This window comes from Jaculus jaculus, chromosome 1 (assembly GCF_020740685.1).
Source record: "Jaculus jaculus isolate mJacJac1 chromosome 1, mJacJac1.mat.Y.cur, whole genome shotgun sequence".
In the NCBI taxonomy this organism is placed as follows: Eukaryota; Metazoa; Chordata; class Mammalia; order Rodentia; family Dipodidae; genus Jaculus; species Jaculus jaculus.
Genome location: NC_059102.1, coordinates 182752853 through 182824941, shown reverse-complemented (window position 1 = coordinate 182824941; position 72089 = coordinate 182752853). Strand labels below are relative to the sequence as shown.

General features: G+C 41.7%; 1 protein-coding gene and 1 pseudogene across 4 annotated transcripts; both read left to right on the top strand.

Annotated features, from left to right (window-relative positions):
- Positions 1-18238: 18238 nt before the first annotated feature.
- On the top strand, positions 18239-43522 carry LOC123457741 (annotated as a pseudogene).
- A 4717-nt stretch (positions 43523-48239) lies between these two features.
- On the top strand, positions 48240-53028 carry LOC101616312 (C-type lectin domain family 10 member A). Of its 4 annotated transcripts, none has more exons than XM_045135411.1 (10): positions 48240-48319; positions 49071-49173; positions 50392-50505; positions 50952-51047; positions 51133-51204; positions 51282-51353; positions 51888-51974; positions 52066-52217; positions 52292-52398; positions 52536-53028. In XM_045135411.1, the coding sequence occupies exons 2-10, from the start codon at positions 49107-49109 to the stop codon at positions 52693-52695; spliced, it is 927 nt and encodes a 308-aa protein (XP_044991346.1). In that variant the 5' UTR covers positions 48240-48319; positions 49071-49106; the 3' UTR covers positions 52696-53028. The 4 variants fall into 4 exon arrangements, with proteins under 4 accessions (XP_044991346.1, XP_004657135.2, XP_044991344.1 ...); XM_004657078.2 differs by having other exon boundaries at positions 48269-48319; positions 49080-49173; XM_045135409.1 differs by having other exon boundaries at positions 48290-48319; positions 49034-49173.
- The last annotated feature ends 19061 nt before the right edge of the window (positions 53029-72089 follow it).

Here is a 72089-nt window from a genome sequence, read left to right as displayed (position 1 = left end):
TGAGTGTTTTGGGCATTTTTGTCAAAGATTAGGTGGCTATAGCTACACAGACTGACTTGTATTTGGGTTCTCTATTCTGTTCCATTGATTTGCATATCTATTTTTGTACCAGTAACATGCTGTTTTTGTTACTATGAATCTGTAATATAGGTTAAAATCAGGTATGGCAATACTTTCAGCCTTATTTTTGTTGCTCAAAATTGTTTTAGATATTTGAGTTTTTGTGCTTCCAAATGAATTTTTAATTGTTTTTTTTTTTTCTATTTCCATGAAGAATGCCATTGGAATATGGATGGGAACTGCATTAGATGTGTAGATTGCTTTTGGTAAGATTGCCATTTTCACAATATTGATTCTTCCAATCCAACAACAAGGGATGTCTTCCAATTTCCTAGTGTCTTCTGTAATTTATCACTTGACTGTTTTAAAGTTTTCATTGTAGAGATCATTCACTTCCTTGGTTAGGATTATTCCAAGGTACTTTATTTATTTATTTTTATTCAGCTGTGAATGGGAGTGATTCTCTGATTTCATCCTCTGTGTGTTTGTTGTTAGCATATAAGAAGGCTACTGATTTCTGTGTGCTTATTTTGTAAGCTGATACATTGCTATAAGTGTTTATCAGCTGTAACCATTTGCTGGTAGAGTCTTTAGAGTCATTTATGTATAGAATCATGTCATCTGTGAATAATGATAACTTGATCTTTTTTTAATTATTTATTTATTTATTTGAGAGCGACAGACACAGAGAGAAAGACAGATAGAGGGAGAGAGAGAGAATGAGCGCGCCAGGGCTTCCAGCCTCTGCAAACGAACTCCAGATGCGTGCGCCCCCTTGTGCATCTGGCTAACGTGGGACCTGGGGAACCGAGCCTCGAACCAGGGTCCTTAGGCTTCACAGGCAAGCGCTTAACCGCTAAGCCATCTCTCCAGCCCGATAACTTGATCTTTTGCCTTATTGCTATGACTAAGACTTCCAAAACTATATTAAATAAAAGTGGGGACAGTGAACACTCTTGTCTTATTTCTGATTTTAGTGAAAAGTTTCAAGTTTTTCCCCATTTAATATTATGTTGGCTATAGGTTTATCATAAATAGCCTTTATTATGTTGAGATTTATTCCTTCTGTTCCCAGTTTCTGTAGGACCTTTATCATGAAGGGATGCTGGATTTTGTCAAATTCTTTCTCTGCATCTAATGAGATGATCATATGATTTTTATACTTCAGCCCATTTATATAATGTATTACATTTATTGATTTGTCTAAGTTGAACCACACCTTCATCTCTGGAATAAAGCCTACTTGGTTGGGGTGAATGGATTTTCTGATATATTCCTGTATTCTGTTTGCAAATATTTGTAGAGAATTTTTGCATTCATGTTCATGAGGAAGATTGGTATGTAATTTCCTTTTTTTGTTCTATTTTTGTCTGATTTTAGTATCAGGGTATTGCTGGCTTTGTAGAAGGAGTTTGGTAAGATTCCTTCCTTTTCTATTTTATGGAGAAGTTTGAGAACTATGGGTGTTAGTTCTTCCATGAAGGTCTGGTAAAATTCACCAGTGAATCCATCTCAGCCTGGATTTTTTTATTTGGGAGACTTTATAACTGCTTGGTTCTCCATACTTATAGGTCTATTAAGTGGTTAATCTCATTTTGATTTAATTTTGGTAGGTCATATGAATCCAAAGGAGATCATCCATTGCTTTCAGATCTTCAAACTTAGAGGAGAATATATTTTAATAGTATGTCTCTATGATTGATTTTTTGAATTTCTCTGGTATCTGATATGATGGTGCCTTTTTCATCTCTAATTTTATCAATTTGTGTCTCTTCCTTTTGGTCAGATTTGTTAAGGTTTTATCAGTGTTCCTTATCCATTCAAAGAACCAACTCTTTGTTTCATTGATTCTTTGATTGTTTTTTTTTTTTTGGTTTCTATTTCATTAACTTCTGCCCTAATATTTACTATTTCTTCCCATCTGATTACTGCTTTGCCTTGTTCTTCTTTTTCCCTGGCCTTAAGGTGAAACAATAAATGGTTTAATTGAAACTTTAATTACTTAATATAGTCATTTAAAGATATAAATTTCCCTTTTAGGACTGCCTTCACTGTGTCCCAAAGGTTTTGGTATGCTGTGTTCTCATTATCATTTGATTCTATAATTTTTTTAATTTCCTTCTTGATTTGTTTCATTGACCCAGTCATCATTTAGTAGTGTATTGTTAGTTTCCATGATTTTGTGTATACTCTACCTTTTCTTGCTATTGATTTGTAGTGTGATCCTATTGTGATCAGATAGAGTGAAAGGAATCATTTCAATTTTCCTATATTTGCTAAGATTTGCTTTGTGACCTAATGTATGGTCTATTTCAGAGAATGTTCCATGTGCTGCTGAAAAGAATGTGTATTCTGCAGCTTTTGGATGAAATGTCCTGTAGATATCTGTCAGGTCCATTTGTTCTATGATCTCATTTAATCCAGATGCATCTCTGTTTATTTTTGGCCAGGATGACCTGTCAATGAGGGTGGGGTGTTGAAGTCACCCACTACAGCTGTTTTTGGTGTTATCTGTGACCTTAGTTCTAATAGTGTTTGTTTGATGAAATTGGGAGCCCCCATGTTAGGTGCATATATGTTTAGGATTGTAATGTCCTCCTGTTGGAGTGTTCCTTTAATCAATATAAAGTGACCTTCCTTATCTTCCCTAACTAATGTTGATCTGAAGTCTATGCTGTCAGATATTAGGATAGCAACACCTGCTTGATTTCTAGGTTCATTTGCTTGAAATATAGTTTCCAACATTTCACCCTAAGATAGCGTCCATCCCTTACAGAAAGGTTTCTTGGAGACAACAACATGAAGGATCCTGCTTTTTCACCCAGTCTGCAAACTTGTGTCTTTTAAAAAATTTATTTATTTATTTATTTATTTGAGAATGACAGACAGACAGAGAGAGAAAGAGGCAGATAGGTAGAGAGAGAATGGGCACGCCAGGGCCTCCAGCAACTGAAAACGAACTCCAGACATGTGCGCCCCCTTGTGCATCTGGCTAACGTGGGTCTTGGAGAATTGAGCCTTGAACCAGGGTCCTTAGGCTTCTCAGGCAAGTGCTTAAATGCGAAGCCATCTCTCCAGCCCACTTGTGTCTTTTGGTTGGGGCATTGAAGCCATTGATATTAAGAGTTATTATTGAAAGGTCTGTATTTATTTTTGCTTTTTTTTTCTTGTTTTGTAGTTCTTCCAGTTTTACCTTTGCTCTCTTGTATTAACTAGTATTTGAGTATGGTTTGTTTATTCCAGGCTCCTTAAATGTGTACTTTTCTTTCTCTTCAGCATGGAGGAGCCATTCAAGTACTTTTTGTAGAGCTGGTTTTGTCTTCAAATATTCATTTAGCCTGCTTTTGTTGTGGAATGTCCTTATTTTTCTATTTGAATGGATAGCTTTGCAGGATAAAATAACCATGGTTGGCAGTTGTTAACTTTCAGAACTTGGAATACATCATTCTAAGCCCTTCTGGCTTTTAAAGTTTGTGTTGGGCTGGGGAAATGGCTTAGCAGTTAAGGCATTTGCCTTGGAAGCCTAAGGACCTAGGTTCAGTTCATCAGGACCCACATAAAGCCAGATGCACAAGGAGACACATGAGTATGGAGTTCATTTGCAGTGGCTGGAGGCCCTGGTGTGCCCATTCTCCCTTTCTCTCTGCCTCTTCGCCCTACCCCCTGCCAAATAAAGAAAATATATTTTTTTAAATTATTTATTTATTTATTTGAGAGTGACAGACACAGAGAGAAACACACATAGAGGAAGAGAGAGAATGGGCACGCCAGGGCTTCCAGCCTCTGCAAACGAACTCCAGACGCGTGCGCCCCCTTGTGCATCTGGCTAACGTGGGACCTGGGGAACCGAGCCTCGAACTGGGGTCCTTAGGCTTCACCGGCAAGTGCTTAACCACTAAGCCATCTCTCCAGCCCAAAGAAAATATTTTTTAAAAAAGTTTGTGTTGAGTAATCTGTTCTTATGCTGATGGGCATGCCTTTGTACGTTATTGGAATTTTCTAACAGCTTTCAATATATTTTCTTTGGTTTGGTGTTTGGTAGTTTAATTACAATATGGTGAGGAGTGGTTCTTTCCAGGTTTTGTCTGTTTGACATTCTAAAGGCTTCCTATATCTGCATTCACATATTTTTCCCAATTTCGGTGAAGTTTTTTTCTATGATTTTGTTGAAGATGCCTTCTATGCCTTTGGAGTGAAATCCTTCTCCTTCTGAATTCTTATGTTTGATCTTTTCATAGTGTCCTGAATATTCCCATTCATATCTTCTATTAGTGTGTCTTTATCTTTGTTGGACTGTATTATATCTGCCACCTAGTCTTCTGGTTTACGTATTCTGTTCTCCCCTTCATCCACTCTACTTGTGAGATTTTTTTACAGAGATTTTTTTATTTGACTTACTATGTTTTTTGTTGCTACTATTTCTGACTGTTTTTTACATTATTTTTTCTATTTCCTTAGACATGTCTTGTATTAGCCTGCTTATTTTATTAAATTAATTTCCTGTGTCTTCTTTGATTCTTTTGATTTCCTCTTTCATTCCTTTGAGCATATTTATAATCATTCTTTTGAAATATTTCTCAGGAATTTCCTCTAAGTCAGTCTCATTGGAGGTCATTTCTGATGGATTTATACTTTTTGGTGGATTTCTATTGTCTTGACTTTTTGTGTTTCTTGTATTATAATGTAGAGATTTTTGTACCTTGGATTACGTTAATGCTTGATTTTCCTAATTATCCACAGTATTCTTAGATGTATCAATCAATGTATTACAGCTGGGTCTTCTGTTCTGTTCCATTGAGCTATGTGTCTGTCTTTGTGCCAGTACCATGCTGTTTTTGTTACTATGGTTCTGTAATATGCCTTAAAATCAGCTGTGGTGTTACCACCTAATTTTTGTTGCTCAGAATTTCCTGGGGCATATGGTGGTGTAGGTACCATCATGCCAAAGCAGCCTAGGGGGGAAAAAACTGAAAAAACTCAGCAAAATACACACTTTTACTAAAAAGTGAGGTGTATAGGAAATCAAAACAGCAGTGGAGAACTAGAAGAGATCCAGAGCCCACACAGGCTGGCAAAAGCGGTCCCAGCAGGTCCACTGACCGTGGCGGTGGCAGCACACCAGAAAGACACCAGGCTTGGCTCCAGCCACAGGAAAAGCCAGGTGTGGGGAGCTTCCACTCATACCAGCGTTCTCCACAACTCAAGAAATGTGAAGGGAGAGCGGCAGTGAGCAATGGAGGAGCAGATCACGAGATAGAAGGACACGTGGAACAGCGAGAGAACCAGAGCAGCTGCGGCTCCCTCCCCTCCCCCACCACCTGTACCCAGCTCAAGCAAACAGAGCAGCGGTCCCAGACCCGGCCATGCCAACATGAGCCAACAGCAGTACCCAAGCAGGAGCAGAGTCTGGCAGCAACATCAGAGGCTCCAGCACCGGTAACAGCAGCCCCAGCAGCAGCAGACCCAGGAGTGGCAGCAACAGCAGACCCAGCAGCATCAGCTTCAGTGGCAGCAGTGGCAGTGGACCCAGCAGCAGCAGCTTCAGCATCCGCGGTGGCTCCAGCAGTGGTAGCTAGAGCAGCAGCAGCAGCGGTGGATCCAGCAGCAGCCTTAAGTGCCTATATTAAGAAATTAGAAAGGTCACAAGTAAATGACCTAATGCTTCACCTTAAAGCCTTAAAAAAGAAGAACAAGGCAAATCAAAAATCAGTAGATGGGAAGAAATAATAAAGATTAGGGCAGAAATTAATGAAATAGAAACAAAAAAAAAAAATCCAAAGAATTAATGAAACAAAGAGTTGGTTCTTTGAAAGGATAAACAAGATTGATAAGCCCTTAGCAAATCTGACCAAAAGAAAGAGAGAAGAGACACAAATTAATAAAATCAGATATGAAAAAGGTAACATCACAACAGATTCCAGAGAAATTCAAAAAATCATAGGGACATACTATAAAAGTATATACTCCACAAAGTATGAAAATCTGAAAAAAATGGATGATTTCCTTGATTTATATGACCTACCTAAATTAAATCAAAATGAGTTTAATCACTTAAATAGACCTATAACAAACATGGAGATCCGAACAGTTATCAATAATCACACAACTAAAAAATGCCCAGGCCCAGATGGATTCACTGCTGAATTTTACCAGACATTTAAGGAAGAGCTAACACCATTGCTTCTTAAGCTTTTCCAGGAAATAGAAAAAGAAGGAATTCTACCAAACTCCTTCTGTGAGGCCAGCATCACCCTGATACCAAAAACAGGCAAAGATAGAACAGGAAAAGAAAATTACAGGCCAATCTCCCTCATGAAAATACATGCAAAAATTCTCAACAAAATATTGGCAAACAGAATACAAGAGTATATCAAAAAGATCATTCACCCTGATCAAGTAGGTTTTACCCCAGAGATGCAGGGATGGTTCAATATACACAAATCTATAAGTGTAATACATTATATAAACGGGTTGAAGGACAAAAATCACATGATCATCTCATTGGACGCAGAGAAAACATTTGACAAAATCCAACATCCCTTCATGATGAAAGTCCTACAGAGACTGGAAATAGAAGGAACATATCTCAATATAATAAAAGCTATTTATGACAAGCCTATACCAACATATTACTAAATGGGGAAAAACTGGAAGCTTTTCTATTAAAATCAGGAACAAGACCAGGGTGTCCACTGTCCCCACTTTTATTTAATATAGTTTTGGAAGTCTTAGCCATAGCAATAAGGCAAGAGACACACATAAAAGGGATACAAATTGGAAAGGAAGAGATCAAGTTATCATTATTTGCAGATGTCATGATTCTATACATAAAGGACCCTAAAGATTCTACTAGCAAACTGTTAGAGCTGATCAAAACCCACAGCCATGTAGCAGGATACAAAATAAATACACAGAAATCAGTAGGCTTCATATATGCTAACAACAAACACACAGAGGATGAAATCAGAGAATCACTCCCATTCACAATTGCATCAAAAAAAAAATAAAGTACCTTGGAATAAACCTAACCAAGGAAGTAAAGGATCTCTACAATGAGAACTTTAAAACACTCAAGCGAGAAATTGCAGAAGACATAGAAAGTGGAGAAACATCCCTTGTTCCTGGATGGGAAGAATCAATATTGTGAAAATGGCAATATTACCAAAAGCAATCTACACATTTAATGCAGTCCTTATCAAAATTCCAAAGGCATTCTTCATGGAAATAGAAAAAAAAAATCCAAAAATTCATTTGGAATCACAAAAATCCTCGAATATCTAAAATAATACTGAGCAACAAAAATAAGGCTGGTGGTATCACCATACCTGATTTTAACCTATACTACAGAGCCATAGTAACAAAAACAGCATGGTACTGGCACAAAAACAGACATGTAGATCAGTGGAACAGAATAGAGGACCCTGATGTAAGCCCAAGTAGCTATATCCACCTGATATTCGACAAAAATGCCAAAAATACTCATTGGAGCAGAGACAGCCTCTTCAGCAAAGGGTGTTGGGAAAACTGGATATATATCTGCAGAAGGATGAAAATAGATTCTTCTCTCTCGCCATGCACAAGAATTAAGTCCAAATGGATTAAAGACCTTAACATCAGACCTGAAACTCTGAAACTGCTAGAGGAAAAAGTAGGGGAAACCCTTCAACATATTTGTCTTGGCAAAGACTTTCTGAATACAGCCTCAATTGCTCAGGCAATAAAACCACAGATTAATCACTGGGACCTCATGAAATTACAAAGATTTTGCACTGCAAAGGACATAGTGAAAAAAGCAAAGAGGCAACCTACAGAATGGGAAAATATCTTTGCCAGCTATATATCTGATAGAGGATTAATACCTAGGATATACAAAGAATTCAAAAAGTTAAATAATAAGGAATCAAACAAGCCAATCAAAAAATGGGCTATGGAGCTAAATAGAGCATTCTCAAAGGAAGACATACGAATGGCATTAAGCATCTAAAAAAATGTTCTATGTCACTAGTCATCAGGGAAATGCAGATTAAAACAACATTGAGATTCCATCTCACTCCTGTCAGATTGGCCACCATCATGAAAACAAATGATCATAAATGTTGGCAGGGATGTGGAAAAAGAGGAACCCTTTTACACTGTTGGTGGGAATGCAATCTGGTCCAGCCATTGTGGAAATCAATGTGGAGGTTCCTGAGATAGCTAGAAAAAGACCTACCATATGACCCAGCTATAGCACTCCTAGGCATATATCCGAAGGAATCATCTCATTTCCTTGGAAGTATGTGCTCAACCATGTTTATTGCTGCTCAATTTATAATAGCTGGGAAATGGAACCAGCCTAGATGTCCCTCAACTGATGAGTGGATAATGAAGGTGTGGCACATTTATACAATGGAGTTCTACTCAGCGGTAAAGAAAAATGAAGTTATGAAATTTGCAGAAAAATGGATGGACCTGGAAAGCATTATACTAAGTGAGGTGACCCAGGCCCAGAAAGCCAAGCACCACATGTTCTCTCTCATATGTGGATCCTAGCTACAGATGATTGGGCTTCTGCGTGAGAAGGAAAATACTTGGTAGCAGAGGCCAGTAAGTTAAAAAGGAGACATAAAGGGAAGAGAAAGGAAGGGAGGAGGATACTTAATAGGTTGATATTGTATATATGTAATTACAATGATTGTAATGGGAAGGTAATATGATGGACAATGGAATTTCAAAGGGGAAAGTGTGGGGGCAGGAGGGAGGGAATTACCATGGGATATTTTTTTATAACCATGGAAAATGCTACTAAAAATTTTTTTAAAAAAATAAAAAGATGTGGGGAGCAAAAAAATAAATAAATAAATAAATAAAGTAAAATGTCCACCATAAAAAAAAAGAATTGCTTTGGCCATTCAAGGATTTTTTGGTTTTTTTCTATATCTATGAATAATACTGATATAATTTTGATAGTGATAACATTAAATGTATAGATTACTTTTGGTAAAATTGACAATATTGATTCTTCCAATGTATAAACATGGGATATACTTCCATTTCCTGGTATCTTCTGCAATTTTTTTTCTTTTTTTTTAATTTAATTAATTTATTTATTTATTTGAGAGCGACAGACACAGAGAGAAAGACAGATAGAGGGAGAGAGAGAGAATGGGCGCGCCAGGGCTTCCAGCCTCTGCAAACGAACTCCAGATGCGTGCGCCCCCTTGTGCATCTGGCTAACGTGGGACCTGGGGAACTGAGCCTCGAACCGGGGTCCTTAGGCTTCACAGGCAAGCGCTTAACCGCTAAGCCATCTCTCCAGCCCTTCTGCAATTTTTTCTTTTGAGTGTTTTAAAGTTTTCATTGTAGATATCCTTTACTTCCTCGGTTAGGCTTATTTTGCAAGGTTTTTTGGTTTGTTTGTTTGTTTGTTTTGTTTTTTTTTTGAGGCAATTGTGAATGGGAGAGAGTCCCTGCTTTTACCCTCATAACATGTGTTATTGGTATGTAGAAAGGTTACTGATTTCTATGTGTTAATTTTGTATCTTACTGTAAGTGTTTATTAGTTGTAACAGTTTGCTAGTAGTCATTAGGGTCCTTTATGTATATAATCATATCACATGCAAATAATAATTTGATCTCTTCCTCTCCAATTTGTATCCCTTTTATGCATGTCTTTTGCATTATTACTACAGCTAAGACTTCCAGTATTATTTTAAACAAAAGTGGGGACAGTGGACATCGCTGCCTTGTTCCTGGTTTTAGTGGAAAAGCTTCAAGTTTTTTCCATTTAGTATTGTGTTGGCTGTAGGTTTCTCATAAGTTGCCTATATTATGTTCCTTCTATTCCCAATTTCTTTAGAATTTTACCATGAAGTGATGTTAGATTTTGTCTAATGTGTTTTCTGCATCTATTGAGATAATCGTGTGATTTTTTTCCTTTAATCCATTTATATGGTATATTACATTTACCAATTTGTGTATGTTGAACCACACCTTCTGGGATAAAACCTACCTGGTCAGGGTGAATGATCGTTTTTGATATATTCTTGTATTATAGTTGCCAATATTTTGTTGTGAATTTTTGCATCTATATTCACTGATGGAGGTTGACCTACATTTTTTTTTCTTTTTTGTTATGCAAAGAACCATCTCTGTTTCATTGATTCGTTGTATTGTTTCTTGGTTTCTATTTCATTAGTTCCTGCCCTGATCTTCATTATTTCTTTCCATGGACTGATTTTTGAGTTGACCTGTGCTTTTTTTTCCAAGGTCTTATGGTGTGTTATTAAGGTATTTATTTGTGGTTCTCTAATAATACAGGCACATTAGGCTAAAATTTTCTCTCTTAGCACCACCTTCATTGTATCCCATATGTTTCGGCATGGTGCATTTCCACTATCATTTTAATGAAGAATTTTTCCTGTCTGCAATGACCCACTCATCATTCAATAGTGTATTTAATGTGCATGTGTTGTGTATGTTCTGTCATCTTTCTTGCTGCTTATTTGTAGTTTTATCCCATCATCATCAAATAAAGGACAAGGAATTATTTCAATTTTCAGTTCTTAAGATTTGCTTTGTGTTCTAATATGTGATCTATTCTAGAGAAAGTTTCATGTGCTGTAGGAAAAAAAGTTGTATTCTGCAGTATTTGCATGGAGTGTTCTGTAGATGTCAGATTCATTTGTTCTATGATGTCACTTAATCCAGATGCTTCTCTGTTTATTCTTTTGCTGGGATGACCTGTCAGTTGGTCAGAGTGGGATATTGACATTGCTCACTTCTATTGTGCTTGGGCTAATTTGTGCCTTTATATCTAGTAGTGTTTGTTTAATGACATTGGGCAAACCCATGTTCAGTGCGTATATGTTGAGAATTGCAATGTCCTCTTATTGAATCGGGCTCTTAACCAGTACAAAGTGATCTTATTCATCTCTTTCCACTAATTTTTTGTTTTAATTTAATTTATTTATTTACTTATTTGAGAGAGAGAGAGAGGCAGATAGAGAGAGAGAAAGAGAGAATGTGCATACCAGGACCTTCAGCCAGTGCAAATGAACTCCAGATGCATGTGCCACCTTGTGCATCTGGCTTACACGGGTCCTGGGATATTGAACCTAGGTCCTTAGGCTTTGCAGGCAAGTGCCTTAACTGCCAAGACTTCTTTCCAGCCCTCTTCTTAATAATGTTTTAAATTCTATCCTTTCAGATACTAGGAAGTGACACTTGCTGCTTGTTTCCTAGGATCATTTGCTTGAAATAATGTTTTTCATCTTTTAACTCTAAGGGTGTATCTACAGAAGTGAGTTTTCTTTAAGGCAACAATCTGAAGGATCTATCTTTGTTTCCCTATGGGCCTGACATTATAGATATGTATTGCCATGCCTATTATCTGTTTACATGGGTCCTGGGATAAACCTGGGCAGTCTGAGGCCTCCTCTAGCCCTCTTACTTGCACAGGAAGTGCTCTTAACCACTGAACCATCTCTCTAACCCTAATTAATATTTTATTGAAAATTTTATACATGTATATAATGTATTTTGTTCATACCTCATGGTGTTACTTTCTCTTCCCCTCCCCCATTCCTTTTCCACTGAACCTTTCTTCTTCTCTACTAATTCTTCTTCCACCATGATGTCTTTTATTTTTTTGATTTGTATATTTGTGTGATCCACTGAGTTTAATTTTAGGGTTGGCTGTATAAGTATGGTTAGGACATTATTTTCTAGAGAACATGCAATTTATCAGTGGCTATGCCACTGCAGAAAATGTCTCCAGCAGCCACTAACTGCCAACAACTCATTCATGTACAAAATTTTATGTGAGCATAAATTTTTATTTCTTCATGATAAATATGCTTGCTAATAAAATTATGTTTAGTTATAGCAGGAACTGCCAAATGGTTTTCCAGAGCCATTGTACTGTTTTGCATTCTTATCACACAACAATGTATGTTTAGTGGTTTTGATGAATATATGGTTATATAGGTTTTTAAGAATATTTTTATTTATTTTTTAAATTTTTATTTATTTATTTATTTGAGAGCAACAGACCGACACAGAGAGAAAGAGGCAGATAGATAGAGAATGGGTGCACCAGGGCCTCTAGCCACTGAAAATGAACTCCAAATGCACGTGCTACCTTCTGCATCTGGTTTACTTGGGTTCTGGGGAATTGAGCCTCGAACCAGAGTCCTTAGGCTTCACAGGCAAGTGCTTAACCACTAAGCATTCTCTCCAGCCTGGTTATGTGGTTTTAATTTGAACTTCTCTGGTGGCTAATGATGATGAACACCTTTTCATCTGTTTATTTTCTATCCCATATCCCCTCAGTAAAAGATCTCTTAATGTTTTGCCAATATACAAAAACAATCTTCTAAATACACACACATACACACATATAACTAGAGAATAATTCTTGCTGCATTTGTGGCCTGAAAATATTTTCCCCAATTCTCTAGCATCACCTTCTTAACAAAAACCTATTTCCCCAAAAGAAGATGACATGATCAGTAAAATTGTGACAAGTCCATTTGAGGAACTGAGAAAGTGATATGAGCACAGGAAATAGAAGGTTAAACAACACTTTTCCTGTTTTTATAAAAATTTGGCTAGGTCCCCAAAGCTGAGAAAGACTATTGTAGTGTCCATGTGTTTCAAAGGCAAAGGAGAGGAGACATCTAGGCAGGACTTACTAGGAGGAGGCAAAGCAAGAAATCACCAAAGGAGGTTATTTCTAGGAATTTCTTAGTCATGGTGAGGGAGTTAACCCATGTTCTCTCTGTATGGGAGAGGGAAATGCTTCTTCATACCTTCCCCAGTCAGGGGGTGGAGGTCCCAAGGAGATAGTGGTTGTCTGAAAGGGCATAAGACAGGTGTGTCCCTAGGAGTCTTCATGGTAGCCAAGCTGAACATACTGTTGAGATCTTCATGGACTTACGTAGAGCAAGAGGAAGAGGTCCTCACTGTGTAGAACCCAGCCTGGCTTCAAATTCACTATACAGTCTAGATTGGCCTTAAATTTGAAGCAATTCTACTTTCTTGATGTCCTGAATGCTGAAATTACAAGTGCATGCCCCCCACCTCAGCAAAAGGGTTTGGGGTAGGCTGTGATATGCCTTAAGGGGCTGTGTAGTAATCATGAAGAAAGAGACTCACCTCTTCTTCTTGACAGGAGAACTTGGAGACAAACATCTGCCCCACTCATCAGTTGATCAAGCTGCACACATGGTAGTCTGGTGGGGTGAGGATATCAGACAGCTCATAAGCCTAGGAGTCAGATTGCCAGTGAATCACATTTAGGCAGACTTGGTCTGAGAGGATCCCATGTTAGAATGAGGATGGAAAGGACTGTGGTAATTTTATTCAAGTGTCTCCCATAAACTTGGGTTTTCTGGGTGCTAGGTTCCCAGATGATGGAGATTTGGGAACTAATGCCTACAGGAGGTGGTATATTGTTGGGGCGGGCTTATGGGTGTTATATCCAATTTCCTCGTGCCAGTGTTTGGCACACTCTCCTGTCCTTGTTGTCTACCTTATGTGGCCCAGGGGGTGAAGTCCACCCTCTGCTCATGCCATCATTTTCCCCTGCCATCATGAAGCTTCCCCTGAAGACTATAAGCCAAAATAAACCTCTTTTTCATGCAAGCTGCTCTTGGTTGGGTGATTTCTACCAGCAATGCGAACCGGACTGCAACAGGACCCTAGGTACAGTGTTGCACTGCTACAAGTTGGGCAGGATCAGATGTGAATCAGGAAGCAGCACTGTCCTGCAGCGCTGTCATGGAGCAGAGGAGGCTGGGGGATGGGAAGGGGCTTTGAGGAAGCACCAGGAGGCCACCTGAAGGTCCAGTGCTGCATACTTGCTGTAAAGAACATCCTGACCCCTGTGGACACGCACCTCTGTGTCCCTGAATTCATCATGCCTTTGCTTTTAAGAATCAATGAGAAAAAAAAAAAAGAGGAAAAGATAGAGTATGGAGAAACAGAGCCTTCTACGACTCTGGTCTCTTGCTTTTAGAACAGGGGCTAAGATGAGAATGCTTGCAAAGTGCTGCATTAGAAACTGGAGGAAAACCAGGAAGAGGTTAGGGTGGCAGAATGAGGAAGGAAAGGAGAACAAGCAAGGAAGTACTAGAAGCTGAGTGTGAGATGAGGATTCTGGTGAAATGATTCATTAGGAGATGATGGTAGGGAATTTCAAACCAATTCTCATGATGGTCATATAGGTGGTGAGTGTGTAAGTTTAACTCACTCCCACAGGACAGCAATAGAGGCAACAGGAGACACCCGTGGTTGTCTCCCCCAGGAAGAGGGGAGCTGTAATATTTTTATCTTGACACCATATCCACCAGTTTTGGTTAGCAGCTGTGGTTGGCAAGAACATCAATCCCAAGATACTTCTGCCAGTGTCCATGTGAGGCATGAGTGTAGTCTCTGACAAAGATGCCTGGTGCTGGCTATTTAGACTACAACTCAGGCTGGGGAGATGGCTTAGAGAGTAAGATCACTTGCTGTACAGGAACTAGGACCTGAGGTCTATTCCCCAACACCCATGTAAAAGCTTGGATGTGGTCACACATGCCTGTAACTTCCCCAGTCCTGAGTGGGGAAGAGACAGGAGACTCTAGGGCTCACCGGTCAGCCAGTCAACATAGGGTCAGTGAGAGACTTTGTCTTCAGGAAGCAAAGCAGAAGAGTGATAGAGGAGGACACCTGACATCTTCCTGTGTACTTTGCATGTGCATGCATGGGAACATGCATATCTGCACACACACATGTATATGGATCTGGAAATGACTATACTAAGTGAGGTTTCCAGGCTCCGAAAGTCAAAAGCTACATGTTCTCTTTCATATGTGGATCCTCGATTCAAATGTTAAGATTTGTATGTGAGTTGTAATAAAAGTCACTAGTAGAGACCAGGAAGCTAGAAAGGGGCCATGACAGAAGGAAGAGAGGGGAAGACGTAAGGGGAAAATATAGTAGATATGTAAGTAAAGGAGCAGAGTGCTGTTAGGAGATGGTCTAAAGGGAAATATGAAAGAGAGAAGGGGTTTGGAGGAAGATTAATCAAACTTTAAGATGTATGAACATGCCATATGGAAACCTACTTCTTTGCTAGCTAGTAATATACATGTTTAGAAAAAGAGAAAGCTTGGGCAAAAATATCTTGTGGAGGTAGATAAGACCCAGAAGGCATAGATTGGTATTAGAAAAAAAATCAGTGCCAGAGATGGGATACCTTCTGAGGCATTGCTCAGGGAGGCTCCTGATGGCCCCAAAGCATTATAAGCTTTTGCTTACCTGCCAGAACTAAAGAAAAATTCCACATACTTGGGCTGCAGGTCACTGAGAAGTTTAGCTGGAGCTGAGCTGGAAGCCTCCTTTTTGTTGACTAGCTGTCAGGATGCTGGAAAGAGCTATGCAGCCTGATGGGGGAAAGTGTCATGAAAGGTGTTAGCCTTAAGGGGACCCTACAAACTTTATGGATGACCAACTATATCAACTGGTGCAATGGTGGTATGTCTGTTAAGTGGGAAACCAACTGCTCTCTGATTGGACTTGAGACCTGCTCCACAGGAGGGAATTCCTGCCTGGTACTGAAAATCTAAAGAAAAGCCTATGGCTTTGGAGGTCATAAGCCCTAGGGAAAAAACTACCACTGCTGTCTGGGTAAATGGATACATTATATCCACCACACTGCTCTCTAAACATATATTAATGCTATTCTCACTTTTGGTTAGAGAAGCTTCTTTTTTCAGATGGTGGAGACAAGTAGGAGGAAGTACTGAAAAGAGATAGTGGAGTGTTCAGAACTAAGAGAGACATCTCCATCACATCCTCCAAGGCTCAGGGAACACTGGGGAAGAGGTGGAAGAAAGCATATGAGATTGTAAAATGGAGGACTTCTTACAATACTGTCTTCCACACAGAAAAGTGGCCTTGATATTCATGACCTCATAGTGCCCGATGCTATGTGCACAAGACCTGAATAATAGGAAGCAAAAAATGATGACATAAAAGTAGAAGAGAGTAGTTGGAAAGAAGAGATTCACTTGAGGGAGTATTTTGAAGATGGGAAAAGGTAATGTGGTGGGAGGGGATTATGATCATATTGTATTGTTTATATTTGTAAAAATTGTCAGTAAAAGTTTGGGTTTTTTGTTTTTTGTTTTTTCAAGGTAGGGTTTCACTCTAGCCCAGGCTGACCTGGAATTCACTATGTAGTTTCAGGGTAGCCTCAAACTCATGATGATTCTCCTACCTCTGCCTCCCAAGTGCTGGGAAATAAAAAGTTTTAAAAAGGGAAAAATGATGATAGAAGTTACATGGAACAGGGAACATTTTACTGTTGGCAAGAGTGAAAACCAGTGTAGGCACTATGGAGGTGGAGGTTTCACACAAAGTTGAAAATTGAACTACCGTGTGACCTGGCCATAACACTCCTGAGCATACACCCAAAGACACTGTATCTAACCACAGAGATACTTGCATACCCATGTTCATTGCTGCTCTATTCACAATAGCTGGGAAATGGAATCAACACAAGTGTCTGTCATCATGGCTTAAAACAGACGCTATAAATAAATGAAAGACCTAGCTTGTAAAATAAGTAAATACATGTCCATCAAATGATGAGTGGATAATGGAAATTACTACATATACACAATGGAGTTCTACTCAGCTACAAAGAAAAATGAAGTTGTGAAATTTGCAGGAAGTAGATGAAACTGGAAAGAATTATACTGAGTGAATTAACCTAAATGTAGAAAAACAAAAATTGAATGTTCTTTCTCATATGTGGATCCTAACTTTTAATGTTTATATATGTGTAAATAAGGGGAAATGAGGCTGAAATGAGCTATGATTTGAGATAGAGAACAAGAGGTGACAAGAAGGGCGCAAGGAAGAAAAGTAATACGTGGTATGGAAAAAGAAAGGAACTAAGTTGGGGAGGCATAAGGGGAAGGAAGAAAGAGGGGAGAAGGGAAACAAAAATATCAATTGAAAATGCTATAATGAAATGTAATTCTTGGTATGTTAATAAATTAAAAATAACAAATCATAATAGATTATTTGCTTGTATGTGGTGGGTGTAGGTGCATGTGGGCATTTCAGGCATAGGTGTTTGTGTGTGAAGGTGCATGTGTGTATGCAGGTGTGCATTGTATGTGTGGAGGTGTATGTGCACAGGTGTGGGCATGTGTGTGTGGAGACCAGAGGTTGATGTTGGGTGTTCGATGCTTGGTGTTCTTGGTTATTCTTTTCTTTATTTACCGAGGCAGTTTTCCACAGGTGAACCTAGAGTTTAGCAGTTGGACTAGACTAGCTAGGCCTCTTTCCCTTTAAAAGGCAAGCTATAATCAGATTGATCTCTGGCTTTCAATAGGCTAAAACTTAATGTCATGTCATTCAGGTTCAACTCTTTTAATAAGTTGGTAAATTTGTTTATGTCACCATGTCTCACAATGTCAAAATTAAACTTCAGTTCACTGATGTTAGTTTCCTCGTGACAACCATCATAAATACTGCCTTTAAAGTGTTTAATAAAGTTAGCTATGTTCCTGTCTGTAAAACTTTTAACTAGTAGAGAAACTGATCCTCAAGATCAAAGTTTATACACTCTCTCTAGCCCGGGTTGACCTACAATTCACTATGTAGTCTCAGGGTGGCCTTGAACTCATGGCGAACCTCCTACCTCTACCTCCCAAGTACTGGGAGTAAAGGTGTTCATCACCACCCCTGGCTCTTTATACTTTCAATTTTCTTAATTAGGCTTATTTTATAGGCATAAAAAGGCATTATTGTCCACAGCCTCCTCTACCTAACCCCAGAGAGTTAGGTAGATCACCCCTCCCTCTTGAAGGAGGCCCTTGACAGGATCTGTGCCATTGCTGACCTGGGGAGGGGTGAGCCGCAGTTCTTGCTCCCACAAGAGAAATGGTGTGGCTTCCAGCCAGAAGCATCAAACCCTGCCATGAGCTGGCACCAAAGAACTCAAGACCCACTTCACAAGATGTAGATGCTAACTCTGACCCCACCACCAAAGATGGTAACCCTGGCAAAGATGAAGACTGGCAAACCTTCCAAGGCATGTCAGATAACCTGAAGAGACCAGAAGGCCCTGGCCTCATCCACTGAACACACCCTATGGGTAACAGGGACACCCCCCACTTCTGAAAATCTTCTCACGGCCATGATGAGCTGCTTAAGAAACACTTCCAAAGAGCAGGTAAGTAGCAAGGTGAGTGCGCTCCAGCAGACATCTTCACAGACAGTATAACTCACATTTATAGTCTAAAACAAGGAACTTATGCATGGCTTCCCATGAATCTTACAGGTCCTTGGAAAAGCAGCTCACCCCTTTGCAAGTAAAGCCTGAGCAGACCAGACACTGGGGTTGCAGCTCCTTCCGTAAGGGTCCCTGCAGTCACTCAGATTCCTTTGCATGATTCTGAGTCACTACTTGGAGACAAAGAGATGTGCACGTGTGTGTGTGTGTGTGTGTGTGTATTGGTATGCCAGCATCTTTTACCATGGCAAATGAATGCTAGACACATGTACCACTTTTTAAAATTAACTTTATTTATTTCAGAGAGAGAGGAAGAAGGAGATACAGAGAGAGAGAGAGAATGGGCACACCCAGATCTTCAGCCACTATAAATGAATTCCAGATGCAAGTGCCACCTTGGGCAGCTGGCTTATATGGGTCCTGGGGAATTGAACCTGGGTCCTTTGGCTTCACAAACACCTTAATCACTAAGCTAGGCTGACATGCACCACGTTTTACATCTGGCTTTACAAGGGTATTTGGGCAGTTGAACTCAGGCTGGGTAGGATTTGGAAGCAAGTGCATTGACCAATGAGCCATTTCCAAGTCCCTAAGTCAAATCTGTGATAGTTATTCATATGCTAATAAATTTGAGTTGTATTCCCATCATTTTGAATGTTAAGCTATGGTGGCTGGAGAGATGGCTCAGTGGCTAAAGGTGCTTGCTTGCAAAGCCTGATGGCCTGGGTTCAAGTCCCCAGTACCCACATAGAACCATATGCACAAAGTGATGCATGTGTCTGGAGTTCATTTGCAGTGGCAAGAAGCCCTGGCATGCCCATCCTCTCTCTCAATCTCTCTCTGTTTGCAAATAATAAGCTATGAAATTCCAACTCTTAATTTAACTACCTGGAGAATGTTGGGGTTTTGGTTTTTTGAGGCAGGTGTGGACCTGTGTTGTAGTTACCTTCTCATTGCTGGCACAAAGCACCTGACCAAAAGCAGCTAATGGCAGGAAAGGGGTTTTCCTGGCTTATAGTCTCAAGAAGAAGCTTCATGATGACAAAGCATGATAGAACAGAGTCTGGACATCACTTCTTGCCACAGCAAAATAGCAAGAAAGTGAACCAAGTTCTGGCAAGGGGAAAGCTGGGCTATAATAGCCCCAAACCTGCCCACAGCAATACACCTCTTCCAGCAAAGCTCCACCTCCCACATGCCAACAGCTGGGAACCAAGCATTCAAACCACATGAGCTATGTTGGGAAATCGGATTCAAACCAGCACAACTTGATTATCTACCCTGCAATTTCCAGCCACCTCTGCAGGCTGGGGCTTATGTGCCACTTCAATTCTAAGGCCCTCTGCTGTACTCTGTTTCCTATGGTTATATTCTGTGGTCTAATACCCTCTGTTTTATGTATATAGTGGCGTCTTCCAAAAGTTGAAGTTGTGTTTTATTCAGATTTTATAGTTACATATATTTGGAGAGAAAGAATAGATTTTGTGGGGCTGGAGAGATGGCTTAGTGATTAAGGCACTTTCCTATGAAGCTTAAAGACCCATCTTCAACTCCCCAGATCCCACATAAGCCAGATGCACAAGATGATACATGTACAATGTTGCACATGCACACAAGGTGGCACATACATCTAGGTTTCGATTGCAGTGGCTGGAGGTCCTGACACACCAATGATCTCTCTCTCTCTCATAAAAAAGAATGGGACTTTAGAGATGGCTTAGTAGTTAAGGTGCTTGCCTTCAAAGCCTAAGTACCCATGTTTGACTCTCTAGGTCCCACATAAACCAGACACACAGGATGGTGCATGTGTCTGGAGTTCAATTGCAGTGGCTGGAGGCCCTGGCATGCCATTTCTCTCCCTCCCTGTCTCTGTCTCTGTCTCTCTCTCTCTCTCTCTCTCTTGTTTTCTCTCTTTCTCTCACACATAAAAAGGACCAGTCTGTTGGACTAGCCTCAAAAGAATAAGAAGGATGAGGAGGAGAGGGAGAAGAAGAAGAAGGAGAAGGAGAAGAAGGAGAAGAAGAAGAAGAAGAAGAAGAAGAGGGAGAAGAAGAAGAAGGAGAAGAAGAAGTGGAAATAATAATAATAATAATAGATTGTGAGTTCTTCACTTTACTTGGAACTTGAATTCTTTAGTAAATGTTTAAAGCCTTTTTAATTTGGGGGCTGGAGAGATTGCTTAGTGTTTAAGGTGCTTGCTGGCAAAGCCAAAGGATCCAGGTTTGATTCCCTAGTGCCCAGATGCACAAAGTGGCACTTGTGTCTGAAATACAATTGTAGTGGTTAGAGGCCCTGGCATGCTCATTCTCTCTATCGGCCTGCCTCTCTCTCTCTCTCTCTCTCTCTCTCTCTCTCTCTCTCTCTCAATTTCTTTCTCTCTAAAATAAATAAATAAATAATAGTAAAGTCTTTTTAATTTAAAAAATTATTTATGTGTGTGTGAGAGAGAGAATGAGTTAAAAATTTTCCTATAGTTTTTTTTTTTTTTCTTTTTTCAAGGTAGGGTCTCACTCCACCCCAGGCTGACCTGGAATTCACTATGGAGTCTCAGGGTGGCCTCGAACTCACAGCGATCCTCCTACCTCTGCCTCCCAAGTGCTAGGATTAAAGGCGTGCGCCACCACACCCAGCTTTGTTTTTAAAAATGTTTTATTTTTATTTACTAATTTGCAAGCAGAGAGTGATAGAGAGGAGACAGAGAGAATGGACATGGTAGGGTCTCCAGCCACTGCAAATGAACTCAAGACACATGTTCTACTTTGTGCATCTGGTTTTATGTGGGTATGGGGTAATTGATCTTGGGTCCTTAGACTTTGCAAGTGAGTACCTTACTGCTAAGCCATCTCTCCAGTCCACTCTTATGTTTGAAAATTTAAAATTAACTTAAAAATTAAAATACAAGCTTCAAATCATAAATTACAATATAAGTTAGGCAATATATTGGAGTAAGCAAAAAAGAAAATACAAAATGAGGCTTAGAGTTTTTATACCATTAAATACTTACATAGCTGGTTTTGGCATTATGGAGATTTATTCTGAGTGCCCTGTGCCCCATTAGGTATCAAAATCTATATAGAGACCAGGCATGATGGCACATGCCTTTCATCCCAGCACTTGGGAGGCAGACAGGTAGGTGGATCGCCTTGAGTTCGAGGCCACCCTGAGAATACATAGTGAATTCTATGTCAGCCTGGGCTAGAGTGAGACCCTACCTTGAAAAACCACAAAAAAGGGGGGCTGGAGGGATGGCTTAGTGGTTAAGGCATTTGCCTGCAAACCCAAGGAACCCAGGTTGAATTCCCTAGGACCCACATAAGCCAGACACACAGGATGGTGCATGTGTCTAGAGTTCAATTGCAGAGGCTGGAGGCCCTGGCACACCATTTCTCTTCCCCCCCCCCCCCCTCCTTCCCTTCCTGTTTCTCTGTTAAATAAATAAATAAATAAAATTTAAAAATATTTTAAAAAACACAAAAAGTCTATAGAAAGGCAACCTCTGTCCATAAAACATTTGCATATAACTCCTTCAGCCCTCTGCTTTATTTTAAATAATATTTATTATAATACCTAATATGTGAAACCTCTGGAAATAATTGTTAGTCATTCAATTTTTTGTTTTTTTTTAATTTTTTATTGATAAATTCCATACATATAGACAGTGATCATAGTCCCTTCTCACCACCCTCACTTTTTCCCCTTCCTCATATTCCCTCCACCAAAACCCTTATTTCTAACTGGTCCCTCTTCTATTTTGATGTAATAATTTTTCCCTCTCCTATTATGCAGGCCTTGTGTAAGTAGCATCAGCCACTGTGAAGCCATGAATATCAAGACCACTTTGTATCTGAAAGATAGTATTGTAAGCACTCTTTCACTTCCTTTGACTTTTACCTTCTTTCTACCACCTCTTCTGTGATGGTCCCTGAGCCTTGGAGGGTATGATAGAGATGCCTCACTACTTAACACTCCACTTTCATTTCTCAGCACTTTGGTGAATGTTGAGTCATACCAGTAGTCACCCCCATATGAAAAAAGAAGTTTCTCTAACCAAAAGTGAGAAGATGGGCATAAGTATCAACTTATGGGCATTAGCATAAGTATTTAGAGGGTGGTTTGGTGGGTATAATATATCCATTTACTCAAACAATAGTAGTTTCTCCCTAGGGTGCATGATCTCCCCAGGCATAAGGTTTTGATTAGGTTTTCAGTACCAGGCATGAGGCCTTCCCTCCCATGGGCCTCAAGTCCAATCAAAGAGCAATTGATTTCCCCCATAACAGACATGCCACCATTGCACCAGTTAGTCCATTTGGCCTGGGTAGTCAAATGTAAAGCTTGCAGGGTCCACTTCTGGTTAACACAGTTGATGACTTTTCTTCCCCAAACAAGCTACATGGCTCTTTCTAGCATCCTGAAAACTAGTCAACAGGGAGGAGGCTTCCAGATCAGCTCCAGCTTGATCTCTTAGTGTCCCGCAGCCTAGGAATGTGGAAACTTCAGCAATAGGGTCTTACCATTTAGTTCAAGTGGGCAACCAAGAGCCTTGTCAATAGCTAGTGTTTAGGGATCCTCAGAGCCCACCTGACCAATAATTCACAGGGAGAATCCCAATCCTGGCACTGAAATTTTCTTATAACAATCTATGGTTTCTGGACACAGCACTATCAATCCCCACATGGTAATTCGGGCCAAACTCTCTTTTTTAACAATATATTATTTAGCTAGTAAAGAAGTAGGTTTCCATGAAGCTTATCCATAACATTGTTAATTACTATTAATTTTTTTATTTATGTGAGATATAGATAGAAGAGAGAGAGAATAGGCACAGCAGTGCCTCTTGCCATTGCAGCTGATCTCCCAATGTATGCACCACTTTATGCATCTGCTTTTATGTGGGTATTGGGAACTAAACACAGACCAGCAGGATTTGCAGGCAAGCATCTTTACTTACTGAGCTATTTCCCCAGGCCATATTTAATTTTTGGAGTAATATGAAAACAGACTATGCATTTAGTATAGGTACATTTTTTTCTAAATATTTTCACTGCACTACTTACTGAATCCATGGATATAAAACCCATACACACAACCTTTCCTGAAAGGGAAGTATCAGTAATTAGAGACTATAAGGCCAGTGTGGTAGCTCATACCTATACTCCCAGTATTCTGAAGGCTGAGATAAATGAGTTCAAGGTCATTCTGGGTTATAAAGGTTAGTTCCAGGTCATCTTGCAGTAGATTAAGACCCTGCCTCAAAAAAAAAAAAAAAAAAAAAAAACAAGCAACAGCAAAAGTAATGAAAGTATCTAAGCTCTATATGAAGAGGGAAGTAGAAGAGAAGCAAGAATGAGGAACACAACCAAAAGCTGAAGTAGTAAAATTACAAACAATGAAAATTTTAAAAAATCAATAGTACCAAAAATTATTATTATTTTCCCATCTACAGGTACATCTGTAGTAGAAAAAGGATGGATCCATCTCACCCAAGGTCATAGGAAGAACTTGTAACTCTAGAAATGACAAACTCTTTAAGTTTTCAAAGAATGGGGGCGAAATGATTTAGGACAAACTTGGCTCTTTCACAAACACACTCTCTGGGAGGGTCCTACAAGTATCTGATAGCACTTTTTTTTTTTCAACACACTTTTTTTTTAAAATATTTTTTGTTCATTTTTATTTATTTATTTATTTGAGAGCAACAGACACAGAGAGAAAGACAGATAGAGGAAGAGAGAGAGAGAATGGGTGTGCCAGGGCTTCCAGCCTCTGCAAACGAACTCCAGACGCGTGCACCCCCTTGTGCATCTGGCTAACGTGGGACCTGGGGAACCGAGCCTGGAACTGGGGTTCATAGGCTTCACAGGCGAGCGCTTAACCGCTAAGCCATCTCTCCAGCCCTGATAGCACTTTTACATTGCACCTTTCAATTTTGCTGGCTGTCAAAATCAGATTAACACCAGCTGTTTAGGATTTCTGGACAAACATCTTCTCCAACAACACTGCTTATGTCTGTACCATCTGCTTCCATGTTTCTCTTGTCATGGGCCCAAAGAGGACCAACTGTGCTTATCTTCATCCAGCTCCTCAAATGGATCCTCACAAAGTGTGGAATGTCTTCTGTGAGAACTAGAGATGGCAATGTTGAGAATACTGCCTCAAAATACTGACTGTCAAGGTAGGATGGAGCTGGGTGTGGTGGTGCATGCCTTTAGTCCCAGCATTTTAAAGGCAGAAGTAGGAGGATCACTGTGAGTTCAAGGCCAGCCTGGGACTACAGAGTGAGTTCCAGGTCAGTCTGGGCTACAGTGAGACTCTACCTCACAAAAAAAAAGAAAGAAAGAAAAAAGGAAGGTAGGATGTGATGAGGATACAGGTGCATATATGATATACATATAATTACATATGTTATACAATTAATATAATATTTAATGAAATTTTATATAGTATATATTCACAATATCCATTGATTTCATAATGTTGCATAGAGTCAAGTTCAGCAAGGTAATTTCAGCTGACAGGCAGTAACAGCAAAACCAACAACTGATTTATCCTTGGGGATTTGGGTAAGCATGGTTAAGAAACACTGGCTTAAAGGTAAAGGCATGCTGGTGCATGAAGAATGTATAATAAACATGTTCTGGAGCTGGAGAGGTTTCCCAGTGGTTAAAGACACTTGCTTGCAAAGCCTGATGACCTAGGTTTGATTCCTCAGTACCCACAAAGGCCAGATACACGGTGTGGCACATGCATCTGGAACTTGTTTGCAGTGGCAAGTGACCCTGACATGCTTATCCCCTCTCTCTCTCCCTTGCTCTCTCTCCATCTCTCTCTCTCTCTCTCTCTCTCTCTCTCTCTTTACAAATAAATAAATAAAAATTTTTTTTTAAATAAAAATATTTTTTAAAAATAGAAAAAGAAACATGTACTGAAGAGAACACATCTTGTGGATTATTGGGTGAACCCTAAAGATAACTTGTCAAAGGACCAATCCAGAAGGAAAGAGAAAAAAAGATGGTCAGTTAACCTTGGTCCTATGGGTAGCGGCAAGTTGTCCTACTTTTTATACTTCTCTTATATATGATATATATATATGAACATATATATATGAACAGTAATACAGTATACAGTAATTTGATCATGTCCCTATCCCTTTATCTTTGTTTATCCCCTCTCCCCTGTTCTCCCTTCTATTCCAAAGGTAGACAGTCCTTCTTCTGTTTTGTTGTCTCATTCCTTTTGGGGGGAAGAATAACGGGTTGAGATACGGTCTTGCTCTAGCCAAGCTGACTAGAATTTACTGTGTAGTCTCAGAGTGGCCTCAAACTCATGGCAATCCTCCTACCTCTGCCTCCCAAGTGCTAGGATTAAGGTGTGCACCACCACACCTGGCTGTCTCATTCCATTTGTCCTCCTTTATCCTCCATATAAAAATGCTGATGGGCTCAGATCATCTGTGCTGTTCTTGTTGGGGTATCCATAGCCATGGTAGGGTCATGAATACACTAATCAGGAGGACAGGCCCCAAAGTACACCTATAAACCCTGTGGTGCTTACATTCTTTCTACACCCTTTTTCACAATATTCCTTGACCTTGGACTGTGTGATAGAAATCTCCTTTGGTGTGGAGCACTGGAAAGCCTTTTATTTTCTACTTTGATGAGTTTTAGTCTGTTCAGTGTCTGTCAGCATCTCCATGGAGACGGTTCTCTATTTAGTGGTGAGAGCAGCATTCATATTCTTTCCCATCTTCCTGTACACTATTCCCAGTGCTAAGCCTGGGCTTTCTCTTCTTCTTGCCATGTAGGTAAGTCTTGGATTTTCCCTGTATTTGCTACCATCTCTTAAAAAAAAAAAGTTCTCTAACAGAAAGTGAGCACAGCAGTATCAAAGAATCAAAGACATGCCCACTTTTTAGTGCTGCAGGAAAAAGAAAAACAAGCTGTTTTTGTTTAAAATCCCATCCACCACAAAAGGCTTCCGTACCTTTGTGGTGTAGTTCAGCTCTCAATGGGGGACACAGCATAGGTTCTGCTAACCACCACCCCAACACACACACAATTTCCACCACTTCCCTGAAATTATTGCAGAGCTTGGATCACTTCAACAGAGTCAATAGCTCCCAGTTCTGTTGCATGGTTTGTAGATCACTACACCTATGCAGTCTTTACCAATGAAGACTCAAGGAACCATTCTCACCTTGTGAACTGTTGCAAATAATCTTAAATCTCACTTGTGTCACTGTTGATCGGGATATCCACAAATTCTATAAGTCCTTATTTGAAGGGCATTCCACTGAGAATCCCTCTGGTCTTTCTACAGTAGGGTCAGATGGGTTTGATGAACTTGACCACCTTCCCAGGCTGGATTTTTTTAGTCAGACTCCTGAGCCATGTTGACAGGCTACAGTTTATTCAGAAGAAATACCTTAAAATTTTTATTTTATATGTAGCTGAGCCTGACCTAAAACTCACTAAGTAGCACAAGATGCCTCAAACTCATGACAATGCCCCACCCCTGCACCCCGATTGCTGAGATTATGGTCTGCCACTATGCCTAGCCTCAAAAGCTGTTTTTTGAAAAAAAATCAATAAAATTGATGACAGTCAATAAAAAAGTGATGTATTGGTTGAATTGCTAGGATAGAAACTGAGGAAATGATATTATTATAAATTCTACATATGTTGAAAGAGTAATATATTTTGCCAAAATTTGTCAATGGATAGTTGAACTAGACAGATTTTTTTCTGATTTACATATTTCATTTATTTTTAAAATATATATGTATATATGTATTTGTACAAATATCAAAAATGATCAATTGTGTTTATATTTTCAAAGGCTGTCATGTCTTTTGTTTTTAATGTATACTGTTAAATTATTCTTGCTTTTTTCAATATTGAAAAATATCACCATAGATATTATTGTTTCAGACCTTACTTGTTACATTTCTGCACAAGTTGCTAGTAATTTGACTCTGCTGAATACACACATACATACATACACTCACATCCTTTCTCTCCTAACCTCTTGATGGACACTGGGATTGCTTCCCCTTTTTGGCTGTTGTGAATAATGCTATAATGCTATAATGCACATTGCTATAAAATTGTATGTTTATGTCTTTGCTGTCATGGTGTAAATTAAAGACATATTTCTTGAAAGATATACATTACAAAAAACTAAGTGAAAAATAAATGAGGGCTCAGTAGGTAGCTCACTGGCAAAACACTAGTCTAGTACACCTAGACCTGGTTTGAGCCTCAGCATCAAAAGGAAACAAAAAAAGTATAGAAAGTGTGATCCAGGTGTACTGGCATGGCAATCCCGGTGCTCGGAAGGCTAAGGGAAGCATTGAGTTAGAGGCCAAGCTGAACCCACACGGTGAGGTCCAAACGAAGTGGGAGATATGAAAAGCCCTACAAAGCTTTAAAATGATTTCATAATTATAAATATTCTGTGCAAGAAAATACCTAGATGACTTCTCTGCTGAGATCTAGAGAACATAAGTTCTGATAAAATTCATTGGAGTGAGGTTTATTTTAATAAATAATTCTAAAACCACTATATATGTGAACAAATCTAATTCATAATGTTCTTGGCCAATTCAGCATTTTCCACATTCCTTTTACATTTATAAAAAGTCACATGCCTTTAGGCATCAGCAAGTCAGAGATGAATTGTTTTTCCTAGAGAGTCAGCAATTTATGGGAAATGCTCATTGCTTAATTTATTTGGGGGACTAGAAAGAGAACTATTCTTTGAACTCCTCATGCAATTTATCAGCAAAATCCTATCCAAACACTTTTATGATATATCTAGAAGCATGCAAGTGCATTTACCCACTGAGCCATATCTCCAACTCTGTATCCAAATCAGAGCACCCTCGCCACCTCCGCGCACACACCACCACCCCTTCTCACTGGAACCTCACAGCAGCTCCTGGCCAAGAGCTTGTTTCCCTGCTCGTTCCCCACACAGCGGCTGCACCGATACAGACACACAGAAGTAAGCTGCGTCCTCCATCTGTTCTAACTCCTTCAAATCTCCATGTGACTCAGACCAAAGACAGATTACCAGGCCCTTAAGAGTTGACATCCCACACTTCCCTCTGTGGCTTACCTACCTATTTCTTCTGGAATTCTCTTCTCTTTCTTTCTTTCCTTTCTTCCTTTTGGTTTTTTAAGGTAGGTTTCACTCTAGCCCAAGCTGACCTGGAATTCATTATGTAGTCTCAGGCTGGCCTCAAACTTCATGGCAATCCTCCTACCTCTGCCTCCCATGTGTTGGGATTAAAGGTGTGCACCAGCACACCTGGCCACACTATTTTGTTAACAGAGAGTTTTATTATGCAACCCCTCTTGCCTTTAACTTGTGACCTTCCTGCCTAAGCTTTCCAGCACAGGAGTCTCCACCTCTGCAGGGTATTTCTGCCCAAATTCTCTCACTTTTTTAAGTTATAATTTTAATGAACTAATGAAGAAGTTGGTTTTCATATGTCTTACTCATATTTTAGGATACCCCACTCCCTCCTCTCTTAGGTCCCCCCTTTCTTGGGCCCCTCAGACCTATCCACCCCCAGCCCTCTACTTATATATCTGCTATACCCTCCCTGTGAGCCCTCTCCCCTCATGGCCCATTTCTAGCTTCCTGACCTCTACTACTAACTTATCCCAACTTATATACAAATCTAAAAAGTCATTGCTGGGATCCACATATGAAATAGAACATGTGGTGTGTCTTTCTGAACCTGGGTTACTTTACTTAATTTAATAATTTCCAGATCCAAACATTTTCTTGTGAATTTCATTTTTCTTCATAGCTGAATAAAATTCCAATGAGTATGTTTACCAATCTTCATTATCCATTCATTAGTTTATACACATCTAAGCTGACTCCATTTCCTAGCTATTGTAAATAGAGTAGCAATAAACATTCATGAATGAGCCACAGTGTCTTTGAAGTGGAATGTAGAGACATTAGGGTACATGTCCAGGATTTGTATAGCTGAGTCCTTTAGTAGGTCTATTTTTCATTTTCAAGAACTTTCACATTGATTTCCATAGTGGCTGCACCAGTTCTCACTACCAACAACAATGGGTAGTGGTTCCTCTTTCCCCACACTCTAATCAGCATTTGTTGTCATTTGATTTTCTTCATGATAGCCATTCTGACTAAGGTAGGATGGAATATCAAGTCATTTTATTTTACATTCCCCTGATGTCTATAGATATTACACAAAATTTTAAAAAATATTTATTGGGAGCCAGGCATGGTGGTGCACACCTTTAATCCAAGCACTCAGGAGGCAGTGGTAGGAGGATCACCATGAGTTTGAGGCCACCATGACACCATGAGACTACATAGTGCATTCCAGGTCAGCCTGGGCTACAGTGAGACCCTACATCAAAAAAACAATATATATGTGTATATATATATATATATATATATATGGCTGGAGAGATGGCATAGTAGTTAAGGCATTTGTCTGCAAAGCCTAATGATCAGGATTTGATTCGCCAGTATCCATGTAAAGCCAGATGCACAAAGTGCTGAATGCATCTGGACTTTGTCTGCAGTGGCTGGAAGCTCTGATGGGCCCATTCTCTCTTCCTCTTTCTCTCTCTCTTTCCTCTCCCCTTGAAAATAAATAAATAGCAATATATAAATTATATTTATTGACCATTTGTATTTCTTCTTTTGAGAACTTGCTATTAAGTTCAATGGTCCAGTTTTTTTAATGGATGATATTTATTCCTTAGATTTTTTTATTCTTTTTATATTCCAGATATTAGCCCTCTGGCACATAAATAGCTGGTAAAGATTTTCTCCAGCTCTACAGGATGTTGCTTAACTTGGTTGACAGTTTCCTTAGCTATATGGTATGTTGCAGTCAGGTTCACATTGCTGGTAGAAATCACCCAACCAAGAGCAGCTTCTGGGAGAAAAAAAAGAAAAGGTTTATTTTGGCTTATAGGCTTGAGGGGAAGCTGCACAATGGCAGGGGAAAATGATGGCATGAGCAGAGGGTGTACAGACAACAGGAACAGGAGAGTGTGCCAAACACTGGCATGGGGAAACTGGCTATAACACCCATAAGCCCACCCCCAACAATACACTCCCTTCAGGAGGCATTAAATCCCAAATCTCCATCAGCTGGAAACCTAGCATTCAGAACACCTAAGTTTATGAGAGACACCTGAATCAAACCACCACATTCTACCACTGGCCCCCATAAACTTATATCCATATATGATGTAAAATGCAATGCATTCAATCCAACCTTAAAAGTTTCCATAGTTTTTATCAATCCCAATGATGTTCAAACATCCCCATGGTCCAAGATCTTTCAACTGAGCCACAATTCCAAAAACATAACCTCAAAAAACCCATAATGATACAGAATAAATACTCACACTACAAAAGATGGCATTGGGCACAGCAAAGAAATATTCAACCAATACCTGTTTAAAACAACCAGGGAAAACATCAAACTCTGTAGGTTAAAGTCCAACAACTCTACCCAGTGACAAATCTCCAAGTTTGATCATTTTAACCAGAAATAAGTCTCTGGCATTCCAATCCTACCCCTCCAGCTAGGCTACTCACAGTCCTGGAAATCTTCATCAGGGCTGGAAGCTTTCCTTAGCAGCCATCTTGTGATCCCAGCATCTCCACTGGGTTCTCCACTGCAATCTATGGTTCATCCTCATGACCCCATGGGGTCTCCATGCAGACATCCAGCAAACCTGCTTCGCACTGCCTATTGCCATTTCCAAAACACAAGACCATGTTGCAAACTCAATGCCCTCTCTTTCCTGCATTTCTTATACTCCACAATACCAGGTAGGGTGCCAATTTGTTAATCCAGGGGGGAATAAAGCAGACTTTGAAGAACAGGACACTCCTTGAGCACTCACACCACTCCAAAAGAGTCTACATTCTTCCTGTTGCCTCAGGGCAGATCAGCTGGACCAATCTCAAAAGTTGCAATCTCTCAAACAATTTGCAGGTGAATGGGTGGCAATTTAGGCCCAAAGATTTCATTTTGTCTGTTCCATATCCCTCTGCTCACACCAATTTATTTCTATGGAAAGCAACCCTGCACAACTTCTCAAGACCCAGGCATAACAGTAAGCTTCCCACACAAACTGCTAGCCCAATCCAGGCACAGCAATTTCTCACCCTCATAAGCCAAACCTCACAGTCCATAGTTCTTACTGCATTCAGGTCTTTCAACTCTGACCAGAATAGTCCACCAAGCTGTACTTACAGCACTGCAAGGCATCTCTTAGGCCAAGGTTTCAAATCCTTCCTCTTGAAAATCAGCTCCAAAAGGCCAAAGCCACATAGTGGTCAGGAGTCTAGCAGCAATCCTACTCCTCGGTACCACTTTACTATTGCAGTCAGGTTCGCATTGCTGGTAGAAATCACACAACCAGGAGCAGCTTCTGGGAAAAAGAGGGTTACAGCCTCAAAGGAAAGCTCCAAGATGGCAGGGGAAAACGATACCCACCTGCTCGTACTGGGTGTTACAGGTCATTGCTCAAGAAGAGAGGGAAAAAAAAAGATAAGTGATATAAAAGAGATAGAGAGATGACAGAGAAGAGGCAGAAAGAGAGAGAAAAAAATAGAAACAGAAACAGGAGGAGATAGAGGTTAGTTATTAGTTTTTGTCATAACCTCTCCAGGGACTTGTGAATCAGGTGTTCCCTCTAAGGGCATGGTGAAGGTTCAACCATTTGGTATTTTAGGATGCATAGTTTTGTGGTACCATTGCCGTTTGGCTCCAGTTTTGTGTCCCCCACCCACTCTCTTGCCTCTTGTCCCTCCCCACCCTCCCTAATGTCCAGTCATCGAGATGCTTGCTAGACATGTCAGCAATTTGGGTAGGTTCAGATTAGGAGCCGTAGATGAGTGAGACTATGCAGTGATTATCTTTCTGTGATTGGGTGAGTTCACTGAGAATGATCTGTTCCAGTTTCGACCATTTTTCTTCAAATTTCATTGTGTCACTTTTCCTTACTGCTGTGTAGAATTCCATCATGTAGATATACCACATCTTAGTTGTCCATTCGTCTAATTATGGACATCTGGGTTGATTCCAGCTCTTAGCTATTATGAATTGAGGAGCTATAAACATGGTTGAGCAAACTGAGGTGTGGAGCTTTTAGGGTACATGCCCAGTAAGGGAATAACTGGGTCTGTGGGTACCTCTATAGTTAGCTTTTTTAGGAGTCTCCATATTGCTTTCCAAAGTGGTTGTAGCATCTTATATTCCTACCAACAGTAGATGAAGGTTCCTATTTCTCCACATCCTCACCAGCATTTATTTTCATTTGATTTTTTGATATTTGCTATCCTTACTGGGGTAAAGTGGAATCTCATAGCTGTTTTAATTTGCATTTTTCTAATGGTTAGGGATGATGAACATTTTCTTAAGTGTGTGTTTGCCATTTGTTTCCTTTGTTAACTGCGTGTCCAGTTCCTTGCCCAATTTTGTGAGTGGGTTGTTTGACTTTTTATTGTTTTAGCTTTTGAGTTTTTTGTAGATTCCAGAGGTCAGGCCTTTGTCAGTTAGATATTCAGTAAATATTTTCTCCCATTCTGTGGGTAATCTATTGGCTCTGCTTATTGTACATTTGCCTGTGAATAAACTATTCAGCTTCATAAGATCCCATTGGTTGAGTAATTGTTTAAGGTCCTGTGCTGCTGGGGTTTTGTTCAGGAAGTCTTTTCCCATTCCATTATCATGGAATGTTCCACTTATATTTTCTTCCAGTAATAGCCAAGTTTCTGGTGTTATATTGAGGTCTTTGATCCATTTGGACTTGATTGTTGTGCATGGCGAGATGTGTGGATCAAGTTTCAATTTCCTGCATATGGTATCCAGTTTGTCCAGCACCATTTGTTGAAGATGTTGTCTTTTTAGGGCCTTTGACAAGTAGCTCTAATTACTTGACCAAAAGTCTGTCCTCCATTCTATTTCATTGGTCTATATTCTTGTTTTTATACCACTACCATGCTGTTTTTATTACTATGGCTTTGTAATATAACTTTAGATCAGGTATGGTGATGCCTTCAAGGTGTTTCTTTTGCTGAGGATATGTTTGGGTGTCTGAGGCCTTCTGTTTTCCATATGAACTTTGAGATCATTTTTTCTATCTCTGTGAAGAATTATGTTGAGATTTTGATTGGAATTACATTAAATTGCCTTTGTTAGGATTGCCATTTCCACAATGTTGATTCTGCCTATCCAGGTGTCTGGGAAGTGTTTCCATTTTCTCAAGTCTTTCTCAATTTCTTTTTTGAGTGTTCTTATGTTTTCATTTTATAGATCTTTCATTTCCTTGGTTAATGTTATCCCAAGGAATTTTATTATTACTATTATTATTTTGCTATTGAAAATGGGACAATGTCACTTATTTCTTTCTCTGTATCTTTGTCATTTGAATATAAAAAGGCTACTTATTTATGTGAATTGATTTTGTATCCTGCTACTTTGCTGAAGGAGTTAATCACCTTTAAGAGTTTTGGGATGGGGGTCCTCAGGTCACTTATGTATAGAATCATGTCATCTGCAAATAGAGCTAACTTAACATCTTCTTTTCCAAATTGTGTCCCTTTTATTTATTTTTCCTGTCCTATTGCTTGAGCTAGGACTTTCAGTACTATATTGAAGAGCAGAGGTGAGAGTGGACACCCCTGTCTTGTTCCTGATCTCAATGGGAATTCCTTCAGTCTCTCTACATTAATTATTATTTGAGCTTTAGGAGCTTTATATATAGCTTTATTGTGTAAAGATATAAACCTACCATGCCAATTCTCTCTAATGTTTTGATCATGAAGTGATGTTGTATTTTGTGCATCTATCAAAATGATCATGTGATTTTTGTGTTTAACCTTGTTTATATGGTGTATTACATTGACAAATTTCTGTATGTTGAACCACCCTGCGTTCCTGGGATGAATCCCACTTGATCAAGGTGGATAATGCTTTTGATGTGTTGTTGAATTCGGCTTGCAAGGATTTTGTTCAGGATCTTTGCGTCTAAGTTCATCAGAGAAATAGGCCTGTAGTTTTCTTTTCTTGTGACATCTTTGCCTGGTTTTGGTATTAGGGTGATAGTAGCTTCATAGAAGGAGTTGGGTAGCTTTCCCTGTTCTCCAGTTGTGTGGCATGGTTTGAGAAAGATTGGTTTCAGTTCTTCCATGAAGGTTTGATAGATTCAGCTGAGAAGCCATCTGGTTCTGGACTCTTCTTTTGGGGGAGGTTTTTTTTATTACCTTTTCAATCTTAATGGGTGTGATATGTTTGTTTAGGACACTAATCTGCTCTGATTTTAGCTTTGGTAGATGATATTAATTTAGGAATTTATCCATTTTCTACATATTATCCAGTTTTGTGGAGCAGAGGTTTTTAAAGTAAGACCTGATGATTCTCCCCAGTTCATTTATATTTGTTGTGATCTCTCATTTTTCATTTCTAATTTTGTTAATTTGAAGTGCCTCTTTTTTTCATTTGATCAAATTGGCCAGGGGTTTGGCAATCTTGTTTATTTTTTCAAAGAACCAGCTCTTTGTTTTGTCAATTTTCTTAATTGTTTTTTTAGTTTCCTATTCATTAATTTCTGCTCTGATCTTAATTATCTCTTTCCATCTGGAGCTCTTTGGGTTGGATTGTTCTTGCTTTTCTAGTGCCTTTAGGTGGATGGTTAGGTTATTGATTTGGGATTTCTCTGTCTTTCTTTTTTTAATATTTTTTTGTTCATTATTTATTTATTTATTTGAGAGTGACAGACACAGGGAGAAAGACAGATAGAGGGAGAGAGAGAGGATGGGCGCGCCAGGGCTTCCAGCCACTACAAACGAACTCCAGATGCATGCGCCCCCTTGTGCATCTGGCTAATGTGGGACCTGGGGAACCAAGCCTCGAACCAGGGTCCTTAGGCTTCACAGGTAAGCACTTAACCGCTAAGCCATCTCTCCAGCCCTCTCTGTCTTTCTTATGAAGGCATTTAGTGCTATGAATTTTCCCCTGAGGACTGCCTTCATTGTGTCTCATAAGTTTTGGTACAATGTGTTCTCATTGTCATTCATTTCTGAAAATTTCACAATTTCATCTTTTATTTTGTCCATGACCCATTTTTGTTTAAAAGTGTGCTGTTCAGTTTCCAGGAGCTGATGCGATTCTTGGTGGATCTTTTGTTGTTAGCTTCTAGAAATATAGCATTGTGATCTGATATCATGCAGGGAGGGTTTCGATCTTCCTAAATATATGGAGGCAGGCTTTGTGACCCAGTTTATGAGCTATTTTAGAAATGTTCCATGGGCTGCTGAGAAGAATGTGTAGTCCATGGATTTTGGGTGGAATATTCTGTAGATGTCTATTAGGTCTAACTGTTCTATGGTTTTGTTAAGCTCTCTCACTTCCCTGTTGAGTTTCTGTTTGGATGATCTATCTATTGCTGATAATGGTGTATTGAAGTCCCCAACTATGATGGTGTTGGTGGTTATTTTTCTGTTTTATTGTCGAGTAGGTTTTGTTTTATGAATTGTGGTACACCTGTGGTTGGTGCATAAAGATTGATTATTGTGATATCTTGCTGGATTGTTCACTTGATCAGTAGGAAGTAGCCTTCTTTGTCATTTTTTAATTTTGACTTGAAGTTTATTTTATCTAGTATTAGTATGGCTATGCCTGCTTTTCTCTTATTCCCATTTACTTGGAATATCATTTTCCACCCTTCCACCCTGAGGAGGTGTCTATATTTAGTGGTGAGGTGGGTTTCTTGAAGACAAAAAATTGAGGGGTCTAATTTTCTGATCCACCCTGTTAGCTTATGTCTCTTGATGGGTGAATTAAGGCCATTGATATTTAGGGTAATGACTGTGAGGTTTGATTTGATCCCTGATATATTGTGTTGGTTTATAAGTTCTCCATGCTTTTGGTCTGAAATTTCTTCCCATTCTGGTATTCCCATGTTCCAAATGTTAGGACGTTTAAGGGTATCCCACAATTTTTCATGTTCCATTCACAGAAAATTTTGAGCTTATTGAAGCTATTGAACTCTTGAACTGTTTCTTCTGTTTTTTATTCCTGATCTGATTTTCTATCCTCCACATTGCTGACTCTATTCTTGAGAGCTTCTAAAGTGTTTCAGGCTTTTTCATTTAGATTTGCATTTTCTACTACTTTCCTATGTATGGTTTCCACCCCTCTGTCAACACCCTTTTCACATCACTTTCTGGTTTTCTTGATGCGTCTTGAAATTCATCCATGCATTTCTATATGTCTTCATTTAGCATAGCCAGCTGATTTTTTTAGGTCCTTTTTTTTTTTCTTTCTCTCTCTCCTTCATATACCTTAACTGTCTTTGGACCCCTTCCATTTTCTTATCTATTAGGTCTAGTCTAGTGATGGCAGCATCCAGATGATTATCAGTCCTTTGTTGCTTTTCTGCAAGTTCTACCAGTAGTCTGGTCAGGGTTGCATTGCTCATAAGTTCATTTTTGGGTTCTACTTCTTGTGTCTCTTCTATGTTTTGATTAGAGACATCCCTTGTAGGATAGGGTAATCTTACTGGATTTACTTGCATTTGATTTTTTATGTTATTCTTTTGTTCTGTGGTCTTCCCATAACAGTATGGGGGCCAAGAGAATGGTACTGTGGTCAGATGGGCAGTGGAAGTGGTGCCAATTCAAATGGGTGGAAACTGGTGCTAGGTGGGACCCAAAGTGGGGGGGGGGGGGCATTGGAACAGGGAGTGTCAGAGTCGCTAGGGGTGGGGCAGAACAAAGAGGATCAGAAGTTGCATGGGGGAGTGGGATGGAAAGGAAAGGGTCTCAAGTTGTGGGGCGTGGGGGCAGGGCAGAATGGAGACTGTCCAAAGTCACAGGGTGTTGGATAGGAAGGAGAGGGTCCAAAGTGTGGGTGGGCGGGGCAGACAGGAGAAGGTCTGAAGTCATGGGTAGTGGGGTGGAAAAGAGAGGGTCTGCCGGGCGTGGTGGCGCACGCCTTTAATCCCAGCACTTGGGAGGCAGAGGTAGGAGGATCGCTGTGAGTTCGAGGCCACCCTGAGACTCCATAGTGAATTCCAGGTCAGCCTGGGCTAGAGTGAAACCTTACCTCGAAAAAAAAAAAAAATAGAAAAGAAAAAAAGAAAAAGAAAAAGAAAAGAGAGGGTCTGAAGTGTGGGGGGCAAGGCAGAATGGAGAAGTCCGACATCATGGAGTGGGGGGGCATGACAGAATGGAGAGTGTCTGATGAAGTGGGGCAGGCAGGGGATCCAGGTGATCACCCTCGTCCAGCAGCGCAGGTGGAGCTACTGGCCTGCATCCACTTGCCTGCAGTTAGTGCAGGAGTAGCCTGAGGTTGGGACTGTGGCTAGGACAGCTGCTTGGGGGTATTGCAGGACTGGTGGGCTACCTGAGAGCATGGGGATCAGCTGACCCTCTTTTTGCCCCTCTGCACCCTCCAACTGGCATCTATTAGAGATTCTTCTCCCTTAAAAGACCCAGTGACCCCTTAATGTCTTGCCTCTCCTTCCCTGGGAATTGTTGCATGTCTAGGCAGATGCCATCTTGACCAGAAGTCTTTTATTTTTACTACAATGATTTTTGCCCTATCTTGATTAGTGGTACTGTTGGATTTGGTATGGTCTTGGTTTTCCAAGGGCTTTAGGTGTATCACTATTTACTTAGTTCTTTCTGTTTTTGTTATATAAACACTTAGAGCCATAAACTTCTTTCTTAGGACTGCATTCATTGTGTCTCAAGGGATTTGGTATGTTCTATTTTCATTTTCATTTGGCTGTAGGATTTTTTTAAATTTTATTCTTGGATTCTTCAATGACCCATTCATTTTCTAATATTTTATTTATTTATTCATTTGAGAGAGAGAGAGAAAGGGAGAAAGAGAGAGAGAGAAAGAGAGAGAATGGGTACTCCAGGGCCTCTAGCCACTGCAAACAAACTCCAGACACATGCACTCCCTTGTGCATCTGCCCTACATGAGTCCTGGGAAATTGAACCTAGATCTTTTGGCTCTGCAGGCAAATGCCTTAACTGCTATGCCATTCATTATTTAATCGTGTGTTGTTCAATTTCCAGGAGTTTATGTATTCTATAGTTTCTCTTGCTATTCTTTCTTGTTTTGTTTTTTGAAGTAGGGTCTTGCTCTAGCCCAAGCTGACGGGGAATTCATTATGAAGTCTCATGCTGGCATCAAACTCACAGTGATACTCCTACTTATGCCTCCTGAGTGCTGGGATTAAAGGTGTGTATCACCATACCTGGTTCCTGCTGTTTATTTCTAACACTATTGTATTGTGGTCTAATAAAATGCAAGGTGTTATTTTAATTTTCCTAAGTTTTTTGAGACTTGGCTTTGTATCCTAATGTATGATATATTTTAGAGGAAGTTCCATGAGCTGCTCCTAAGAATGTGTATTCTGTGGAATTTGGATAGAATATTCTGTGAATGTCTGTTAGCTCCATTGTTCTATAGTGTCTATTAGGTCCATTGTTTCTCTGTTTATTTTATGTCTCAATGCCCTGTGGGTGATAGTGGGTGTTGATGTTGTCTAATATTACTGTATTGGATTGATCTCTGACTTTATATCTAGTAAATTCTGTTTTATAAAATTAGGTATACCTGTATTTGCTGTGTAATTGTAATGTTCTCTTGGTTTATCATTCTTTTAATCAGTATGAAGTGACTCTCTTTATCCCTTCTAATGAGCTGTGGTTTGTAGTATATTTTGTCAGAGGTTAGTAGTAGCCACACCTGCGTGTTTCCTGATTCCATTTGCTTGGGATATCTTCTTCTTTCACCCTAAGGTAGTGTCTGCTTTGTAAGATGAATTTCTTTTTTTGTTATGGGTAGGGGCAGATAGAGAAAATGGGCATACCAGGGCCTCCAGCTGCTACAAATGAACTCCAGACACATGTGCCACCTTGTATACCTGGCTTACATGAGTACTGGGATATTGAACCTGTGTCCTTAGGCTTTTCAGGCAAATGTCTTAACTGCTAAGCCATCTCTACAACCTGAGATGAATTTCTTGAAGGCAGTAAAAGGATGGATCTTATTTTCTGATCCAGCCTGTTAATTTGTGTCTTTTAATTGAGGAGTTCAGAACATTAATAATAGAGCTAATCTGTGTCATGTTGAAGATTTTGTAGGGTTTGATGTTCTTTTGGTCTTCATTTGATTAACAACTGCTCTAGCATCGATAATTGGTGTTTTACCTGTAGCCTCTTGAATATGTTTATTCTCTTTAAGTGACATGTTCCATCCAGTATTCTCCATAGGACTGGCTCAGTACTCATAAATTGCTTTAGCCTGCTTTTGTCATGAAATTTTTTGTTTTGTCCTTCAATAAGGAGAGATAATTTAGCTGGTATAGTAGTTTGGGTTGGCAACTGTAATCTTTCAATACTTGAAAAACATTATTCCAAGCCCTTCTTGCTTTTAGTTTCCAGTGAAATATCAGTTGTTATTCTGATGGTCCTGTCTTTGTATGTAACAAAACATTTCTCTCTTGCAGCTTTCAGTACCCTTTCTTTCTTATGCGTATTTAGTGTTTTGATTGCAATATGATGTGGAAATTTTCTATTTTGGTCCTATCTAGTTGGTGTTTTATATGCCTCTTATGCCTAATTTGACTTCTCCAGGGATCTCTTTCCCTAGATTTGGGAATTTATTTTTCTATAATTTAATTAAAAATTTTTCTATGCCATTAGCTTGAAGTTCCTCTCCTTCTATGCCTATGATTTGAACATTTAGTCTTGAACATTTGGTCTTACCAAGACATCCCATGTTTCTTTCAATTTCCATTCATATGTGTTTTTTTTTTTAATTTCTCAATAGTTTTGACTAATTGATCCAATTCTTTTTCCTTGTCTTTGGGGCCTGATATTTGTTTTCCACTTGACCCATTCTGATGCTAAGACTTTTCATGGTGCCTTCTGTTGCTGCATTTTTTATTGCTAGCTTTATTTCTGTTTGGTTTTTCTTCCAGATTTCTATCTTTGTTGAGTCCTACTTTCATATCTTGGTTTGACATCTTCATTTTAAGTAGTCATTTGGGTTCTCTTAGAATTCACTTAGGTATGTATTTCTGTCGTCTTTGAACTTATTCGGGATTTCATTCATGCATTCAGCTGTGTCTTCTTTGGGTTCTTTGTACATATTTATAATCATCTTTTGAGCTCCCTGTCTGTAGTTTCCTCTGAGTAGTTCTCATGGGTCTCCCCTGCTATGGGATTGGTATTTCTTGGGGGAGATATACTGGCTTGGTTTTTCATGTTGTGCTCAGTCTTATCTATCTGGAGGCAGTGCTTTGGTCAGGTATTTCTGACAGACACGAGTTAATTCAGTAGTTAGAATAGTGCTTATCATTTCTTTGTGATTGTATTACTTCTTGTAGCTATTAGAGTCCTTTTCAGAAAATCCTTGCATATTCCTAAATCCTCTACAGTTTCAAAGTTTCAGGTCTCTCTACTTCAAGGTCTTTGATTCATTTGAATTGATCATTGGGCAGAGTGACATATACCAGTGGAAATCCAATTTTCTGAGTACCATTTGTTAAACAGGTTGTCTTTTCTCTAATGCATATACATTTTGACAGCTTGTCAATGACTAGGTGGCTGCAACTGTGTGAGTCGATGTCTGTTCTCTGCTCTATCCCATTGGTCTGATGTGTGTTTTTGTGCTAGTTCCGTGATGTTTTGTTACTACAGCTCTGTAATATAGTCCAAAATCAGGTATTTTGAAGGTTCTAGCACTGCTTTTTCAGCTAATGTTTTTGGCTATTTGAGGTTATTTGTGTTTTCATATGAATTTTAGAACTTTTTTCCTAGTTTTGTGAAGGGCGTCATTGGGATTTTGATGAACATTACATTGAATCTGCAGATTACTTTCAGCAGCCATTTCACAATGCTAATGGGTAGTATGGCCATGGGAAGTCTTTCCATCTTTTATGTCCAGTGGCTTGTATTGTCATTATAGAGGTCTTTCCCTTCCTCAGTTAGGTTTATTCTCAGCTTTTTATTTTTTGCCTATGTATAGTATGTGTGATGTAGCATGTGTGTGGTATGTGAGTGTGTGAGTATGTGTGTGTGTGTGTGTGTGTGTGTGTGTGTGTGTGTGTGTATGTGTCTGTGTGCAGATACATGTGTACCAAGCATGTGTGTTCAGTGGACAATAGAGAGCTTCCTGCTGCTTTGCTCATCTGTTCTTTTCTTGAGATGGAGTCTCTCACTTGAAGCTTACTGTTTTTGAAAAGCTTAATAATTCTCTGGTCTCTGCTCCACACAGGACCAGGGTTACCAATGTGTGTGGCCATACCAAGATGTTTACATAGGTGCTAGTGAACCAAAGTCAGGTGGCTTCAGGGTCTCTCAGGCCCCCATGCTTGCGCAGGAAGAACTCTTACCCACTGTGCTATTCCTTCTGCCTTCCAAGGCTTGTTTGTTGGTGTTTTGGGGTTTTTTGACGCTATTGTACTCACATAAAGTCAGGTGCACAAAGTGGCACAATGAATCTTGAGCTCATTTGCAGTGGGTGGAGGCCTTGACATGTCCATTCTCTCAATCTCACTTCCCTCTCTCTCTCTCTCTCTCTATCTCTCTCTCTCCTTGCAAATAAACAAATTTAAAATATGCTAAAATGATAGAAACAATGAAGAAATGGATAAATTTCCAGACACATGAGCTGCCACAATCAAGCCAAATGATGCTGGGAAAATTGAAGAATGTAGGAGAATGGATTTAGATCTTTATCTCTCATGCTGTATAAAAATCAATTCAAAATGGATCAAAGACCTTATGGTAAATCCTCAAACTTCAAAAATGCTATAAAATAAAAGGGAAAATGCTTCAAGATGCTGGTATAATGAAGGGCTTCTCAAACATGATGCCAAGGGCTCAGGGTCAGGCTTTGAGGGGCCACAGCCAGGCCTCGGTGCCTTCTTACTCTCTGCTTCCTCCCAGCTGCTCTGCTGATGTGAGCCCTGCCGTGCATTTCCCACCGCCGTAGACTTCTCCTTGAAACTATAGGCTGAAAACAAACCCACGCCATAAACTCTTTTCTGGTCAGACATTTTGACCTACCAATAAGAAACAGGATCTCACAGGGGATTAATATCTGAAATCTATAAAGAACTCAAAAATTTTAACACCACAAAAAAACAAGATCGATCTAAGCTGGCAACTGTGGAACCAGAAACCAACCCTACTCCTAACCCCCACCTACAGAAGAGGAAAAAACAGAATCGAATCAGGAGGTTGCTAACCCAGAGCTCTATATTAGATATTCTTTACAGAACAGGTGGGCACTCTGGTTTTTTAAAAATGACAAAAGCAAAACTTGGCAAGCAAACCTTCGACTGATCTCTAAGTTTGATATTGTTGAAGACTTTTGGGCTCTATACAACCATATCCAGTTATCTAGTAATTTAATGCCTGGATGTGACTACTCACTTTTTAAGGATGGGATTGAACCTATGTAGGAAGATGAGAAAAATAAACGGGGAGGATGATGGCTAATTACATTGAACAAACAACAGAGACGAAGTGACCTCGGTCACTTTTGGCTAGAGACACTGCTGTGCCTTATTGGAGAATCTTGTGATGACCACAGTGATGATGTAGGTGGAGCCGTTGTTAATGTTAGAGCTAGCAACGTGGACGACTGAATGTGAACACAGAGAAGCTGTTACACATATAGGGAGGGCATGCAAGGAAAGATTAGGACTTCCTCCAAAGATAGTGATTGGTTATCAGTCCCATGCAGACACAGCGACTAAGAGCGGCTCCACCACTAAAAATAGGTTTGTTGTTTAAGAAGACACCTTCTGAGTATTCTCATAGGAGACTGCGTCAAGCAATCAAGATTTGGGAGCTGAACCAAAGCCTCATCACAGCAGAGTGGACTGCATTTGAATTTTATTCCATCTAAATGTTGCTAAGATATAAGAGAAGTGTCATTCTCCTTTGGCTTGTACTTCTGCATTCTTTTTTTTTTTTTTAATTTTTTGCTAGAGTGTCCACTCTCCCAATCAAAGAATTACCGTATACACCATGCCCAGAATCCATAAATGTGTTCCTGGACTACTCTGTAATAGCTTAGCTGAATTACCCTTACAATTATAAACACATTTTACCTTTCCACCATATTCAAAAAAGAACTTGTATTTTTATATCTTAGCAGGAAAAAATACTTTATGTTCCACTTTATGCAGGAGCATATTGCTGCTTTGAGTATGATGAGTGCAGTTTTCTAGCAGTTTCTCTTTCTACAGCATTATGTTTGCTGTACTCTTGCTGAGGCTGCCAGCTTTTAATTTATTTGTTTCCCTACTTGATAACATGAGTGATTCTGATTGCAGTTTTTCATTTGTTCTGCTTTTGTTTTTTCTCATGTAACATTGGTGAAGGATCCAGGAATATGACAGAAGGTGGAATAAACATTAATTTTGTGCATTCTAACTTTTTGGTTTTTTGTAACTACAAAGCTTTGCTACAAATTTATGCATTTCATTCAAATCAGTGATCTATGTTTGTGTGATTTCCTAAACATACTTGTGGATTATAAAAAAAAAGTAACACCATAATTACATTCCTAACTAGAATTTGTATGTCTGTTTTGTATCTTTATGCTGTATTTTAACACTTTGTATTACTTAGGTTGTTTTGCTTTGGTTAAAATGGCTCAAGTAGAAAAGCAGTCCCATTCATATTAAGACAGTGTACATAAATAAAATGTGTACAGTGAATTGTCTTTCAGACAACTAGATTTGTCCTTTTATTTCTCCATCTCTGTAGAAGGAACCTGTACTTATTGCAAGGCAGTCTCTTGTGTCTTCTTGTAGTGTCTTCCACAGGCACAACCTACATTTGGAGCACTAGTTTGCTTATTATCATGTTTATTACAATTTTTAATAAATTGAATAGGTAGTGTATATATATATATATAGATATATATATATAGATATATATATATATATATGTAATTAAAACTGATGTGGCTATTTTTTTTAATAAAGTTAAGGCACAATTAAAAAATCCAATCAATAAATAAGGAATTTAATTTAACAACTTTGAAAAAGAAGATATATACATGGCCAATGAGTATACACAATGAGGAAATGTTTACCATTAGGGGAATGCAGCTGAAACTGCATTGAGTTTGCATTTCACCCACTCAGAATGGTTATCATTAAGAACAACAACTAACAACAAATGCTGACGAAGACATGCGGGAAAGGGTCCTTATACTCTGCTGGTGGGTATGCAACTTAGTTCAGCCACTATAGAAATCAGTATGGAGTTCCTTCAATACCTAGAAATAGAACTATTTTGAAAAAAAAAAACACCAACTTTTTATCACACTGGAAAGATGGGTCAGCAGTTAAGGTGCTTGCCTGCAAATGCTGAAGACCTGAGTTCAATTCCTCGGTACCCATGTAAAGCCAGATGCACAAACTGGCTCATGCATCTGGAGTCCATTTGCAGAGGGTAGAGGTGCTGGCATGCCCATTCTCTCTGTCTCTCTTCTATCTCGCTCTGTTTGCAAATAAATAAATAAAAATATTTTTAAAACCTTTTTATTGACAATTTTAATACATGTGTATATTTTTATCAAAATCCCTCCCATTACATTCTTTTGTCCCCTTTCCACAGAGTCCTTTCCCATTGGTCCTTCTTTTGTTTGATGTATTTACCCTTCTCATCATACATGATGAAGTCTTAATGGACCCAATTTTGTGCAAGTCTTTTTTTCTTCTCCTTCTCCTTCTTCTTCTTCTCTTTCTCCTTCTCCTTCTTCTTCTTCTTTAGTGAGAATGGGGAAGCCAGGGCCTTCAGCCACTGCAAACAAACTCCAGACACATGTGTCATTTTGTGCATTGGCCTTAAGAAAGAAATGGTGTTGTGGATTATGCATTGTGGGAGCAGCAGTCAGTTATTTTTGCGGGGAGAGGGAATGTCTCTGGTCATGATGTCTCAACCTATGGCTTTTACAATCTTTTTGCACCCTCTTTCACAAAATTCCCTGAGCCATGGTGGGTGAGTCTTAAGTCTACTTCAGTGATGAGCTCTTAGGACACTCTGGATCTCTGCTTTGGTCAGTGTTGAGTATCCTCAGGGTCTGTCTCCTTCATCCTGGCGCTAATTATCAGATTCAGCATGGAAGCAGCACTCTTGCTAATCTCTCCAACTCCTCTGTGTTTTCAGCTGTGGCTTGGTTGAAGTGTGAGGGGTAGTTTTATCTCTTCTACTCTTGCTACCATCTGATAAAGAACAGATTCTCCAAAGGAGAGTGAAATTGGCATAGTTTAAATGGGATAAGCATTATTAATTTAGGGAGAATTTGATGTATGTAACCCCTCGTTTAGCCAAAGACTAATGAGAGCTTGACCCTGGAGAGCATAATCTTTGTCTCTATAGGATTCTGATCTGGTTCCCAATTTCAGATAAGGGTTCCTTTCCACTGAGCAGATGTCTTAGCCAATCAGAAAGCTACTGATTACTCACCAATGGCTCTTACATGCTTTCTGCCACCTCTTCCACAGTACTCCCTGAGTCTGGAGGATATAATAGGGATTTAGCACTGAGCACTCAGTAGTCACTTATTCACGACATTTTGATGAGTTTTGAGTCTCCTTGATAGTCACCACTATCTACAGAAAGAACATATCAGACCAAAGGTGAGAGCAGTACTAATTTATTGGCATAAATATAAGTCTTTAAAGGAAAACTTAATGAATACAAAATGCCTATTTAGCCAAACAATGGTAGTAGCTTACCCCCAAGGGCCTGTGACTTTTCAAGCCAAAGATTTCCGACTAGGTTTTTAATACCAGGCATGAATTTTCTGCTGTGGGGCAGGCCTCAAATCCAATCAGAGAGTAGTTGGTTACTCCTATCACAGCCATGCATGATTTCAGCTGAAAGCATCTTCCCTGGCTGGTTGCTTATATAACTCTCAGGGCCACTGCTGGTTAAGGCTACTGATGATTTTCTCCCCCAGAAGCCTGAATAACACCTTTTTAGCACTATGATAGCTAGCCGTCAGGGAGGAGGTTTCCAGTTCAGTTTCAGGTTGATTTCTCAGGGTCCTGCAGCTAAAACACAAGGTGTCTTCAGCAATAAGATCTTACCCTCTACCAAACTAATTCTAGAACTAGCCACTTCTGAAATGATATTCAAAGCAATGTAAGTTGGCACATTACAGAGGTACATGAACATTCATGCTTGTTGTGGCACTATTTACAAAATTTTACTTATGAAATCACCCCAGATTTCCATCAGCAAGTAGATGGATAAATAAAGTTGGAAATCTTCCATGGCAATACAGTTAAAACTGCCAGAGTTCCCTGAAGGCCTTGCTGATGCCATGCTTGGTCTCCCTCTGCCCATATTGACTTCTTCCCCAATGCTTTTCCAGAAGTTGATTCCTAATAAAGAGCTTATATGACAAATTGGGTCTTAGCATTAGCATCCCAAAACCCAGCTCTGTCCTATAAAAAAAATTTTTTTTAAATCAACTTATAAAGAGAGTGGGTTTATAATAGTTCAGTGGTTTTAGCCTATAGCTGATTAAGCCCATTTGCCTTGGGCCTGTGGCAAGACACTATATCATGTAAGGAGTGTGCTCTGGGGCAAAACCACTCACCTTATGGTTAGGAAGCAAAAGAGAAAGATAAAAGGGCTTCAATTTCCTTCAAGTGCACACTCCCAGTGACAAAAAAAAAAAAAAAAAAAAAAAAAAAACTCCCAAAAAGTCGCACTTCTAAACGGCTCCTCTATCTCCCAATAGAGCAAGGTTGGAAACTCAGTCTTCAATGGACTCTTGGATATTCTAGATCCAAACTACAGCACTGACATGAATTACACTAACCAAAATATCATCTAGCAAATAAAGACGCAAGCAGAAAATAAAAACAAGATGGAAAATCACTGTATATTTACATATAGGGAGATGATTAATTACTATCACAGATATACTTAAATGTTGACTTGAATATTATGTCATATCTACCCTACTACATACAATAGAGCAAATCAACATGAAGGGACCTGGGCATGGTGGCACACATCTTTAATCCCAACAATTGGGAGGCCAAGGTAGGAGGACCAGGGTGTTGGACAGCACTGGGGATGACTCCTGACTGTCTTCTTGTTGGGTGTGTGACACAATCCTCCTCATTAATGATGAAATGAATGAGGAGGATTGTGTCACATACCCAACACAACCAGCTGATGCCCCTGAGAATATTCAGAGGCATTTTGGATAATGGAAAGAAGACAGTCTTACATCTTCATTAATTTCCTGCCTATGAATTTCTCAGAATTTTGTCTGTTACTGAACACCATCTCCCCAGGAGCTTATCTGCTGCTCCTGCTCAAAATCTGCTCGGACACCCTGCCAACTAAGCCCCAGTGACCTCAGCCATGAAGTTCCATCTCTGCTCGCCTTCCTCTATACAGGATAAAAAAGAGAAGATGGAGAAGAGCATGTCCTGACAACAATGGGAGAGAAGTTCGCAAAAGGGGACCATTAGTGATGAAAGATGTAAGCACAGGAGGAAAATATAGATGTTACTGACTAGCCCAAGCCCACTTCCCACGTGACAAAAATGAGGAAACCATTAGAGCTTCAAGAAAGAGGAATATAGGAAGACACACCCCAGAAGATGAAGGCACAGTGGGGCCCACAGCCAGTTCTCCACACAATCTCTGCACGTGTCCCGGTGACAATTTACTTTTCATGTTATCTACTGGCCACAGCTGAGGAAATGGGACGTCCCAAAATACAGACCACTAGGATCTCAGACACAAGACCAACAGGATTCTGTGGTGTGGCTCTGGTCCCTCCCACCCCAACCCTCCAGGATTTCGTTGTCAACTCTGCTCAACTTCCCACCTTTGGTCATTGCTGCATAGGAAAGCCAAGAATCACAGCCTCCAGACGTCCCACAGGTAATGGGCTGGGATTGCCAGTGAGACCAAGGGGACAGGGAATGTGTGAGAGTAAACCAGAAGCAGGGAACTTGGTTTTCGAAAAGAAGAGTAAAAAAAAGACAGAGTAGGAAGACCTGTGAAATTTAAGTTCCAGATGAAGATTTGAGACTCTATTTCCTTCACTGTATTTTAGATAAGATTATGTCAGCTACCAAAGCTAAGGCTAGACTCATCCTGATCGTTGGCCTAATTCCAATCTGATCTCACTCTAGCTCTAGCCCCATCTCTAGCCAAAGTTCTGACCTCAACTCCCACTTCAATCCAACCTGAGTTTCAAAATTAGATCCAACTTGAATCTTTGTACCAGATCCTATCAAACCTTGAACTTCAAATCTATTCTACTTTTAATTTCATTGTAAAGTGAGGCACAGTCCCTCCTATGTCTCCAGTTTGAATACTCATGTGTCTTAGCATGAGGCACAATCTCAAGTCTAGTCCCATTTTAGACCTTGTAACAATATATTTAACTCTAATTTAATGTCCAATTTTACTCTCACACTCAGCTACATCTCAAGGGCAAATTCAACCCTGACTTCACTCCTGAGGTGCAGACTCAGGCCTGACTCCATCCTTGTCTCAACCCAGGGTTCCTGTTCACCTGGAATAGAAAATTTTACCTCAGCTCCAGCCTGAATTTACTTGACTGTGTTTCTGACTCTTCCTTAAACCTAGCTTCACCCCAAACTTGACTGTGGACTCTTAATTTGAGTTCTGACAGACTTAGAGGCCGTGTGTTTGTCTAAGAATGCCAATTACATATGAAGACTGCCAGAACTTGGTAACTGAGGAGAAAAACCAGGAGACTGGAAAAGGTGAGACTAAAGGAGAAATGGACCTTCCTAAAACATCCTCATCATATATCTAGTAGGATTTCTCTTGTCACATCCTGCCATGTACCTCTACTGGGTGCAGTACTGGCTCCCCAACTCCAAGGGATTTAGGGCCCAAAGTCTGAGGACTCATTATGAGGGAGACACAGGTTTGGTGATCTGGCTTCTTGTGCTCTGTGGGAGGAGATGAGAGGTGAGCAAGGCAGGGAACTGGTTGAGTTTAAAGGGGGAACATGATTTGCACACATAGTCATCCAGGAGCTAAGGGCCCAATAAAGATAACCATCACCGGGCTGGAGAGATGGCTTAGCGGTTAAGCGCTTGCCTGTGAAGCCTAAGGACCCTGGTTCGAGGCTCAGTTCCCCAGGTCCCACGTTAGCCAGATGCACAAGGGGGCGCATGCATCTGGAGTTCATTTGCAGAGGCTGGAAGCCCTGGCGCGCCCATTCTTTCTCTCTCCCTCTATCTGTCTTTCTCTCTGTGTCTGTCTCTCTCAAATAAATAAATAAATAAATAAAAATTTAAAAAAAAAGATAACCATCACCAATATGTCTCTCCTACTCTGACTTCAGATGTCACATATCACCATTGCTTTGTCTGTGTGTGCTTATATAGATGTGCATTTCCATAATTGTGCACATGAGACCTGACAGTGTGAGAGGTTTATGTGAGTAAGGTTCTCTGCTGGTCCATGAGGGATTAAAGGCTGGAACATTCAAATCCTTCTTAACCTCTCCCAGTGTACCAGGGTCAAGCCTTCATTGGTACATAGATGCTTAGAGCCTTCTATTGGCTTTCTCACATCCTGGGCCATTTTTAAATTTTAGAATTTTTATTGACATCCTCCATACAGATGCACAAAATGTACCCTGAACTTAATCTCTTCCTACAAACATTTTTCCCCTCCCATACCCCCTTTCACTCCTTCTTTCAAATTAGTTGCCCTTACATTTTGATGTCATCATATTTTTGCCCTCATATTATGAAGATCTCATATTATGTAGGTAGCATCAGCCAGTGTAGGACAACGGATGCCATGGCCAAGTTGTGTCTGGAAGACAGCATTCCAAAGCACATCCTTTGGCCCTTACATCCTTCCCCTCACCACTTCCTCAATGCTCCCTGTGCCTTGGAAGATGCGATGAAGATAGTTCTCAGCGCTGGGCCATTATTTTCTTCTGACACCCTCTTCTCTTGCAGTGCCTCATTGCCAGTCCATCCTATGGAATATCTTCTCCAAGCCCCTTCTTGTCTTGTTTACCCTGGGCCTCTGTCTCCTGATGCTGGTGGTTGTCTCTGTGATTGGATCCCAAAGTGAGTGCCCTGGGAGTGGGTAGGGATGGGGGCACAGTGGTGGGGCAGTGATGGATGGTGAGACACTTAGCAAGAGCCATGATGCATCGAAAGGGACATTAAGAGTAAAGGAAGGCATGAAAATGACATAGTGAACAGCCAAGGGTCACAGTAGGTAGTAACATGATGGATCGATGGGTGTGAACAGTGGTGCATATACTGGTGGGGGCAGGGCGTAGTGAAGCGCCCATGACAGGGATGGCTGCTGGTTGTGTCACTTACTGTTTGGTTATGTAGTTACACTGCTTCACATCCTTAGCCTTAAGTGTACTGGATATCAACAATGCCTGCCCCACTGAGTTACCATGAGGACGCAAGGAAGCAATGCATACAAAATGCCCTGCTTGCTGTTGGCACAGAGAGGGTTTGCTCAATCTTAGTTCTAATCACCCCACACACCTCGTCAGATTCCCAGTTACAGAAGGAGCTCATCACCCTCAGAACCACTTTCAACAACTTCACCTCAAGCACAAAGAATGAAGTCCAGGCACTGGCCTCGAAGGGTGAGCCAGGCTCCCACAGGGCTCTGGGCTCACATGGGATTGGGTCAGGGACTGGAGCCCTGAGGTCAATTGCCTTGTTCTCCAGGAGAAAGCTTTCAAGAAACCATTAATTCTCTGAAAGTGGAGGTGGATGATAATAGAAAAGAGCTGATGTCAGGTGAGAGACTCTGATCTAAGCGGGTGCAGGAGAGGGTGGGTGGAAGCCTCCCGACACTGAACTGCCCTGCCCTCCAGCCCGCAACTTGAGCCAGAAGATGGCTTCTCTGGAGAGCACAGTGGAGCAGAAGGAGCAGGTACTAAAAACAGGTGAGATTGCTGTCCCTTGCACCTAGTTTGAGAGTGTGGCAGAGTACAGAGAGGACCCTGCACAGGCCATGTGAGCTCCAGGAACTTATGGAGTAGAGGATATATGAGCTCCAGGAGCTTGTGGAGTAGAGGTCGTGTAAGCTCCAGGAACTTGTGGAGTAGAGGATATATGAGCTCCAGGAACTCATGGAGTAGAGGTCATGTGAGCTCCAGGAACTCGTGGAGTAGAGGTCATGTAAGCTCCAGGAACTCATGGAGTAGAGGATATATGAGCTCCAGGAACTTGTGGAGTAGAGGTCATGTGAGCTCCAGGAACTCATGGAGTAGAGGTCATGTGAGCTCCAGGAACTCGTGGAGTAGAGGATATATGAGCTCCAGGAACTCATGGAGTAGAGGTCATGTGAGCTCCAGGAACTTGTGGAGTAGAGGTCATGTGAGCTCCAGGAACTCATGGAGCAGAGGTCATGTGAGCTCCAGGGACTCGGTGAATAGAGACCTCTCACCCAGAGGACTGTCTCCATCCTTATGTCCCAGATCAATCTGAGCTGATCCTGCGAGTTCAAAAGCTGAGGAAGGACCTGACAACCCTGACTTGCCAGCTGGCCAACCTCAAGAGCAATGGTGAGGGGATGGTGGCCATAGGTCTCCTAGACTGTTGTGGATGTTACGCTTCTAGCACCTCAGCTTCTCCGCCCTCTCTGATGCCTTTTAGCCTCTGAAAGGACATGCTGCCCCCTTGACTGGATACCGTATGAAAGCAGATGCTACTGGTTCTCTAAATCGGGGAAATCATGGCCCGAGGCTGACAAGTACTGCCAGCTGGAGAATGCCCACCTGGTGGTGGTCAACTCCATACAGGAACAGGTGAAGCCTGGCTGACCTCTTCTGGGAGAGTGCCTATTGGAAGGGCAATATCATCACCCTTCTTTCCTCCTCAGAACTTTATCCAGAATCATAAGGGCTCTGAGCACACATGGATGGGACTAACAGACCAAAATGGACCCTGGAGATGGGTGGATGGGACTGACTTCGAGAGAGGATTCAAGTATGTGTGCAGCCTGCGGTTACCTCCCTCTGCTTGGAACTGCCCTGCCTTTCCTGCATGTGGAAGAGATAGAGGGGTCTCCTGGGAACATGGGTGGGAGCCTGGCCACATGGGCCCACAGCTTTGTCTCTCTTCAGGAATTGGATGCCACAGCAGCCAGATAACTGGTATGGACATGGACTGGGAGGAGGTGAGGACTGTGCTCATTTCCTTGCAAGTAATGGTCGCTGGAATGATGATGTCTGCCAGAGGGCCTACCACTGGGTCTGCGAAATGGATATGAATAAGGGAAGCTAGGCGTTTACCCTCACCTAATTTATATCCTCAAGGCCTTAGTCCTTCTTTCTACATTTGTTGCATTTTATCTAGGATTTTTAAGAGCTGGATCAAAGATGGTGTCTGGATGTGACAGATGGAAGTGTAGGTTTAGTGAAACCTATTAATACTTCCTCTAAATTTTATTTTTTTACATTATCAAACATTTAGGCTTCTTAATGATGCTTTATGGATGTATTTTGTTTGGTACTTCCCTTGTTCCCCCACAAAAGAAAAAACTGTGACACTTTGCACAGTGTGCACCTTTTCATTGTCAACTGTTTTTTAGAGTAAAAGAAGAGGAATATGCTTACACATCCTTTGACTTGTCTGATCATTGATGGTTAGGAACTGGGAATGGGATAGTTAGCATTAGGAAGGGAATTAGGTGGCAACCTGCTATCTGAGTGGACTTTGAGCCAGATGATCTCATTAGGAACCCAGTTTTTATTTATAAGTGTTACTGTGCTGTGAGCTTCAGGTGTAAAATAGGGTTGTTACAGCACTGGGTGCCACCACCCTGTGACAGTACCCGCTAGGTATGGAGATTCCCTGATGACGAATGCTTCAAATACTTTTAGTCATACTGTGGCATTCATCACAATGCACAGAAGCTGCATTCTCAGACAAGTGGCACATACTATGGACACACAACCGAGCATCTCTAAACACACGAGGGCAAACAGGGCCACGGAAGAGAATCGCTAATATCAGTAACTAAGGATGAGTGTCAGCACAGACTAGTTAAGACATATGCCTGCTTGTAGAATTATTAACAAAAGCCGAAAACAATGTCATAAATAACACCTCAACTGATTACAAAAGGTAATAACGCTTGGAGCATGTAATAAAAGAAATGAACATGAAACTACATCCTAAAAAAAGCTGTACCAACATATAATTAACTTTTTCACTATCTTTTTTAAATAAATAAGATAAAATGAAGCTGGGCGTGGTGGCTCATGCCTTTAATCCCACTACTTGGGAGGCAGAATGATGGCCATTAATTTGAGGTAACCCTGAGACTGCATGGTGAGTGCCAGTTTACTCTGGGTCTAGAGAGAGACTCTACCTTGAAAAACAAAAAGAAAGAAAAAGAAAAAAAAAATCCCAAATGAAAAAGTCAACTAATTTAGAAACTTGCAGTCAGCATATCTAAAGTAGTTCTCAGGAAGAAGTTGAAAGTAGCTATAAACGCATTTATTGAAAATTGAGGGCTGGAAAGATGTCTCAGCAGTTAAGACTCTTGCCTGTGAAGCCTAAGGACATATGTTCAATCTCTCACCACATCCCTTGTTAACCAGGCCCACAAGGGTGAGGCAAGTGCAAGGTGGCACAAGCCCACTAGGTGGTTCAAGTGTCTGGAGTTTGAATGCAGTGGCTGAGGCCCTGGCATGCCAATTCTCTCTCTTTCTCAAAAAAAAAATAATAAAAATAAAGTAAATCAAAATCAAGAGAGGCTGAACCGAAATAGTTATGATTAAACTCAAGAAGCTAGAGAAGACCTGGGACTTGTGGTACATAACAATGGTTTGGAGGTTGCGTATGATTGTGAGTTCAAGACTAGCCTAGTCTAAAAGTGAGACTCTGTATTTAAAAAAAATTCCCTTGCTCAAAGCATGAAAATGAATAAGGAAAAAAGCAACCACACAAATTGAAGAAAGTAATTTATAAAAATATACATACCAGGGCTGGAGAGATGGCTTAGTGGTTAAGCGCTTGCCTGTGAAGCCTAAGGACCCCGGTTCGAGGCTCGATTCCCCAGGACCCACGTTAGCCAGATGCACAAGGGGGTGCTCGCGTCCTCTCTCTCTGTGTCTATCTGCCTCTTTCTCTCTGTCACTCTCAAGTAAATAAATAAAAATGAACAAAAAAAATTAAAAAATATATATATATATACATACCAAGTGTGGGGGTGCACACCTTTAATATCAGCACTCAGAAGATAGAGATAGGAGGATCATTGTGAGTTCAAGACCACTCTGAGACGATATAGTGAACTCCAGGTCACCCTGGGCTAGAGTGAGACCCTACCTCAAAAAAGGAAAAAAAAAACAGCTGGACGTGGTGATGCATGCCTTTAATCCCAGCACTTCTGAAACAGAGGTAGAAAGATTGCTATGAGTTCAAAGCCAGCCTGAGATTACATAGTGAATTCCAGGTTAGCCTGTGATAGATTGAGACTCTACTTTGAAAAATCCAATCATCATCATCATCATCATCATCTTAAAAGACAAAAAACAAACAAACAAAACATTATATATATATATATATATATATATATAGAGAGAGAGAGAGAGAGAGAGAGAGAGAGAGAGAGAGAGAGAGATTTAATGTACTAGGTTTTAGGATGTTGATTCAATAGAATACTTGCCTAGCTTTTGGAAGGCCCTAGGTTCAACAACTAGCATTGAAAAAATATTATTAAAGTAAAAAAGCAAAATATAACAAATCAATACGAGAAAATTAGCATATCAAAAACAAATAGAATATACATGAAGTACAAAAAGAAGCCACAGACATTAGTTTGAAAATAAAAACAAGTAAGTAAAGACTGAAGAGACGGCTTAGCAATGAAGGCGTTTGCCTGCCTGCAAAGCCAAAAGACCAGTTCCCCAGGACCCATGTAAGCCATATGCACAAGGTGGCACATGCATCTGGAGTTCCTTTGCAGTAGCTGGAATCTCTGGTGCATCCATTCTCTCTCTCTCTAATAAATAAATTAACTAATGTTTTAAAACTAAGTAAATAAGGAACCACATATGGAAATGCAAATTGCTAGGAGTGAGGGCAGTGCCAATATTCTTTCCACGACTTCCTCTGCAATGCTTGGCTCTTGCTGGATGTGATAGAAATGATTCATCCAGAGCTAAACTAAACTTCCCATCTCCTTGATGAGTCTTGGGTCTTCCCAATATTCAATACTATCTGTAAAAAGAAGCTTCCCTAACAAAAAATGAGAACAGCATTAACCAATGAGTGTAAGTATATATATTTAGTAGCCAATTTGATGGTCTCCACACATCCATTTAGTCAAAGAACAGTGGTAGTTTCCTTTAGGGCCTGTGTCCATCCAAATCATGGACTTTTAACTCAGTTTTTGGTATCAAGCATAAATTACCTCCCACTGAATGGCTCTCAAATCCAGTCAAGGAACATTTGATTACCCCCATAACTTATGTGCCACTATTTTACCCATGAGGACATCTCGCCTGGCTGGTTGATTGTGTAGCTCTCAGGGTCCACTTCTGGTTAAGATTGTTGATGACTTTTCACCTCCAACAGCCTATATAACATTTTCTAGTCCCTTGACAACTAGCTAGCAGGGAGATGGTGGGCAACTCAGTTCCAGCTTTATTTCTCCATGTTCTGTAACTGCTGCATGGGTTGCCTTCAGCAATAGGGTCTTACCATCCAATTCTGGTGGATATTCAAAAGCATTGGTAATAACCTGTATTGTTTCAGGGCACTCATGGGCCTCCCTGATCAACAACTCAAGGGTGGGTGGTGTGACCCATTCCTGGCAATGGGATTTACCTGCAACAACCTATGGTTTCAGGTAAAGATTTCTCCACCTCAGCCCAGTATTTCTGCTGATCGATCTCCTTCCAATTTCTCTTCCTCCCTCTCTCTCTCTCTCTCTCTCTCTCTCTCTCTCTCTCTCTCTCTCTCTCCCCGCTAGCTCTTTTTCCTACTAGGCTCTCTCCTGATAGTTTTTAAATATGTATTTATTCATTTGAAAGAGAGAGTGGGTGCCTCAGGGCCTCCTGCCACTGCAAACTCCAGATGCATGTGTCATCCTGTGCATGTGGCTTTATGTGGACACTGAGGAGTTGAATTCAGGCTGTCAGGCTTTGCAAGAAAGCACCTTTAACCACTGAGCAGTCTCTCCAGCCTTTTTCTTCTGTTTTGATGTCAGATACATTTTAAAGAGATAAACAAGGTCCAGGACAAAATCTCATTTATATATAAAGATAACCTAAAGGTATTTCCTTTGCATCTCTATACGAATGTAGATTGCATTTGAAAAGAATGTGTGCACAGACTCAGGGCAGCCCAGTTGGGTGTTAGGGTACCCACAGGGCTCCTGACATGAGTTGAAAGCTTATTGTAAAAACTGTGCATATCAGGCATCATAGATTTTCATTTTCTCCTTTGTGAGCCTTTTGATCATAGATATGTCACAAAGTGTTATCAGCCTGTTCCATCATCTCAATGTCACCCAAGTTACTTGAGGGTATCAAATTGTTAACACAGGGAAGAAGGTGGTAATTCCCTATCAGAGGTGCTCAGTAAAAATTTGCTCCTTTTCCTGATTTCTGTCATCCAGGACATCCTATTCTCCCTGTCTTTTCTCCCCTTAAGTGGATTGAGGACGTTAGAGCTAGAGTTGAGGAGCTTGTAAACTGAGATCCCAAGGATTCTCATAAGACAAAAAAAAAATGGCTCAACTCTTTCCATGTATATTTGATTAAGTGAAAGGCACTTTTAACATGGGTTAATTATTTATTTATCTGGGAGAGAGAAAGGCAGAAAAAGAGAGACAGAATAGACACACAAGGACCTGTAGCCACTGCAGGTGAACTCCAGACAAATGTAACCCTTGTGTATCTGGCTTATAGGGGATCTGGAGAATTGAATCTGGGTATTTAGGCTTTGCAGGGAAGCGCCTTAACTGCTAAGCCATCTCTCCAGCCCACTTAAAGCACTTTTAAAGCGCAGCTAAAATACTCTTCAAGCATCATGCCTGCTGATGACGGGCCTTCATTATGCACCACTTTAAAAATTTGTTTTTCCCTTAAATAAGCTAAGATATTAGGCAGTAGAGCAATTTAACTCCCTGCTCATGGGTGCTGGAACTTTCCCTGATGTAGACTGCTTTGAGTGAAGGACTATCAGCCAAGCATACCAGCCAGGCTACTTTGAAGGCTATACAGGTTGCTTGAGGAAGCTTTGCCACAATCATTGTTGGGGACTGCCAACACAGGCTGGAGCCTTCAAGAGAAGGTCCTGAGCTGTCAGGCATGGCTAAGGATCCCTAAGCTACAGGAGGCCACCTTCTCTCCAAGCCCAGCATACCTGAACTTAGGCTTTGCCCACAGCCCTGTGACCTTGGGCTAGTTACCTAGGAAACTCCTTATCAGCCAGCAGTCTCCACATAGCCCATCTCCCTGCAACCCCCTTCCTACCACTATGTAGATCACCTGACTCTCCCCTACATGCTAGAATGAACATCCCTAAGCATTGGCTAGCAACCTTTGAATCCATCAGTCCCCTTAGAACCGTCTTCCCGCTCTCAACTGCTTAAAAGGTCATATCCCTGACAATTATAGGAGCTGTTCACTGAGACTGCATCCCAAAAGTGGCTCTTTCTTCACACTCACGACCCTGCTCTCCATGGTTGCCTGGATACCTTCAGGGACCTGCAGCCATGAGGATTCAGGGAACCACAAACCATAGCCACAGCTCCAACTGACAGGAGCAGGCACATCTGTTTCAAACAACTTGTACCAGACTTTTTGCTGTCACAAGCTTCAGTGACCTCTAGCAGTCAGGCTACAGGTGGGGAGCCCTTTCCCAGCTCACCCAACAGAAATGACTGTGGTTCGTACAAACACACTTCTTTGTGTTGAATTGTCAGTGGTCTGGCACACAGCAATGGCTTGTGGAGTAAAGGTCTGTGATGTGGCTGATGTGAATGCAGACCTTAATTTACATGAGAGATCGTGCCATGATCAGTGACACCTCTCCCTTGGCACACATGACTTCTGACTGTACAAGCAGGGTGCTTGGCTGAGGGCTGTGCTCCTCTGTGAGCTGAAATGCTGACACAAGGAGGAGACAGCAAGGCCAGTGGTGGAAGCCGTGGGAAGCGGTGAAAACATCAAGAAGCAGCAGTGGAAGTAGCAGGAAGCAGTGGAGGCAGCAGGAAGCAGCCATCGTGGCAAGAGTGCAGCTAAGCACTTCCAGGGAAGGGCCCAGGGCGAGGCTGATGGGTGGCTGAGGTTGTGGAAATGATAAAGGATAGTGGAACTGTAGGCCAGGCTGTGACAAGAACCAAGACAAGGGACAGCAAGCCACACTTTCTGGGAATGCTCCAGGGATCTGCCACGTCCTAAAGGTCCAGACACCTGAGGCTTGAGAGCTGTGATTCTGGCTACTGATTGGAGCCCTGAGCCCCAATACTCAAGGTCTGGCGGGGCCACAGTGTTGCCACTAGCTGCTGCAAAGAGCTGAGGGTTACAAAGCGACTAGATGCCAGGCTCCCGGCAATAACAGTCCAGTGTAACAACAGTCCAGCTTTAGATCTCACCTCCAGGGCCTGGAACCACAGCTTCTGGTTCAGGACTGAAGTTTGAGCCTCAGCCCATATAGTTTTAGCACTGAAGAGCCCAAGTCTGCAACAATAGAACAGTAACTCCTGGCCAATGAATGATTTGTTTTAAAACTTTATTGACAACTTTTGTACATGTACATAAATCTATTGTGATTATAACTGCTTCTCATAGCCTTCTTTTGTCCTTCATTCCCATCCTTCTTCCACCCACCCACCCTCTCATTTCCAACTCGTCCCTCTTCTTTTTTGATGCCCTTTTTTGCCCTCTTCCGTGATACATGAATGAATGTTGCAGGCCCAATACTGTGCTGGTCTTGCACAGACACTGAAAAGAGCCATGAGGTCATAAATGTAATGGCTCGTTCATGTAGGGAAGAGGACACTCCAAAGCACACATCCCCATCCTTTGGCTCTTAAATTCTTACTACACCCTCTTCTGCAAAGTTCCCTGAGCCATGAAGTACACAATAGAGATGTGCCATGTAGAGCCTAGCGCCCAGCAGTCACTTATTCTCAGCAGTAGTAGCTTCCCTTGTAGGACCTATGACCTTCCCAGCCATAGACTTTTGGCTAGGTTTTCAGTACCAGGCATGAACTCCCTTCTGTGGGACAGGCCTCAAATCCAACCAGAGAGCAGTCAATCATACCCTATATCAGTTACTTTCTCATTGTTGGGAGAAAAGACTTAACTAGAAACAGTTTAAGGAAGGAAACAGCTTTCTGTTTACAGTTTCAAGAAATGTACATCGATGGCTGGAGAGATGGCTTAGCGGTTAAGTGCTTGCCTGTGAAGCCTAAGGACCCCGGTTCAAGACCCGTTTCCCCAGGACCCACATTAGCCAGATGCACAAGGGGGCGCACGCGTCTGGAGTTCATTTGCAGTGGCTGGAAGCTCTGGCGTGCCCATTCCCTCTCTATCTGTCTCTTTCTCTCCCTCGCTCTCTGTCACTTTCAAATAAATAAATAAATAATGAACAAAAAAAAATTTAAAAAAAGAAATGTACATCAAGGTGGAGAAAATACGACAGCAGCAGGAAGTACATTGTCACACGGGAGGTGGGGGAGAACGTCGAGAACAAGGAATACTGCATGCTCAGCTGGCTTGCTCCTTTTTAATGCAGTCCCAGAGCCCAGCCCATGGACTGGGGCACCCAGTGACAGTGGGTCCTTATGCCTTAACTAACCTTAACTAACTTTATCAAGGAAATCCCTCAAGACATGACCAGCAACTTATTTCCATGGTAATTCTAAATCCTTTCAAGTGGAGCAGAGATTACCTGTTACAACCCCATAACAGCAATGTCAGGCACATCTTGCCTGGCTGGCTGATGGTGTAGCCCTCAAGAGTCACTGCTGTTTAGCTGTTGATGACTCCCCCCGCCCCTGTAGCCTGCAGTGGTGGTTTGATTCAGGTATCCCCAATAAACTTAGGTGTTCAGCAATGCTAGCTTCCCAGTTGAAGATTTAGGAATTAATGCTTCCTAGAAGCAGTGTATTGTTGGGGGCGGGCTTATAGGTATTACAGCCAGTGTCCCATTGCCAGTGTTTGGCACACTCTTCTGGTCCTGTTGTCCACCTGATGTTGGCCAGGAGGCAATGTCCACCCTCTGCTTATGCTGTTGTTTTCCCTGACATCCTGTCTTCCCTTTAAGTCTGTGAGCCAAAATAAACCCTTTCCAGCACTTAGCCAGCCATCAGGGAGGAGACGTTCAGGTCAGTTCCAGCTTAATTTCTAGTATCCTGCCAGAGAAGCTGTCAGGCTTTGCAAGCAAATGCCTTTGGCCCCTAAGTATCTCCTAGCTATAAGTGAGACATTTTACATTCAAACTACTACACCCCACACACTCACTGGAATTTTTCTTTAACAACCTGTGGCTTCTGTACATAGCATTATCTATCCCCACAGGGTATTTCTGCCCAAACTGTCTTTACTTAACTTATATTTTAATTACTTTTATTAATTTATTTGTGAGCAGAGAAAAAGTACAGGCATGCCAGGGCCTCTTGATGTTGCAAATGAACTCTAGATGCATGTGCCACTTTGTGCATCTGAATTTATGGTAATACTGGAGAATCATACCTGAGCTGGCAGGCTTTGTAATCAAGGAACAATAACCCCCCAATCCATTAATGAAATACTTAAATTAGCCAATGTAGAAGTCAGTTCCCATATGGCTTTTCTATAACTTCTTTAGATTAGAAAACCCTTTCCCATACTCTTTCATCCCTCTTTCCTGACCCCACTTGCATCTTCCCGCACCCAGCCTCTATTTACAGACTGGTGGTTTCTATCTGACTAGAGCCAAGGAACCACCTAGCTAATGAGTAACACTCGTTATCACTCATATCAGATCAGGGATGAACGAAATCAATGAATAGGTTGCTGTGGATTTGGGGGTTAATGATGGAGACATCAACAATCCTTGCAAATATAAAGGCCGAACATGAATGAATATGTAAAGCACAGAAGAAAAAAATTCAAGTCTTTCAGGTACAGTTCCCCCTTCTAAATTCTCAAAATGAGGAAGTGATGAGAGCTCTGAGAAAGAGGAATAGGAAAAGACATTCCAAAGAGGACACTACACAGCTGGCCTCCCTCACAGACATTTTCTTTGGGATGTTTGTGTTCCACTTCCATATCAGCTACTGTTGGTTGCAGTCAGGTTCGCACTGCTGGTAGAAATCACCCAACCAAGAGCAGCTTGTGGGGAATAAAGGCTGATTTTGGCTTACAGGCTCGAGCGGAGCTCCACGATGGCAGGGGAAAACAATGACATGAGCAGAGGGTGGCCATCACCCCCTGGCCCACATAAGGTGGACAACAGGAACAGGAGAGTGTGCCCAACACTGGCTTGGGGAAACTGGCTATAACACCCATAAGCCTACCCCCAACAATACACTCCCTCCAGGAGGTGTTAATTCCAAAGTCTCCATCAGCTAGGAATCTAGCATTCAGAACACCTAAGTTTATGGGGGACACCTGAATCAAACCACCACACTGTTTAAATTTGAGGAGATGGGATATCCTAAGATAATGTCTCCTGGGATTTTAGACATGTGACTAGCAGGGCTGTCATGAATGTGGCTCCTTCTCCAGTCACTCCCAGCCAACCCTCAAGGATTTATTTTCCTGTTCTAGCTCTCCTTCTCACCTGAGCTTCTACTTCAACCACAATCTCACTCTCAACCCCCAGATCCAATCTGAATCTTTACATCAGCACCCCCCAAAATGGAACCTCAACTCTATTCAATGGGTTTCCATTTTTACTGCAACTTAGGCCCAGTTCCTCCTATGGCTCCAGCATGCAACACAATGAATCTCAGGTCCACTCTGACTTCAGACCCAGGAGTAGGAATAAGATTAACCCTTCTTTTCCTGCCAAAGATAATCTCAAACTCAACTGAACCCTGTCCAAAGCCCAAATTTGACCCCATTTCCAATTCACTTGCGCATAGGTCCATTTTTTAAAATATAGTCCTAACATATGGCATATCTTTTCCTATCTCTATTCCTGATCTCAGCTCAACCCTGCTTCCAGCCTCCTACATGGTACCATTGCTAAAGGAACAAGAGAAAGATAAAAACAATAGCCAGGGACGGAGGCCCAAAGAGAACACGGGTATCACCTTGCCTGCCCTGGCAGGACTACGAGCCACATCTGATCCAGCCTCATCCACTAGGGCCGCAAGCAACACTCCACAGTAGCGGCCTCCTGCTTGTCCTCTGCCTGGCGCACCTGGGTGGACTGGCCCCTCCCGAGTTAGCCTTTTGAGTCCACCAACCAATAGGGTCTCTCCTATACACACCTGAGTCTAAAGAGGCTCGCCCTACTTGGATATTTAATATTTTTAAATTTTTTTTTGGTTCATTTTTATTTATTTATTTATTTGAGAGCGACAGATACAGGAAGAGGCAGAGAAAGAGAGAGAGAGAGAGAGAATGGGCACGCCAGGGCCTCCAGTCACTGCAAACGAACTCCAGACGCGTGAGCCCCCTTGTGCATCTGGCTAACGTGCGTCCTGGGGAACCGAGCCTCGAACCAGGGTCGTTAGGCTTCACAGGCAAGCGCTTAACCGCTAAGCCATCTCTCCAGCCCTACTTGGATATTTAATCCGTTTAAAGAACCATAACCAGGTGTGTAGATATCTTCTCGGTCTCCTTTGTCCTTGGCTCTGTCTGAACAGATGTGAACTGTGTGTAAGAGGGGAGAGAATTTCTTCATGTTGGGGCACTTTTCTACCTTGTTTGGGGGTACTTTCTGGTTTGCTACTGTGTGATCTCTTTAAGTTCTGAGTCCTTTATTTTCTCTTAGTTCCCCCCCCCCCAGGATCTTGTGCCTTGCATTCTCATGCTTTGCTTCCTCTCTCCCTCTCCTTCTCCTTCTCCCTCCCTCCCTCCCTCCCTCTCTCCCTCCCTCCCTCCCTCTCTCTCTCTCTCCCTCTCTCTCTCTCTCTCTCTCTGTGTGTGTGTGTGTGTGTGTGTGTGTGTCCACACTTTTCCTTATGTGAGGGAGACTTTTTCTGTCTCCCCTCCCCCTTTTGCCTTTGGCTTCCTATTGGCCCAACCTCTGGATTCTAACTCTCTCTAAAATAAACATCAGTCTTCATAATTTACTCAAATCAGAGTCCATGTTTTTAATTCTCTGCTGGTTGAGATAAAAATCTCAAACATTGGGGGATCCAGGGCCTGGACTCTGGCACATCTTTATGGAATTTAATCCCTCCTTGAACCCAAGATGCTGTTTCAGTATCTCTCTTCCAATCTGGACCCTGTCCTCTCAATTTAAGCTTGGATAGCCTCAGAGGCTGGGTGCTTGCCCGAGCATGACAATGAAGTATGAAAATTTGCAGAAAGGGAGGATTGATGAGATATACCAGGTAACTGGAAAAGATAAGAGGAAAGGACAAACTCGTTTAACATGCTCTCTTGATATGTTTAGAAAGATTTCTGTTTCTTACTACATCTATGAAGATGTACACACACCTGTACACATGAACCACATGTGCCATTGGGTCCCCATTTGGGCAAGAACAGGCTTTAAGGCCTCATTGTGACAAGCACGCAAGGTTCTCAGAAAGACAGGGACAGAGAAGACCCGCCTTCTTACGCTCTGTGGAGGGAGATGAGGAGATGCATGGCATGTGCTTTGGTCTGGGGGAGGATTAATTTGCATACTTGTTCATGCAGCTGTGTGTAAACCTGCTGAGTTCCTGGGTAGTAGTGGAACTTCCACCAGCTCTCATAATTAGACCCCACATATCATCATTGTTCTTTTCTCTGTGTGCTCATGTGCACAGGGGTTCAGAGGGGTATTAGTATATTCCCGGGGCTGTGAGAGGCCCATGTGACTAAAGATTCTGGGACTTTAGGAAGATCAAAGACTCGGGCATCCCACCCAGCAGAATTCTCTAGCTGTACCCCACAGTACTTCCAGGCCTCAGTGATTGTCCCCAGACAGGCCTGAGGAGCTGTTTCCTCCCTTATACCTCTCACATTCTGTCCCCTGTTCATCTTCACACCCTCTTTTTTGTCAATGTTTTCTCTCCAGTCTATACTGTAGAATATCTTCTCCAGTACCTGCCTTGTCCTATTCTCTCTGGGCCTCAGATTCCTGTTGTTGATGGCCATCCTTGTGATTTGATCCCAAAGTGAGTGCCCCAGGAGTGGGCAGGGATGTGGGGGACAGTGGTGGGGCTCTGATGGATGGTGAGAACCTCACAGAAGACATGATAGATGCAAAGAGCAGTTAAGAGACAATGGGAGCTGGAAGGATGGCTTAGTGGTTAAGGTATTTGCCTGCAAAGTCAAAGGACCCAGATTCGATTCCCCATGACCCACATTAGCCAGATGCACACCAGGGCACATGCATCTGGAGTTCATTTGCAGTGGTTAGAATCCCTGGTGCACCCATTCTCTCCCCCCCCCCACCTTTCTCTGTAAAATAAAAAATAAATAAAATATTTTTAAAAAGAGAGAGAGAATGAGGTTTTGAAAATGGCAGGATAACAGCCAGGGCCATAAGACGTAGTGATGCCAGCTTTGGGGGTTCAGGAGGGGTCACCAAAGTCTACAAGTCCCAATTTTGGGTTCTGTCCTATTTTCAATAAAGAATTGGTTTAAAAAAAATAAACAGGCTCATAATGTGGTGGTGGTGCACACCCTTAATACCAGAATTTGGGAGGCAAAGGTAGGTGGATCACCATGAGTTCCTGGCCACCCTGAGACTACATAGTGAATTACAGGTAAGCCTGAGCTAAAGTGAGACCATACTTCAAAACACCAAAAAAAAAGAAAGAAAGAAAGAAAGAAACTCAAGAAGGATAACTTACAAATTATGGAGCTTATCTAGGGTGAATTCACAGATTTGGAGGTTTATTTAAGGGAAAATGGGATCTAGAAAGAAGGGCTAGAGCAGAGTCACAACACGTGGAAGGTAAGAGACATGCATTCATGTGGAAAACACAGCATCGTCTATGAGATTCATTTAAGAGAATGGCTGGGGCAGAACAATAAATATATAGAACATGGAATTTAGGAGCTTATGTAGGGAGATTTAGAAGAAACACACAGCATCTGCCCTGTGAAGGTAAGAGATCAAGGGATGGTGGTTTAAGGAAGAATAGCAGAGGCAAAGTATCAAAGCAGAGACTAAGGAGTTCAGATGAGAAAAGAATAATAGATTTATACCCACGGTTACCATGAGTTCAGAGAACTACACAGATAACAGGCCCAGAGTTAAAGAAAGCGCTCACCTGGTAGATCCAGAGTGTAAAGGAAATACACATGTGGTAGATCCAGAGACCGGGGGAGAATCATACACATAATTAAAGTGAGAAGTTACCCCAAAGTATAAAGCAGAGGCAAACAGAACAACTACCCAGGCCAAGAAACAGTGTTCTGCTCTCCCCCCACCCAAAAGAAGAAAAACAAATGGGCAACAGATAATTTTGATAAAGGTTCTCCCTCTTTAACATGTTTATTTATTTATTTGCTTGTTTATTTACTTATTTGTTTAAGAGAGAGGGAGAAAGAGAACGAGCCAGGGCCTCTTGCCACTAAAAGAACTCCAGATAGATGCATGTATTATGTTGTGCATCTGCCAGGATGACCTGCTGATTGATGAGAGTGGGGTGTTGAATTCACACACTAAACTGTGTTTGGTGTTATCTGCAACCTTAGTTTTAATAGCATTTGCTCAGGAACCCCCAGATTAGGTGAATATATGTTTAGGATTATAATATCCTTCTGTTGGAGTGTTCCTTTAGTTAATATAAAGTGACCTTCCTCATCTTTCCTAAGTAATGTTGGTCTGAAGTTTACCCTGTCAGATATTAGGATAGCAACCCCTGCTTGTTTCTAGGCCCATTTGCATAAAACACCATTTTCAAACATTTCACCCTAAAATAGTGTCCATCTTTTGTAGTAAGGTGAGTTTCTTAGAAGCAACAAATTGAAGGATACTGCTTTATTATTATTATTATTATTATTATTATTATTATTATTATTATATGTACATAGTGTATATACAACCATGTTGGTATCATCGTTTGCCTCCTCCCTCCTCAGGGACCCTCCTCATTAAGGAATGTGGGTCATGCATTGTGAGGTTAGCCATCAGTTATGGGGAAGAGGCAATGTCTCTGCATAATGTCCCAAAATGTGGCTCTAATAATTTTTCTGCCCCCTCTTCCATTCCCTGAGACATGTTGGGTTCATTTTAGGTCAACTTCAGTGATGAGGTCTTGGAAGCATCTGTGTCTCTGGATATCTGGTTTGGTAGGAGTTAAGTGTTCCCTGTGTCTATCTCTTTCACCCTGTGCTGGTACCAAGTTCACCAAGAAAGCAGCACTCTTGCTCATTTCCCCAATTACTCTATGGTTTCATCTGGGCCCTGGTGAGGTGCAATGGGCTGATTCTCTCCTCATGTTCTGCATCCATCTGAAAAAGAGAAGCAAATACTCCAACAGAGAGTGAAGTCATTACCAGATAGATGGAATAACCATTATTATTTTAGAGTAAACTTAATAGGTGTAGGCCATCTTGTAGCCCACAATTGGTGGGAGCTTGATATTGGAAAGTGGGCTCATTTTTTGGATACAGTTCTGACTTGTTTCCCAACTCTAGCTGAAAGGCCCAAGAATTCAGAAGCCCAGAAATACTATCACGCTCCAAGGGGAGCTTAAGCGGGCCCCCTGCATACCTCAAACTCCAGGCTTTACTCTCTGTTGGAAGCAAGTAAAGAATCCCTCTTCTCATTATATCAGAGCCCACTCCTAATATAAAACTAGGTAAAAAGGGCATGAGATAGCCCTCAAGGATGGGAAATGAGTAATGAAGTGAACCACTTATTTGGTTTCTGTAAATAGCATGCACTATAAGCCTTACACTATAAGCCTTAATAGCCCACACTGTAAGCCTTAGTAGCTTGCACCATAAGCTGTAGCAGCCTGCCTCAGACCACCAAGGTCATAGGAGGCTGATACCATACTCTGCTACCCCCACCTAAGGAATTGCACAAAGGCTGACCCCCAAGGTCATAGGAGACTGGCACCACACTCTGCTACTCCCACCCAAGGACCTGCGCAAATGCTGACCACCAAGGTCATAAACTAATTGGCTTAGAAACTATGGGGTGGCACAAACTGACTGGCTAACACCTTGCGGGCTCCTGATATTAAAAAATGATTGGTTTAATGCACAGGCTTTGTTAGAAACCCTATAAAAACTGTCCTGTTCCTGCATTTGGGGCTCTGCAGTCCTCTACCCCTGTGCGGTGTACGACTGTGGGCCCCAGCACGCTTGGAATAAAATACTCTTGCAGTTTGCATCAAGACTGCTTCTTGTGAGTGATTTGGGGGTGTCGCCATATCTGGGCAGAGCGTGGGGTCCCCCTCCTGGGGTTTCTACATTTGGGGGCTCGTCCGCAATTTGTGGCCCCCCCACACACCCGAGAATCGACTTGGAGGTAAGGGGGGCCCCCTCTGGAGTGAATGTGTGCCGGCCGGTGTTTTTTGTTCTGAGTATCTGGTTTCTGGGACGCGCGCTTTTGGCTTGGTTTGATTTGCAGCCGTCCTCTAGGGCCGTAAAGGACCAGAGGACCGTGATCAGCAGACATGCTAGGAGGATCACAGGCTGCCGCCCTGGGGGATGCCCTGGGAGGTGAGGAGAGCCAGGGACGCCTGGTGGTCTCCTACTGTCGGTCAGAGGACTGGGTACTGTTGTTAGAGCAGAAGCTTCCTCCTTCGCGGCTGTCCGATTCTTTTGCCTGCTTGTGGAAGACGCGGACGGGTCGCTGGTGTCTGGATTTGTTAGTCTCAGTTGTGTGTGTTGTTGTTGTTCTTTGTGTCTTTGTTTATAGTTCTAAAATGGGACAGACGATGACAACACCCCTTAGCTTGACTCTTGACCATTGGACTGAAGTTAAATCTAGGGCCCATAATTTGTCAGTTGAGGTTAGAAGGAGACCCTGGCAAACGCTTTGTGCCTCTGAGTGGCCAATTTATGAGGTCGGATGGCCATCAGAAGGAACCTTTAATTCTGAGACTATTCTGGCTGTTAAAGATATTATTTTTCAGAATGGACCAGGCTCCCATCCCAACCAAGAGGCTTATATCCTCACCTGGAAGGATTTGATGGACAACCCCCCGCCGTGGGTCAGGCCATGGCTGAATAAAGCCAGGAACTCAAGCTCCAGAGTCCTGACTCTCAAAAATGCAAAAAAGCCCTCTCCTGAGGGAGCCAGACCTCCCCCTCGCATCTATCATGAGATCAAAGAGCCTCCGGCTTGGCCAGAGACTCAGCCTGCCCCTCCCCCCCTTACCTAGTCCCGGGAGCTGAAAGAGGGCCCCTCACCCCTCCCCAAACTCCACCCTCCACCCTTCCCAAGCCTCCGCCCCTCGCCCCTCCTGAGCCTCCGCCTCCCAGCTTGCCCGGGCTTCCTCCCTCCGCCCCTCCCAAGCCCCTGGAAATGGAAGGGCTGGCCACAAGTACACGGAGCCAGAGAGATGCTACCCCAGAGGGAGCAAATGGAATTGTAACACTGCCGCTATGCGAGGCAGGTCCTCCCATGCTGGGGGGCCAACTACAACCCCTCCAATATTGGCCTTTTTCTCTGCAGATCTTTATAACTGGAAAGCTAACCACTCCCCTTTTTCAGAGGAACCCCAATGCCTCATGAGGCTGATGGAGTCTCTTATGTTTTCTCATCAGCCTACCTGGGATGATTGCCAACAGCTGTTGCAGACACTCTTCACAACCAAGGAATGAGAGAGAATTTTAATAGAGGCCAGAAAAAGTGTCCTTGGGGCCGACAGGCGGCCCACACAGCTGCAGCATGAGATAGACATGGGGTTCCCTCTGACTCGCCCTGTTTGGGACCACAATACAGCTGAAGGTAGGGAGAACTTAAAAATCTATTGCCAGGCTCTGGTAGCGGGTCTCCGAGGTGCCTCCAGAAGGCCCACCAATTTGGCCAAGGTGAGAGAGATGATGCAGGGGCCAACGGAGTCTCCCTCAGTGTTTCTTGAGAGGCTCATGGAAGCATTTAGGAGGTTCACACCCTTTGACCCCACCTCTGAGATTCAAAAAGGCTCAGTAACATTAGCTTTCATAGGACAGTCAGCTCCTGATATCAGAAAGAAACTTCAGAGATTGGAGGGATTACAGAAAGCTGAGCTGCGTGATTTACTAAAACAGGCAGAAAAGGTATATTACAAAAGGGAGACAGAAGAGGAAAAGGAGCAAAGGAGAGAAAGAGAGAGAAGAAAGGGAGGATAGGCACAATAGACGACGAGAGAAAAATCTGACCAGGATCCTGGCCACAGTGGTAGAAAAAAAAGGAGAAAGGGAGAGAAATATTCGAAAGTTTAGGACAGGCCCTAGGCAGATAGGGAACCTGGGCAACAGGACCCAACTTGATAGAGATCAATGTGCCTGTTGCAAGGAGAAAGGGCACTGGGCAAGAGACTGCCCTAAGAAGAACAGCACCAGACCTAGGGTCCTAACCCTTGGAGAAGATGAAGACTAGGGAGGACAGGGCTCGGAGCCCCTCCCCGAGCCCAGGGTTTGCAACCCTAGCAGCCCCCCTCTATCCACTAACTAAAGAGAAAGGAAAATTCATTTGGACCTCTGAACACCAGGGGGCATTTGATGACGTCAAGAAGGCACTATTAAGTGTGCCTGCCCTAGCCCTCCCTGATGTGACTAAACCATTCACCCTTTATGTAGATGAGCATAAGGGGATAGCCCGGGGAGTCCTAACCCAATCCTTAGGGCCATGGAGAAGACCCATTGCCTACCTATCAAAGAAAATTGACCCCGTGGCTAGTGGATGGCCTATATGTCTAAAAGCCATAGCGGCAGTGTCCACATTGATCAAAGATGCTGATAAACTAACTCTAGGGCAGAGGATAACTGTCATTGCCCCCCATGCCCTGGAGAGCATTGTCCGGCAGCCCCCAGACCGATGGATGACTAACGCCCATATGACTCACTACCAGAGCCTGCTCCTCACCGACAGGATAACGTTTGCCCCACCTGCCATCCTCAACCCTGCTACTCTTCTGCCTGAAGAAACTGATGAGACAGTGACTCATGACTGTCATCAACTGCTTGTTGAGGAAACTGGGATCCGAAAGGATCTCACAGATGTCCCACTGACCGGAGGAACATTAACCTGGTTCACAGATGGAAGCAGTTACATTGTAGAAGGTAAGAGGATGGCTGGGGTGGCGATAGTAGACGGAACACGAACAGTCTGGGCCAGCAGTCTGCCAGAAGGAACTTCAGCACAAAAGGCTGAGCTCATGGCCCTCGCACAGGCCTTACGACTAGCTGAAGGAAAGTCTGTGAATATCTACATGGACAGCAGGTATGCTTTTGCTACTACACACGTACATGGGGCCATCTACAAACAGAGAGGGCTACTTACTTCAGCAGGGAAAGAAATTAAAAACAAAGAAGAAATTCTAAGTTTGCTAGAAGCTCTATATCTACCCAAAAGACTGGCCATTATGCATTGCCCTGGCCACCAAAAAGCCAAAGATTTTATCTCCAAAGGAAACCAGATGGCTGACCAAGTGGCCAAGCAGGCTGCCCAGGGGGTCAACCTTCTGCCCATAATAGAAAAGCCAAAGAACCAAAAAAGTGAGCAACGATATACCCCAGGTGACTGGCAAGAAGTTAGAAAGTTAGGCCAGTTCTCTGAAACTCCAGAGGGGGCCTGTTTTACCTCAGAGGGTAAAGAGATTCTACCTCAAGCAAAGGGACTAGATTATGTTCAACAAATACACCGCCTAACCCATCTGGGGGCCAAACATCTACAAAAACTGCTGCAGATGTCTCCTTACCATATTCTGAGGTTGCCAGAGATAGCTGGCTCAGTAGTCAAGCATTGTGTACCTTGCCAGATGGTCAATGCTAATCCCTCAAGAATGCCTCCTGGGAAGAGGCTAAAGGGAGACAGCCCAGGTGCTCACTGGGAAGTGGACTTCACTGAGGTAAAACCAGCTAAGTATGGTAATAAATATTTACTAGTTTTTGTAGACACTTTTTCAGGATGGGTAGAGGCTTATCCTACCAAGAAAGAAACCTCAACCGTGGTGGCTAAGAAAATACTGAAAGAAATTTTCCCAAGATTTGGGATACCCAAGGTAATAGGATCAGACAATGGTCCAGCCTTTGTTGCCCAGGTAAGTCAGGGACTGGCCAAAATATTGGGGATTGATTGGAAATTACATTGTGCATACAGACCCCAAAGCTCAGGACAGGTAGAAAGGATGAATAGAACCATTAAAGAGACCCTCACCAAATTGACCGCAAAGACTGGCGATAATGATTGGATAGCTCTCCTACCCTTTGTGCTCTTTAGGGTCAGAAACACACCCGGACAATTTGGACTGACCCCCTATGAATTGCTATACGGGGGGCCTCCTCCACTGGTAGGAATAACCTCTATACATAGTACTGATGTGCCGCTTTCCCAGCCTCTGTTCTCTAGGCTCAAGGCGCTCGAGTGGGTGAGACAACGAGCGTGGAAGC

Bases quoted from the DNA above. Each gene is read 5' to 3' on its own strand.
- LOC101616312 (XM_045135411.1), top strand. From the start codon at position 49,107: ATGCCAATTACATATGAAGACTGCCAGAACTTGGTAACTGAGGAGAAA. The intron at 51,354-51,887 runs GTGAGATTGCTG...CTTATGTCCCAG, and splicing joins GGAGCAGGTACTAAAAACAG to ATCAATCTGAGCTGATCCTG. The intron at 51,975-52,065 runs GTGAGGGGATGG...GATGCCTTTTAG, and splicing joins GGCCAACCTCAAGAGCAATG to CCTCTGAAAGGACATGCTGC.